At 45.8% G+C, this 72,089-nt stretch overlaps 1 protein-coding gene, 1 long non-coding RNA gene and 1 pseudogene across 2 annotated transcripts; 1 reads left to right on the top strand and 2 right to left on the bottom strand.

The window, feature by feature from the left end:
- The first annotated feature begins 5,528 nt into the window (after positions 1-5,528).
- On the top strand, positions 5,529-20,887 carry MINAR1 (membrane integral NOTCH2 associated receptor 1). Its single transcript, XM_027089231.1, has 3 exons — positions 5,529-8,152; positions 12,958-13,212; positions 18,581-20,887. Exons 1-3 carry the CDS (start codon positions 5,849-5,851, stop codon positions 18,776-18,778), a joined length of 2,757 nt encoding a protein of 918 aa, XP_026945032.1. The 5' UTR covers positions 5,529-5,848; the 3' UTR covers positions 18,779-20,887.
- A 4,492-nt stretch (positions 20,888-25,379) lies between these two features.
- On the bottom strand, positions 25,380-27,797 carry LOC113610836 (frizzled-3 pseudogene; annotated as a pseudogene).
- Positions 27,798-46,197: 18,400 nt separating this feature from the next.
- On the bottom strand, positions 46,198-54,173 carry LOC113610799 (uncharacterized). The gene is made up of 3 exons (XR_003429228.1): positions 54,059-54,173; positions 53,089-53,391; positions 46,198-48,872 (listed from the first exon to the last, which is right to left on the bottom strand). It is a non-coding gene; the product is annotated as an uncharacterized LOC113610799 (long non-coding RNA).
- Positions 54,174-72,089: the final 17,916 nt, after the last annotated feature.

Here is a 72,089-nt window from a genome sequence, read left to right on the forward strand (position 1 = left end):
GGGCACAGGCCTCCCTGGGGGAAATGCAGAGTGGACATAGGAGATGCAGGCAGGGGAGGCCTGGGCTGTGAGGATTGAGCTGGGCGGGCGGTTGGGGACCACTGGGGGTCCTGATGAGGTCCTGATGGGTCTGAATTCCAGAAGCCCAGCTGCTCACGGGCTCCCCGGGCCGGACTTCCTGCCCCTGGGGGTGCATGCACGTTACTCAGCAGGTGGCTCCCCAGTGCGGGCTGGGGTGGGACCCTGCCAGCCACGTCTCAGCGCCTTAACGGGGAGGGTGGGGGGGCGTGTTCTCCTGCCCCGGGAGGGGCTGTGCCGCCCTGTGAGTGGCGCCTGCCGCCTCCAGGTGCATCCCGTGATTCCGCAGAGACCGGTCGCTGCAGGCGGTGTGCTGGGGGTGGGCGTCCAAATGCCAGGGAGGGTGGCTCTGTGGACGCCTTGGCCTTTCCCCAGAGGCACATCGGGCTGTGCTGGGAGCTTAAGAATGTTCGAGCCCTGAGGGCTCGGCTGAGAGAGCCCAGAGAGAGAAGGGGTGTGGGTGAGAGGGGGTGTGTGCCTCTCCACGTGGGTGTGGCAGTGAGGGCGTGTGTACGTGTGTGAACTGTGGCCGAGAGTCGTGTGTGCGGCTGTGTGTGTGAGGGTATGAGTGTGTGTGTGCGTGGGCGTCGCTGTGTGTACACACACATACACGTTCCACGGCAGGTTTACTCAGCCCCCAGAGCTTTCGGGCCGATGTTCCTTCCTTGCCCTTCTGTCACTGAGATGAGAGCCTGGGCTTTGGCCTTCTACCGATTCGGCTTCAGGTCCTCCTCGTCCGTGTAATCCCTCCGGCCTCATTTTGCTCACGCCTCCAGCAGAGGGTGCAGAGTGGTGGTGCCTACCTCTCCAGGCTGTTGCGGGTGTTTCCTGTAAAGCCCCGGTGCATCGGTTCATGTGCTTCTTGGCCATCTGTATGTCTTCTTTGGAGAAATGTCTGTTTAGGTCTTCTGCCCATTTTTGGATTGGGTTGTTTGTTTTTTTGATATTGAGCTGTACGAGCTGCTTGTATATTTTGGAGATTAATCCTTTGTCAGTTGCTTCATTTGCAAATATTTTCTCCCATTCTGAGGGTTGTCTTTTCGTCTTGTTTATACCCTGAGAAAACCATAATTCAAAAAGAGTCATGTACCACAATGTTCATTGCAGCTCTATTTACAATAGCCAGGACGTGGAAGCAACATAAGTGTCCATCGACAGATAAATGGATAAAGAAGATGTGGCACGTATATACAACGGAGTATTACTCGGCCATAAAAAGAAACGAAATTGAGTTATTTGTAGTGAGGTGGATGGACCTAGAGTCTGTCATACAGAGTAAAGTAAGTCAGAAAGAGAAAAACAAATACCGTATGCTAACACATATATACGGAATCTAAAAAACAAACAAAAAAATGATCATGAAGGACCTAGGGGCAAGACGGGAATAAGGACGTAGACCTACTAGAGAATGGACTTGAGGACACAGGGAGGGGGAAGGGTAAGCTGAGACGAAGTGAGAGAGTGGCATGGACATATATACACTACCAAATGTAAAATAGCTAGCTAGTGGGAAGCAGCTGCACAGCACAGGGAGATCAGCTCAGTGCTATGTGACCACCTGGAGGGGTGGGATAGGGAAGGTGGGAGGGAGGGAGACGCTAGAGGGAAGGGATGTGGGGATATATGTATATGTATAACTGATTCACTTTGTTATAAAGCAGAAACTAACACACCATTGTAAAGCAGTTATACTCCAATAAAGATACTAAAAAAAAAAAAAGCCCCAGTACACAGGAGGTGGTCAGGCTGCACTGCCTGTCCCACTCAGCCTGCCGCCTCCACCAGTTCACATCTGTCCCTTGTGGCAATGCTTTTGCTCCTCCTGGCATGAGACGGAGCCTGCTACGCATCCCACAGCATGTCCTCATCCCGGGCTGTGGTCTACTGGGGCCCTAGCCCCATGGCAGACCCCAGGCAACTCAAGTTCCCTCTCCCTTCCTCAGTTTCCTCATCTGTGAAAAGGGAGTGCTCTTCGCACACCACAGAGCTGTTCGTGTGGCCAGAAGAGGTAGCTGCCAGGGGCTGCGTGCTGCAGGCCGGATCCTGTTACACTGTCACAGAGCCAAGAACTCTGCCTTTTCCTCTGAGCCTCTCTTTTGTTCCTTAGTCCTCTATGGCTTTCATTAGCATAGTGTGGAAAATCTACCTGGAGTTTCTCTATGGTGATTCACCACCACATGCACACACACCAGGCGTGTGGCCATGTGCCCATTTGCACAGGGGCACCTGCCTGTCTTCCCGGCCATTCATAATCCCCTCAATTTCAGTCTTCATAGAAAATGACTCAGGGTTAGCAGATCACTTGTGTTTCCTTTATTCACTTCAGGAGACACTGGGCCTTGGTTTTCCGAGTTCTTTTTGGACCTGGGATTAGTACAGTTTTAGCCACACAGAGTAGAACAGAAAGTTGAGACATTCTCGCGGGCAAGTGGGGTTGGGCTGCAGCTCTGATGAGTTCTTATTAGTTATCTAATGAGTTCTTATTAGTTATCTACAGTTGCGCCTAGTTGCTGCTTTCAGTGCTCCGTGCCTGTTTCCTCATCTGTCGGAGAGTAATAGTGAAAGAATCCTCCTGAGATTGTTATGAGAATTCTAACAAAGAGTATCTCTGAAAGTGCTTTGTGTCACCAGACTATGAAATATGATGTGCATGAGTGGTAGTTGCTCTTCCCTCAATTACATTCATTTGTCCTCCACGCTGGTTTCTGTGCCTATTTATTTCCTTGCAGATCAAGCGTGGCAGGTTGTCCCCACCTTTAAGAAACCAGAACATCCTGACATGCAGGGCTTCTATCACACGGACTGGGCGGCTGGGGCGGGGCAGGGCAGGGAGAGCTGCGTGGGGAGACGTGGGTTTTCTGTGACTTGTTCTGGGCAGGAACAGAGCCTCTCGGGGCTTCATTGCCTTTTCCATACAAGAAAATCCAAACCACTGGTCTCTGCATGTCCCCGCAGACGTTCGTGGAGAGAGCTCACTAATGTGTATAGATGCCCATGGAGAGCACTGCCCTCAGGGTGGACAGAGACCCCATGGTCCAGAGCAACTGAAATTTAACACACACACACACACACACCCCCACCACAGACACTGTTTCCCTAGAAAATAGAATGGCTGTGTGTGGGCTGAGTCAAAATTTTTTTTTTTTTTTTTTTTTTTGTGCGGTACACGGGCCTCTCACTGTTGTGGCTTCTCCCGTTGCGGAGCACAGTATCCGGACGCGCAGGCTCAGCGGCCATGGCTCACGGACCCAGCCGCTCCGCGGCATGTGGGATCTTCCCGGACCGGGGCACGAACCCGTGTCCCCAGCATCGGCAGGCGGACTCTCAACCACTGCACCACCAGGGAGGCCCTGAGTCAAATTTAAAATCAATAAGTCAATCGTCAAAATGCCTTTTCTAAGCAGGGTGTGACGGGGGAGGGTAACGTGTGTGATTTGATGTTTCCTTGTAAATCTCAGAACCTGGGTCCATATTTATCCGTGAGGAGCTTTACTTTCCCTTAAGCTTTGTTAAGCTTTCAGTATGATGTTTTTCATTTTTCCATCCAAGATATGTTAATGTAGATTTTTCTTCCCATTTCAAAATAAGGTTAGTTATTGTTTGGTGATTACAAAATAATACGTGGTCATGGTAGGAATTTTGGAAAAGAAGGGAAATTATAAAGAAAATATTAGAGTTACCTGTAAAAAATAAGAACTGTGCTTGAATGGGAAGGGGCAAGGGGAACGTTCTAGATCTTTGTAGGGGTTTTGCTTATAACACAGGCATATACGTTTGTCACAACTTCAGCAAATAGACTCAAGTTTTGTGCACTTCATTGTATGTAAATCTTATATTAAAAGAGAAACTGTAAACAATTATTGAACTTGGGTTAATTATATGCATGGTGAAATCTTTAGGGGGAGGTGTACCGATGTCTGCAATTTAGTTTGAAGTGCTTTAAAAAAAAACGAGATGGCTTCATGAACGTTAGATGGATAGATATGTGATAAAGTAAATATAGTAAAATGTTAATGGTGGAATACAGATGGTGGTTATATGAGTGTTCACTATAAAATTCTTTCAGGACTTCCCTGGTGGCACAGTGGTTAAGAGTACACCTGCCGATGCAGGGGACACAATGCAGGGGTCGAGCCCTGGTCTGGGAAGATCCCACATGCCGCAGAGCAACTAAGCCTGTGCGCCACAACTACTGAGCCTGCGCTCTAGAGCCCGCGAGCCACAACTACTGAAGCCCGTGCGCCTAGAGCCTGTGCTCCGCAACAAGAGAAGCCACCACAATGAGAAGCCCGCACACCACAACGAAGAGTAGCCCCTGCTCGCTGCAACTAGAGAAAGCCCACGCGCAGCAGCAAAGACCCAACTCAACCAAAAAAAAAATAATAATAAATTAATTAATTAAAAAAATAAAATTCTTTCAACTTTGCTGTATGTTTGAAAATTTGCATAATAAAATATTGAGAAACAAAGATGACTAATTCAGAAAGAACATGCGTATTTACAATCCAAAGGTAACCACCATTAACATTGGAGTGTATATTATTTTCTTCCAGTTTCATTTCCAAGAAGATATAATTTTATATAATTAAGATCTTACTACATAACATATTTATTTTCACATTTTCCACTCAGTATTGTACCACAGTTTTCTTTTGTCATAAAAAGTCTTCAGTGTGTAATTTTATAATTAAGGTACAATTTACATAGCTAGAATTCACACGCTTTAGCACACAGTTCTGTGAGTTTTGACAAATGCATAGAGGCATGCAACCACCACTCCAATCAAGAGGTGGAATAGTTCCATCATCCAGGGAAATTTCTCTGTGCCGTTTTGCCAGCACCTTGCCTCACATCCAGCCCCGGGATCTGTTTTTCAGAATATCGTTAAGGTGGAACCATAGAATAGGTAGCCTTCGAGTCTGGCTTCTTTCACTCAAGCACAATACATTTGAGATTCATCCATGTCATTTACAAGGACTGGTAATTTGTTCCTTTTTATTGATGAGTAGTATTGCATTGTAAGGATGTACGTTAATATAATTTTTTTTTTTTTTTGCGGTACGCGGGCCTCTCACTGTTGTGGCCTCTTCCGTTGCGGAGCACAGGCTCCGGACGCGCAGGCTCAGCGGCCATGGCTCACGGGCCCAGCCGCTCCCCGGCATGTGGGATCTTCCCGGACCGGGACACGAACCCATGTCCCCTGCATCGGCAGGCGGACTCTCAGCCACTGCGCCACCAGGGAAGCCCTAATATAATTTTAATGTTTGTAAGAAATCATCGTATATGGTAACCCGTTTTATTTATGCGTTCCCCTAATATTTGGATATTTAAGATGTTTTATTTTTTCACTATTATAAATGCCATTGTAATGAACATCATTTTTTTATAATTGTAACTATTTTTAAAAAAATTTTTGTTGGAGTATAGTTGATTTACAATGTTGGGTTAGTTTCAGGTGTACAGCAAAGTGAATCAGTTGTACATATACATAATGAACGTCTTTATGCAAAATCATAGTCAATAATTTCTTTAGGTAGATTACTGGGAAGCGAATTACAGAGTATATTATAAATATTTTTAAAGCACTTATGACATTTTTTAAACCTTAAAAAGTTTTTCCTTGCATTTCTTTATGTGGTTCATAACCAGCTTGACTTAAAACTCCACTGGTGTTTATAATCCTTTCTCCCCCGCTTCTCTTTTTCAATATTGTCACCCCGTAGAGCTGACTCGAAGTTTCAGTGTCATCAGCGAGGCTTTGAAATTCTAAATGATGGAGACCAATCAGGAAACTTCCCTCTTCTTGGTGAAAATCTTGGAGGAACTGGACAGCAAGCAAAATACCGTTTCCTACCAGGACCTGTGCAAATCCCTGTGCACCCGTTTTGATCTGTCCCAGCTCTCCAAACTGAGAAGCGTCCTCTTCTACACGGCTTGTCTCGATCCCAATTTTCCAGCCACGTTATTCAAAGACAAGATGAAATGCACCGTGAACAACCAGCAATCGAAGAAAATCATGGTGGCGGCAGATATCGTGACGATATTCAACCTCATCCAGATGAACGGGGCTACAGCCAAAGAGAAGCTCCCCAGCGGCCGGCAGAAGATGCGCAAGAAGGAGGCGGCCTTTGACTTGGGCCGCTCGGACACGGAACTCTGCACCGCAGCCCAGTGTGAGTCCCTCAGCTGCGAGCTGAGCGACCAGCCTTTCAGCCGGGGCTACCCCACCCGCCAGTCTTCCAAATGCCGCAAGATGGACTGCAAGGACTGCCCGCAGTTTGTACCTGCCTCCGAGCCCAACTTCCTGCTGGGGGTCAGCAAAGATGTGAAAAACCGGGCGGCTTCCCTGGACAGGCTGCAGGCTCTGGCCCCCTACTCGGTGGCCAGCCCTCAGCCCTGCGAGATGCAGCGAACCTATTTCCCCATGAACATCGAGAGCGAGTCCATGTCCGATCAGGACTCCCTGCGCCTCACCCAGGGCATCAAGGAGACTTTCATCTCTAATGAGGAGCCCTTCGTGGTCCAGTCCTGCGTCCAGAAAAGGAACATCTTCAAAGAGGAGTTTCACAACCTGATGACTGTGTCCCCCGAGTTGGCCAGCCCCGCCAACAAGGCTGAGGGCGAGCACGGGAAACCCCAGGGCCGCAAGGAGTCCCACAAGACACCCTTCCCCAATCACAGCTTTGAGATGCCCTACAACAGCCAGTACCTGAATCCCGAGTACTCCCCTGTTCCTGACAAAAGGCGGGCAAAGCACGAGAGCTTAGATGACCTTCAAGCCTCCACGTATTTTGGACCCACTCCAGTGATGGGGACCCAGGAGGCCAGGCGCTGTCCCGGGAGGCCGGGTAAGCAGACCCCCTGGCCGGCCAAAAGCTGGAGCCTAAACACTGAAGAAGTTCCTGACTTTGAACGGTCCTTTTTCAATAGAAATCCCTCCGAGGAGAAGCTCCGCTGTCCAAATCCCAGCAGCCAGACCGCCAACTTCCCAACCCCAGACAGGCGCCCAGCTTACCTCATGCCGCAGGAGCAACAGCCAATGCTCCCCGTCGGCTACGCGGCCAAGCCAAACGGGCTCAAATCTAAAGAGATCTCGTCCTCCGTTGACCTGGAGAAGCATGAACCGGTCAAAAAGTTTAAAGACAAGAGCATTAGCTGCACCAGCAGGCAGCTCAGCTCAGACACCAGTAGCGTGGGCACCCAGACCGAGCAGCACGTCCTGGAGCCCAAGAAATGCAAAGACTTGTGTGCCTCTGGGCAGGGCAAGTACAGTGACAGGCACGCCATGAAGCAGTCAGATGACGACTCGGAAGTCGTCAGTGATGACATCAGTGACATTTTCCGATTTCTTGATGACATGAGCATCAGTGGCTCGACGGGAGTGATGCAGTCATCCTGCTACAACAGCACAGGATCTTTGTCCCAGCTTCACAAGTCGGACTGTGACAGTTCACCGGAGCACAACCTAACCAAAATCGCCAACGGGCTCCCCAGCAGCAAAGGAGAAAAGGGCAACCGGCCTGAAAACAGCCACCACTCGGAAGAGGAATTGAAGACCAGCGTGTGCAAACTGGTGCTCAGGATCGGTGAAATTGAACGGAAGCTCGAATCGCTGTCGGGTGTCCGCGAGGAGATCTCCCAGGTCCTGGGCAAGCTCAGTAAGCTGGATCAGAAGATACAGCAGCCCGAGAAGGTGAGTGTGCAGATAGATCTGAATTCCCTGACCAGCGAGGCTCCGTCCGATGAGAGCGCCTCTCCCCGGATGTTCCGTGCACACAATGGTTCCCACGGGCCCAAACTGGAGAACTCGGCCGACTGGTGCTCCTCAGACGCCAGCGGAAGCAACAGCGAAAGCCTTCGTGTCAAGGCGTTAAAAAAAAGCCTCTTCACCAGGCCATCCTCCAGGTCCCTGACGGAGGAAAACAGCGCCACAGAGTCCAAAATCGCCAGCATCTCCAATTCGCCCAGGGACTGGCGCACCATCACTTACACCAACCGCGTGGGCGTCGGAGAGGAGGATGTGAAAGACAGAGGCCCTGGGGAAAGTAAGGACTGGCATCGAAAATCTAAAGAGGTAATGCGCATGTAAGCTCGCGTAACTAGGCAGCAGCCTTACTATATAGCCCTGGTCTGTTCCCAAGCCTGGAAGCTTACATTACACGAAAAAGAGGCCTGCCCTTCTTGTGCTCGTAATCCTTCCAGACCTTCCACGTTAGAGCAGAGAGGACAGCATAGCCTGGTGGTTGGTCCCGCCAAATTGTCCATCAGCCCGGAGGAGCACACGCTGCTGTGTTGCCGATGGGAGAAAGCATGGCTCAGATATTGGACTGGTGGTTCGAGACCTGATTTTCATAGAATGGGGAACATGGCAGAGCAGACAAGCATCACCAGGGATTTCTTCCCGTCCTTTCTGAAAGGGCAGGGTGCAGGCAAAGCAAAGGAGGGGAATGACTTAAAAGCGAGCTGGCTCCTATGCCCCTTTCACATACTTTGTGGCACGCGTGGTGTTCCTTTTTAAAAGTTTGAGTTTTTTTCATTTTAAGATCAATAGATGATTTGTAAGAAAAGAAGATAAATTAAGGAAATTATTCACAGTTCCACCGCCCAAGGATGGCAACTCTTAATATGATGTCTTTCTTTGCTTTTGAGGGTTTTTCCTACAGTTTTATGGGAACGTGAGCGTTTTTACCTTTATAGTCAGCATCTTTCTGTCAGTGCTGGAGTGAGCACACACACACATACTCACATTCTTTCTTCTTCTCGTCCCCTGCACTAAGGATGATTTGTTTCAGCGGTACTTGTGGCCGCTGTTCCTCCTTCTAAGTAGGTTCCATTGAACCCTTTCTGGCCAAAGTGATGCCATTTCAATTTGTTGCTTATCTCAATTCCCTTCCCTGATTCCAAAGGTCAGTGGACAGACCACGGGGCCTCCTGAGGGCTCGGAGGACCAGTCATCAGAGAGGGAGTGAAGAGGTGTGGCTGCAGACATTGAATACAGAGAAGGAGGCTGAGTCCCTCGAATGCCAAGAAGGGCAAGCTTAGAAAATGGAGCCCTAGGGAAGTTTTCAGGGTCCAAAGCAGGGAAAGAGAGTAAAATAAGAAGTGATTTTTTTCTGATCCCAAAGGAACCTCTGGTACCTGTGCCGGCCACTGTTCTCTTCGGTAGCCACTTACAACACGTGGCGTTGGACAGAAATCAGAATGTATTATGGGCCGACACTCTGACGAGATGCCCAGCTGTGGGTCTTCTCCTCTGGTGCTGCTGTCGTGTCAATTAGCTGCTAGAGTCTGGCCAGGTTCCTGGAGCCCTGGGTCTTAGGTAGCATTGAAAATGGCCATTTAGAGCACGCCAGTGGTTTGACACTTCTGTGGATATATCAAGTTTAACTGAACTAGCCATGCGTCCAACCCATAAAATGTCAAAGCCCCCAGAAACCACCAGAAATAAGCTTGAGAAGGATCGCTTGAAATGCACAGCTCAAAGTTGCTAGTGTTTGGGGTGAGCGGTCTTCACTGGGCCTCCTTCTGTGACCTCATTTCTGCCTCCCGATGTATGGCTCTCACCATCCCTGGGCTGATGCCTGCCATGGTGGGGACCAACCCTGGGGCCCTTCTGAACTTTGCTCCCAAATCTCAAACTGCTGAAGGCCAGCTCCCCCAGATGTCTGCCGTGGGCTGAAATCTGCAGGTCCCAGCTAGATTTTCTGTTCCTTCAAAGCCAGGCTTCCCTCTCCCTGTACCCATTCTGGGGTCGCCATTCTAGCCATTCCCCAAACTGAAGGGGCGTCTCTCACCTCTGACTTCCCTCGTTGGCTCTCTCACATCCAGTTGGGCTACTCGACCCTGTGGATTTATCTTTTGTGATGTTTCTTTCCGCTTAAATCCACCCTCCCTCCCCCAAGTCCAGGCTCCTCCCACCTCCCACCTGGGCTTTGGGGGCACATTTGTAACTGGTCTCTCTCGCTCATCACCCCCCCACCTCTGCCACCACTTCCATCTCATCCCATCCACCACTGCTATGCTCCCTTTCCTAAAACTCCACTCGGGGGTGTGCAGTGCCTCCTGTTCCCAACTCCTCCTTGACTCCCCTTTGCTCAGCAAGAAGTCTCAAGCCACTCAGCCCGGCCACTCAAACCCTGGGCATGTCATGTCCTTCTCCCCAACAGGAGGGCTCCAGGTCACCTGGACCGGGCCCTTCTCCACCTTGATACGTCTACCTGGTTTTCCTCAAAAGTGCCACCCTCGTTCACTCAGTCACTCGTTCAGCAGGTACTGATGAAGCATCTAGGATGGCCAGGCCCCGTCCCACTGTCGAACCTTCACTCACGTGATTCCTCCATCAACAGTTTCCTGTCCAGGGACTTCCCTGGGGGTCCAATGGTTAAGACTTCACCTTCCAATGCAGGGGGCGTGGGTTTGATATCTGGTCGGGGAGCTAAGAGCCCACATGCCTCCCAGCCAAAAAATCAAAACATAAAACAGAAGCAATATTATAACAAATTCAATAAAGAGTTTAAAAATGGTCCACATCAAAAAAAAAAAAAAAGTGTCCTGTCCACCTGCTCGGTGCTGATCTAGACCCAGTTCCCCTCAAGGCCTCTTCATTTGTAAGCCTCTGAAAGCCTCCCAAGATTATTGCTGGTCTCTGGTCTCCTGCCTTTCATCCTCTTTGTTCCGACAGCGTAGATACCAACCTTTATTTTAAAAGTATCTCAGGTATACATACCGACTGCCATGTTAGAACGCGAACGCCTCCATGGTAGGAGCAGGGAGGCAAGCGTGGGCAGCGGGTAACTTTCCATCTCAGAAGCGAGGACAAATTCAAATCCTGGCTCTGCCACTTCCTGGCTGTGTGACATTGGGCCAGTTCCTTAACCTCTCTAAGCTGAGTTTCCGCATCCACGGCGGGGAGTATAATGTTATAGGCTTGCCGATGTTCTCGAGAAGCTGAAATGGGATATCGCGTGTTCAGCCCCGAGCACAGCAGGAGACACACACAGTCAGCCCTCAGTTCATTGTAGTTAGGATGCCTTGTTGTTATTATTGGCACCTGCCCTGCCCCCAGCTCGGCACGGGCCCTGCATGCCGTGGGAGCCCTCTGGGTGTTCGGTAGTGGTGATGAGCTGAACGCATAAACTCAGTGACACCTTTTAGAAGATACTTGGGTTTGATGAGCTAGAAAAGAAGAGGACACCTCACTTCCTTATTTGGATTTGGCCAAGTTTATCCTGCTTTCTCTGTAGCAGCATCAGCGGTCTTAATGGTTTGGAAGGGCTCCGAGTTCTACTGTATTTGAGCAAGGGCCGATGGGTCTAGTTTGCTGGGAGCTGGGAGCGTGCTTCTGGTCCCTGTCCACGTGTAGGATACGCACACTCCCACTCACACACGTTATCTCATCAGCTGCTCACACATAAACTCTCCCTTTCCTGACACCTGAGCCCATTCCCCACCTCTTGCTTATCCACACCGTCCCTCACTCATGTTCTTATTTTTCCTTTTTCTTTGTCTGTTGCTCACACCCACGGCTCTTCTGGCTCTCTGTTTCATGTGCACAACTCCATGATGTTGGGATCCATCCCTTTAAAAAGATTGGAGTGCCTTCTCCTTGGTGGTATGATTTTGCTGAGCGGGCGATTAAAAGGTGCTCACTGGGCTTTCCTGGTGGCGCAGTGGTTGAGAGTCCGCCTGCCGATGCAGGGGACACAGGTTCGTGCCCCGGTCCGGGAAGATCCCACATGCCGCGGAGCAGCTGGGCCCGTGAGCCATGGCCGCTGAGCCTGCGTGTCCGGAGCCTGTGCTCCGCAACGGGAGAGGCCACAATAGTGAGAGGCCCGCATACAGCAAAAAAATAAATAAATAAAAGGTGCTCACTATTGTGCCCTGCCTTCGGGGAACTCACAGTCCGGCGGAGGAGACAGACAGACAAACAGGCAGTTACAGTTCAGTGGGACAGTGCTGGCCGCGGGCTCTGTACACAGTCTGAAGGGGTCACGTAGATGGGCGCTGACCCGGTCTTGGTCAGGGAGTACTTCTGGAGGACGTGACATCTATGTGGAGATCGGAGGGCCTCAAGGACTGAGAACGTAAGTGATGGCAGCTGTGTTGGGCACCTTCCTGCCTCCAAACTGTGGTCCACACTGTTCCCTTGTCTTGAAGGCCACGCAGAGGTTTCTGAAAATCACTAGAGGCTCCCACCACGTGCTTTCTGGCTTGGCTTCTTCCATCCAGAGACGCAGTGTGGCATCAGTGGTTTCAGCCAGCTCCTAGGGGGAAGGACCCCATATCTTTTACTCCTCAGTGCCAGGTAGAAATTGGTAAGAGAAAGAGGGGGCGGTGACTTCCCTGGCAGTCCAGGGATTAAGACTCTGCGCTTCCTTTGCAGGGGACGCAGGTTCGGTCCCTGGTCGGGGAACTAAGATCCCGCATGCCGCGTGGTGCGACAAAAAAAGGAAAAAGAAAAGGGGGGGGGGAAGTACTATGCAGTAGTTAAGCAAAGCTTCTCTGAAGCCAGATGATAGATTTAAATGCCAGCTCCTCCCGTTGACAGCTGTACACCTTGGGGTAAATTACTGAGTCTTTCTGGGCTCCATTTCCTTAGCTGAACAATGCGTGTTAATGATAGTAGTCATGGTATGAGGGTTAGATAAAATCATCTCTTCCTGGCATAGAAATGTTGGGTCGTTTGAGTATTATCAATGTCATAAGCTTTTCCTAGTAAATGTCCCCCAGTCCAGATATTCTTTTTATTTGCTCGTGAATAACTGCATGTTGCTACCCGGGCAGAGCCCGGTGGTGAAAAGCTGGTGTCTGCCCACTGGCACTGTGGGCTCTCTGACGGCATCTGTGTTGCTCTCTGGACTCCTCTGTGCCCCTCTGCAGGCAGACAGGCAGTATGACATCCCCCCGCAGCACCGACTGCCCAAGCAGCCCAAAGACGGCTTCCTGGTGGAGCAGGTGTTCAGCCCTCACCCCTACCCCGCCTCCCTCAAGGCCCACATGAAGAACAACCCTCTGTACACAGACATGCGGCTGACGGAGCTGGCGGAGGTGAAGCGGGGCCAGCCTTCCTGGACCATCGAGGAGTATGCTCGCAACGCGGGCGAGAAGGGCAAGCTGACAGCCCTGGACCTGCAGGTGAGCCTCTCACTGCCCCGGGTGGGGGGAGCCCAGCCACACCCTGGCAGATGCAGGAATGGATAGCGGATGCCCTAACCGGCCCGCTCCCTCACCTTCAGCTCCCTGGGTCCCCACCGTGGAATTCGGAACCTGCATAACATCGTAGAGCAGAGATTTTTCGCAAGGAGATTGCTATTTCGCTTATTGCTTCGTAAACATGTAGCAGTGGGAATGCTTGCTTGATTGATTGATCGACTTGGCCTTCCGATTCGCTAACGATACGTTTAAGACCCCATACCAAGTGCAGATTCTCGTATTTGCTCACAAGACCTCAGCCCAACTGTTTAATGAAACACAAGCTGATTTCTCCTTCCCCATGTAGCACGTGGGATAAAAGCATATTTGTGGGAGCCGAGCTATGGATTATGTTTCCATACGGAGCAGTCCCAGGTAAGCACCGTCCCCGGAAGCTCTGTGAATACAGTTGTGGCTGGAGGGCATGCTTTCTGTTCAACCACAGGCAGGGCTGGGTGTTGGCCCCTTCCATTGTGGTGGGCAGTTCCACCTGGTTCCATCCATACTGCGTCTATCTGTGTGTCCGCATCACCTCGGGAGCACAGGAAGCACCCTGCCCCCACCTGCCAGCTAGCTTGGTGGGCGGCGAGGCTATCATCCCAACGGCACCACTCACGTAAGGGTCCCGGCAAGTCCACACCACTTAAAGGGCAGTTGGAGAGATGCCAGTGGGGGGTGGTGGTAGGGCAGGGTCTCCCCTGAAATGGCCTCTCCCTAAAGCCAGGAGGGCTGCAGGAGGTGCAGTGCAGTGGCGAGAAAAGAAATGTGTTTTCTCGCAGTGTGTGGGTTCTAAGCCAGGGTTCCTTTGCTGTGTGGCCTGGAATGTTCACCTGTTTGAGCTTTGGTTCCCTCACCTGTTAAATGTCCATAATAATACCTAACTTTCAGAGTCACTGTCAGAAATGAAAATAATGTATTTAAAGTACCTGGCATTAAGAAGTCACCGAAAAGGCATTTTGGCGCTGTTGAAATGATGCTGAAATCGATCCACTCTGTATGGGACTTTTTTTTTTTTTTTGCGGTCCGCGGGCCTCTCACTGTTGTGGCCTCTCCCGTTGCGGAGCACAGGCTCCGGACGCGCAGGCCCAGCGGCCATGGCTCACGGGCCCAGCCGCTCCGCGGCGTGTGGGATCTTCCCGGACCGGGGCACGAACCCGTGTCCCCCGCATCGGCAGGCGGACTCTCAACCACTGCGCCACCAGGGAAGCCCCGTATGGGACTTTTTAATCACGGTCTCTCACGCAAGGCACAGTGGCCTGCAGGCGGGAGTGATGATGTTCATCTCAAGTTTATAAATGAGGAACTCGAGGCCCCGAGAAGCACAAGAGCTTGCTGCAGGTCTGACAAGTCTAAATTCATAATGGACTATCTGGCAATAAGACTCCTGTACTTCCTCCTATGTTGCCTTTCCACCATGTCATTTTTCTGTTGATGACAGTATAGTAGAGCTTCATGTCACACAAATGACTGCAGTGACGTTTGTTTATGTTGGGCCCTAAATGACAGCAATTATGGGAAGGGACATCTCTGGCCAGATCTTGAGAGTCAAGTGGGTGGTGATATCAGGACCACCTCAGAGGTACTCCTGGCCGCTGTCACCTCCTGCATGTTTTGTCCCCATGCCAGCTGCACGCCACTTGACCCTTCAGGCCACGTCCTCTCCTGTCACCATCTTGCTGGCAAGCAGTCTAGATAGGATTTGCTTCTCCTGCAGGAGGGTCCCAGTGCTCTGCTGTGGCTACCACACCGCAACCTGTGGGTATTAGGATGCCACGAGCTGCAGGCGAGTCACAAAAGGCCCAGAGGTGTGAATGGCTCACCTGGTGGAATAATCAATGTTTCACCAGTATCATGGGATGACCTTGACAGGAGCAGGTTAATTGGATGAGTCATAGACTGAGAAACATCTTTTTAAAGTTTGGGAGGCAGAGTCTGGGAGATTTCGCTCCTACAGATACATGCAATTTTAAAGTGCCAATTTTTAGGAAGCGTAAAGGCAAAATTATAAAAACTAAAAGATCTTTAGATTAGAGAGCTTTAGGTGACATCACTTAAAAATGCAAAGGATAGTGTATCTAGTCTCAAAAAAATATAAGACAGGAAAGAGTTCGATAGCCTTTCGAGGGTGTTTGCAGCAAAACAGAACAGATATCAGGAGCTCAATGAAGGCAGAAAGGCACCACCTTACTTGTTTTCATCGCTTTGCAGAGACCCAGGTACTGTCTTAGGGCAGCTTCCGCATCTGGACCATCTTCTTGGGGCCCCATGGCGTCAAGATGTAAATTTGCCATCTATGGCCACTTGAGGGTGCAGCAAAGGTACAGGCCCCGTTTCCATTTCCAGCGCTCAGCGGGAGTAATTAACAACCGAGGATGCCCCCTGTGTCCCACTGGGTGGCACGAGAGCTTGCGGTTATTGGAAAAAGTAATTAAAAATAATAGACTTCACAGGATGAATCCCAGCCCCTAAAGCATAGCTACCTATGAAAGGAAGGCAGTTTCCTTCTGTCTGAGCTGGAGGGAAAAAGACAAAATCTGATGTGTCGTTTACACACTGCTCACTCCTTGGCCCGCCTTGGGAATATTGGGAAGAAGAGGTGGTGTTTCAGCCTCCCTGGTCAGAGCCTGTCTCCAAAGTGTCAGAGCAGGGAGAGCTGCCCCTTCAGCCTTCCACCCAAACCCGCCCAGCCCTGCAGACCAGTCCCCAGCTTAACATGCCCACCTGGCTCCCTGGCTCCCCTCTAGGGTACCCAGGGAAACAGACCGATCCCAAGTGCCCATGGAGGACAGAGCTGTGTTGGGGAAAGAGCTGCAGCCCAAGCATAAGGACACTTGTCCTAACAGCCGGAGCTGGGCAGTAGCAGAAGTGCCCTGGGCAACTCAGGGAGACCGTGGCTCCTGGGACTTAGCGGAAGTGCTGGAGTAGGAGCTTCTTGCAAAGTCTGAACAGGCAATCCTGCGTTTTAAGGACTCTTCCATCATGGAGCATGTCCTGTTTCTCATGGTGTGGGTCCTCGCAATGGCCAGCTTTGCCTACCGCTCCTCCCCGCCCTTCCAGATAACATGAATAATTGGAAAAGTCTTTGAACATTGTGCCTCCGTGAGGAAGGGGACCTGGGAGGATTTCAGGGACCCCAAAGTCCCATTCTCTTTTCATTATGTAACGTTGTACAGAATATTCTAGAATATTGGCACACTCTTCTCTAAAGGGCCAGAGAGTAACTGCTTTAAGACTCTGCAGGCCTTACAGTCTCCATCACAACTGCTCAACTCTGCCAATAATTGTCTCGAGCAGCCATGGGCAACTTGTAAATGACTGGATATGACTGTGTTTCGACAAAATATTATTTTGGGACACGGAGATTTGATTTCATATGATTTTCACATACCGCTGACTATTGTTTTCCTTTTATTTTTTTTCAATGATTTAAAAATGTGAGAACCGTTCTTAACTGGTAGGCCGTACGAAGGCAGGTGCTGGGCTGTATCTGGCGCCTGGGCTGGAGTCTGCTGGCCCCTGTACCGGAAGGCCATTAGAAACAGGAGAGCAGGGACTTCCCTGGCGGTCCAGTGGGTAAGACTCCGTGCTCCCAATGCAGGGGGCCCGGGTTCTATCCCTGGTCAGGGACCTAAGATCCTGCGCGCCGCATGGCCAAAAAACAAAACAAAACAAGAACAAAACAGGAGAGCAATGAAGCAGCCAGAGGAGTCCACGGCATGTGGGTCGTCCGCATCCCAGCAGGAAGCAGATGGCATACTCACGGGTGATGCGAGCAGGAAGGAGGGGACTCTTGGCGGCGGTATAGGCAGGGTTTAGAGCCCGTGAAGCGCCCAGGGACCAGCATGAGTGAGAGGCTGTTGCTGCCCTTGGATCTGAAGGCCAAGGAAAGGGAGCTGTTTCTGAAACCCACCAAGACCCACAGCTGTGAGAGCAGGTACCTGATAGAACTGTGGCCCATCAGGGAGGGAGCAGGGGGAACTGTGCCCCACTGACTGAATTCACCTGGGATGTGTCCATATTGGCTGGTCTCCTGGGGGCACAGAGCAAGGCAGAAAAGAACAGAGAATGGTTCTGAAAGGACAGGTGGAGAATGACTAATAGGGGTTAGTATAATCAATATTCCAATAACATAGTACATAGTGTGTGTGTGTGTGTGTGTGTGATTTGTAACATGCCCACCTTTATGAGCATTAAACAATCTGAGAAAATCTTCAAAATGGGTATTTTGCTTGTGTTTCAAAGATTTAGACGACCTCACTTGGAATTGCAATGTGTTGCTGCTTTTATGTGACAGTCACATTATTAAATGTTTGCCGTGAGATGAGAACACACTGCCTTTCTTTATGGAAATGGATTATAGCCATCCACGGGGAATGGGATTCCTGGGTGATAACAGGTTAAATATAATACTTCTCCTGCAGACAGGCACTAATCTCAGGGAGGCTGGGAGACTAATGGCAGTGGGTGGGGGTCTCCCCCACTGTGGACCCTGCACCTGGCATGGGGGTGGCCTGCCCCTGGTCTGTAGACCTGGCCTGTGAGCAGTGGCCTGACGATGTTTGCAATGGAAATAGTTTTATGCTTTGTTTGACCTGCTTATCTGGGAGGTGCCTTTGATCGTTCAGTGAGGCTTTACTGAAGAACTGGGAACCGAATCAGAGCAGTACAGTAGCCTTACTTTAGGTACCTCTGTTCTTAGGGACCGTTAGTGGAGAATATTTTTCAGCGACTTTCCCTGCTTCCCATGCAGCAGGGCCAGCCTGTTCTTGGCCGTACGCCCTTGAGGCGTAGAGGCTGGTTTCTCGGCCCTATTTTGCTTGCTCCCAGGAATTCCCTGGGTTTTCCTGTGTCAAGACCATTGTGACCTGTTTTTTTTAAAAATATTTATTTATTTATTTAGTTGCACTGTTAGTTGTGGCAGGCGGGCTCCTTAGTTGCAGCACATGGGCTCCTTAGTTGTGGCATACAAACTCTTAGTTGTGGCATGCATATGGGATCTAGTTCCCTGACCAGGGATCGAACCTTGGCCCCCTGCATTGGGAGCACAGAGTCTTATCCACTGCGCCACCAGGGAAGTCCCCCATCATGACCTTTGTAGTAGGAGAGGGGCAGGTACAATCTGGGATGTGCGGGAGCCCGAGTCCTTGGTGGTCCACCTCGGGAGGGGCTGGTGGGCAGCGTTGGGCTCCTCGGTCATCTCCCCTGCAAGTTGCAGACAGCCCTGAGATGCTTCAGGGGTGATGATTGTCGGAACGTCTTGAACCTGTTGCACGTATTCACCATATTTCTAACATCTTCTCTTCACTTTTAGACTCAAGAATCTTTAAACCCAAACAACTTAGAATACTGGATGGAAGATATTTATACTCCAGGCTACGACTCATTACTGAAAAGGAAAGAAGCCGAGTTCAGACGAGCCAAGGTCTGCAAGATCGCTGCTCTGATCGCTGCAGCGACGTGCACAGTCATCCTGGTCATCGTCGTGCCCATCTGCACGATGAAATCATGAGCCGCTGGACGTGCAACGTTGCCTATGGCTCATGACGACCGACGTCTCCCTCTGTAGTTTAAAATCACGTGCCAGTGGGGCCACGGTTTGTTGAAATAGAAATCACAGAGGCTTTTCTGCAAACACTGACGATGGCCTTCAGAAAGTATACATTCTAGAGAGATATCTACCTACCTATTAGCTTTGACTTAATTCCATGGATGAATTTTAAGAGTGCAATATCTTTTCCTACCAAAAGAATGTAATGGACTACCAGTAGATACAAACTGAATTCCAAGCAAAAAAAACAGAGGAAGATTAATTGGTTGGATTCTTTCCATTTTGATGAACTTTCATGGCGGGGAATATGTTATAGAGGAGATGGTTAATCCATGCCTTTTTTAGGGAAGCTAAGGGAGATAGCAAGATGAGAATAAAAAAAAAAAAAAAAGCATGGGTTCTCTTTCCCTTAATGTTCTTAGACCATCACTGGCAAAGAAACAGGGTATGTATCCATAAAGGGGGTTACTTCTCTGCTGACTTTTATCAAGGGCTACCGACTTTTCATTCTTGCCCTTCTGTCATCATTACAGTCTTCATTGCACATCTTCATGGAAACGTTCTGGACCTTCTTCCTGGTGCCCCGGGTAGGAAGGTGCTGGACTGTCAAATCAGGCATGGCGTGAAGTGTGCTCTCTGCTCAATAGGCCAAGGTATTCAGGCCAGGAGACCTTCCTGTGCCCACCTCAAGGTGTGGGAGAGTTGCTTGCTCACGACGTACGATCGATATCTGAAAGTCACGGCATCCCAAAGGGTCTCCCATTCTTGCTCTGGTGTGTGGTTCCTCTCAATCTTCTGTCTCCTGGTGGTACCCGTTGCTCTGCTTCTCACACATGAGTTGAAGAATTTGGAACTTGTCCTTGTGCCTTGAAGAGTAGAGACAATGGCTGAACTTTCACATTCTAACTATAAACCACGGTTTCCGTGCACCACTAATACCAACCATTTCCAATGGCTTTAAAAATTTTTTGAAAGCTTGTCAATAATACGACAAAGGCTGTGAGGTATTCTCAACTACCCCGACACCTACTCCAGAGTTTTGAATACTTGTCAGCTGTGCAAAAAAAAAAAAAAGATCTATTTAACCGTTTATCTATCTATAATGTCTATCTAAATACCTAAGTTTGGTTTATTGTCATCTCTGTTAAATAACTTGAGAGCAAGGTTTCTCCAGTGTAAGGAAGCCGTTGTATTTCATTAGAATTTGATCTCAGTTTCCACCTGCTGAATGGTGCTTTGACATAATTGGACAGAAAGAATCCTTTTCGGCATTTGATCCTACTGTCTTGTTACAGGTTAAAGAAAAACGATTGATAGAAACTAGCTACCTTAATTCTTCTGAGAACAAGGTGGATTATAAATAAATGCTGGTGGTGAGAATCATCACTCTGGATGATATAATGCACTCCTGAAAGAGAGGTTTGGGAAGCATCTCAGATTTTAAAGCAATAGGCGTTCAACTTCCATCCTAAAATCTTCCAAATAATGCTTAGCTTGTTGGGTCTAATCCTATTGTTCACTGTAAAGGGTAGTCAGAACCTTTCATGTTGTTAATAAATAAGGGATGGATGCTTTCATCTGTAGTGAACCTTCGTTTTTAGACGTCTTCATGTCACCTATTTCTAGTCTCACGTGTATGTACAGATTTTCAGCTAGGTGACTGCAATTTAAGCCTTAGTATGGAAAACTGAGGATTTATCATTGAAAATGAAAAAATATATATATTACTGTCTACTGTCAGAATTTTAGTCTTTTGGTGCTCTGTTTGGGGTCGGGCACATTCAGTAAGGTGGTTTCTTTCACCCCAAAAGGGATTCTAGATGAATACCCTCGGGAGTTGGGTGTTGCCATCCCAGCTCTCCTCCCAACCAGTACGGCTCTAGAACACATCCCAGTCCTGCCACTGTCACCTTTATCACAGGTTAAGCCACGAGAGCAGCAGAGATGGGTTGTTCCCAATCTCTTGCTCTATGATTGGCAGAGAAGTGGAGATGCAGTTACCCAGGATAAGAAAAATGTGTCAGATCCCTTTTGGACTCCTTCATTTGCCAGGTAGGATCATGGTGGATGGACCAAACCACTATTGCCACTGCCCTTGGGTGAATCTATTCCTAATGGGCCCTGTTGGGGCCATGTGCCTAGCTCCGTAGGGAGGACATGATTATAAGCCCCACCCCACGCATGGAAGAGAAGGGACTCTGTAGAATTTTCTTCTACTATTTTCATATCTGGAGAGGTTGTGAAAGAAATTTAGTCTTGCTCTAAGTCCAGTGTAGCTTTAAAATTCAGCTCAGCATCGTTGCCACGTAATGGAAACATCCAGACCCGATAATACCCCTGGGAAACCACACAGTGGTGGCCCAAAGGCAAGGTGGTTTCCTCTGGAAAGGGATTATCCACGGCTTGAACCCTGACGGATGCTTGGGGCCTTGGAATCTAGATAAGGTGAAGTTCACAGTTGGGTCCTTTCTCTGCATTGATCCCAAGCTTGTTACACCTTCTTTCCCTGGACCCCAGACTCACTCCAGTTCCTCCATCCTGTTTGCAGAAAGGGTCAAGACCAGAGTCTGGCCGGGAAGGAAGCGTCTACCCATCCCTCTAACACCTGCCTCTAATCTCCTGCTGCTGTGAGCTCCCTGGAGGTGACATAGGGACTGGCCTGACTTCTGTAGTGGGCGCCAACTTCTACCACGCTCTCTGGCATTTTCACGTGAAGTATGATTTCTTGTGCCGAAGCCAAAAATCACTACACTATCCAAACTCGCTTCATTTCTCTTGCATTTAAAAAAATGAACAATCAGATGTCGTTAAGGGATTGTTCTGAAATTAGATCTCTAGCCGATGATTAAAGTTGGAATCATTTCATCCTCTTTTTCATTCTGAATTTGCTTGGAACACAGCCTTGCAGAGAAGCAAAAAAATTTCCCAGCTCACAGTTTTCAGATATTTTACGCCAGTATCCTCTCCTTTAAACGGAAAATACAAGTCAAGCAAATCATACTTATGTCACCCATTACTAGCTGATCATAAATTGTTAGTATCTTAGGGCATGTAGCTATGTAGTTGGTATCTGCAAGGCTAGCTTGATAGATGTGCTAAAGCTCACTGTTCTGAACGTGCCGTAAGTTCTGACACCCTTATTGGAATCAAGGCAGTGCTGTTTTTGTTTACAGTTTATCGATCTAAGAGCAATGGCACCTCGTTTTCTTAACAAAAAAAGCTCTGCCGATAGTAAATGATTCTGTTAAGTGGTATCAAAATGTGTGAATGTTGAAATTCAACATGCTTCATATTATAACCAACCTGCAAGAATAGTGTGGTCAACTGTGTGAATACCAAATCGGAGTATACTGTATATTGTGCTTTGGAAATTTGTATTTAAAGGCAAAAATATTAGGAATAGTTGGTATACTTGGGGAAAAGGGTATTAAATATTTATTAAGTGACAATGAGAAATGCAACAAACTTCCTTATTTATGCCTTATGAGTAAAGGGGTGTGAAGTATTAGGTGAAGTTTTATGCGCAAGACTCTAAAGGAATGGGTATCCGTGAAGGCAGGGACTCGTCTTTTCTATGTTTGTTCTGAAAAGCTCTCGGCACACTCTTGGTGCTTAATCATTGTTATATAATACCAATCACTAAGCACATTTTTAGATCTTTTTTCAAATGGCTTGTGTAAAATTTGGTTAATGTATAATGGTTGGTTTGAAGCATCTGCCTCTCCAAATATAATCGAAAATAAACTGAAACCTGATAAAAGAGCATGCCGTGAGATTTTATTCTACGCGTGAATTATAAGTTGTCAGTTTCACGCACAGATCGTAAGCGTCCAGCTTGATGCTTCTTCACAAAGGGAACACATCCGTGTAATCAGCACCCAGATCAAAGACCAGAACATTCAAGCACCCCAGAAACCTCCCTCAGGCCCCCTTCCAGCGAAAACTTGCAAAGAAGAACTGTCCTGACTTTTAAAGGCACGTGTTAGTTTTGCCTGTTAAAGCTCTGTGTGAATGTATTTCATGCAGTGTGTCCTCTTTTGTGTCACTCAACATGATGTTGTGAAAAACATCCATGCTGTGGTGTGTGGATGTAGTTTTCTCATTCCCATTGCACTGATTGTGAATATGGCACGATTTATTTATTCATTCCACAGTTGATGGACATTTGGGTAGCTTCCAGTTTGGGGCTGTGAATATGCTTGTATGTGCATTTCTGTAATGGGTATACCTGGGAGTAAAACTGCCGGATCATGAGATGTGCTTATGTTTTGCTCTAGTAGACACTGCCAAGAAGATTTTGAACATGGTTCTACCAACCTACAGCCCCATCAGCAGTATATATGGGAGTTCCACGGGCTCTGCATCCTATGAAACAATTGATACTGTCTGTCTCTCATCTGAGCCATTCTGCTCGGTGTGTAGTGGTATCTCATTGTGTATCTAATTTGCGTTTTTCTGGTCACTAATAAGACTTGCTACCTTTTTGTATGTTTATTGACCATTTAGATCTCATATTTTGTGGAGTGCCTGTCCACATTTCTGCCAGTTTCTATTAGGTTTTTGTCTTTTTCTTATGGATTTGTAGACATTCTCTACAAATTCTAGAAATGAGTCATTTGTCAGATATACATTATAAATATGATTTTCCATTCTGTGAGCTGCATTTTCTACTCTTTTAACGGTGCCTTTTTGATCAATGGAAGTTCTCTATTTTAACATAAAATTATTTTATCATTTTCTTCTTATGATTGGCAATTTGAGTCCTGTTTGAGAAATCTATGCCGACTCCAATGTCATGAAGATGCTGTATACTTTCTTTAAGAAGCTTTATTTTATTTTTCATGGTTAGATCTGTACTCCTTTTTTTAAATTATTTTTTTATATTTTTAACCTTTTATTTTATATTGGAGTATAGTTGATTAATAATGTTATGTTAGTTTCAGGTGTACAGCAAAGTGTTTCGGTTATACATATACATGTATCTATTCTTTTTCAAATTTTTTTTCCATTTAGGTTGTTACATAGTATTGAGCAGAGTTCCCTGTGCTATACAGTAAGTCCTTGTTGGTTATCCATTTTAAATACAGCAGTGTGTACATGTCAATCCCACACTCCGTATCCCTTCCCCCCACCTTTCCCTGCTGGTAACCATAAGTTCGTTCTCTAAGTCTGTGAGTCTGTTTCTGTTTTGTAAGTAAGTTCATTTGCATCATTTCTTTTTAGATTCCGCATGTAAGCGATATCATACGATGTTTCTCTTTCTCAGTCTGACTTCGGAGAGAAACAATCTCTTCTCTCTTCTGTATGACAATCTCTAGGTCCATCCATGTTGCAGCAAATGGCATTATTAATAATGTGCTCTTCTTCGGGGGACTCCCCTGGCACAGTGGTTGAGAATCTGCCTGCCAATGCAGGGGACACGGGTTCGAGCCCTGGTCCAGGAAGATCCCACATGCCACGGAGCAACTAAGCCCGTGTGCCACAACTACTGAGCCTGCGCTCTAGAACCCGCGAGCCACAACTACTGAAGCCCACACGCCTAGAGCCCGTGCTCCTCAACAAGAGAAGCCACAGCAATGAGAAGCCCACGTACTGCAACGAAGAGTAGCCCCCGCTCGCCACAGCTAGAGAACGCCTCCGCGCAGCAACAAAGACCCAACACAGCCAAAAATAAATAAATAAATATATTTAAAAAAAATAATGTACTCTTTTTGGAATTGATATTTATACCTGCTATGAGGTAGGGGGTTAAGATATGTTTCTTTCCCATTTGTATATCCATTGATCGGTGCTATTTATTAGAAAATTCATCTTTCCCCCTTTGACATTAGTCTGTTGAAAGTATATATGGTTTTCTGGACTTTTTATTCTGCTCCATTTGTCCCGTCATCTGTTCTTGTGTAAGCACAACATCGACATAATTTTTTCAACCCTGAGACGTTAGGCATTCCTTGCCATGAAGTAAATGAATGATAGCTTACTTGGGCAGAAGCCTGAGCTAGTGAAATCATACCATGGAGGATGGTGAAGAGAGAATTCACCCAGCTTCTTTTATGTCATCCTGCCACTCACAAACGTCACTGAGTTCCCAGCTTGAGTCATTAAAGAAAAGTGATTAAACATGAGTCACGGCACTTTGGCAAAAGCAATTAATATCTTGACACCTAAACACAGAAAGAGGTCTCTGACGAGACCTTGGAGAACGTTAGAGAGACTATACCATGCTGGGTATAAGAATGCTTTTTAGTTTTATGATAAAATATTAATTCAGACCCACAAATCCAAAGTTTGCATACAGATGGACTGGACCTGGATTGAATTTTGCCTAAGTATTCTGAAAAAATGAATTAAGAAAACAATATAAGTAATTTTTTTTTTTTTTTTGCGGTACGCGGGCCTCTCACTGTTGTGGCCACTCCCGTTGCGGAGCACAGGCTCCGGACGCGCAGGCTCAGCGGCCATGGCTCACGGGCCCAGCCGCTCCGCGGTATGTGGGATCCTCCTGGACCGGGGCACGAACCCGTGTCCCCTGCATCGGCAGGCGGACTCAACCACTGCGCCACCAGGGAAGCCCCAATCTTTTTTTTTTTTATATTGTCACTTTCAATTTTATTCATCGCTAAAAGGATGATAGTTGGAGTTCCAGGGATGCCCCACGGCACTGGCGTGAAATAGCAATGCTTTCTTCTCAATAGCTTCACTACCCCACTTTGGCCCAGCTGCCAAGAACCACGTGATGGTAAGAATTACCCACCAAACGCTGCCAGCCATAGTAAAAAAATAGAGTACCATTAAAAGCATGGTACAGGCTTTATTATGAGATCCTTGTGTCACTGTGGAAGCCTTATACTGTGCAGGGCTAGATGCATTGCAGCCTACTCGGTCCTCAAGCAAAAACACAATAAAGAAAATTAATGATACCATCATGTAGCAGACTGCATAAAATATAATAGGTCTTTCAGGATAATGGAATCTTGTTACATCAATCAAAAAAGTTAAAAAAGTAAATAATGTGGCAGAGAGGCAAATGATTGAAATCAATCCTACGAAATACGGAGCAAATGAAAGTTCTTCTCTCCTAAAGTATATATTTGGACAAGGAGGTGAACAATCACACACGTGTGAAAAAGAATAGCCAAGATCAGGATCAATTTTCAACTCTCAGGGACACCGAACACCGTAGTCCCTCTGCACTGCCACTGGGGCTCCTTCAGTAGGATCTCCAGCTAAATTCACATCCACAAGTCGAGGATACGGCTCATCACAATCTGGGAACCTACTGCATTCCATATCTTCAGGCCAAGGAACACCAAACAACTCCATGAGCTTCAAACGCTCTCTGTAAGCCCTCTGACAGAGCCTAGGGCAGGGAAGTGTGACATGTCCGTATTCCATACAAATAGAAGCATGGAGTGCACAAATGGCCGGAAATCTCGAGAACAATCCAAATTCACCCCAGGGTGGAATGGCTTCATCGCTAAAGCTGCTGTCTGTTGGTCATAATGTTCAGAAGATTAGGCATGAAGGTGGTATTATAAGGCAAATCTTGGCACATCCTGAAGGTAATAGGTTCACAAGAAAACAAACTGTGTCCACCTATATGCCCCCCACACACAAAGTCAAGGGCCACAGAATGAAGACGACCCAACTCATAGCCATGCTTCCTCGACTGAATGAGATTCAGATGATCAGGCCTCCTCAATATGTATTTTAGATCTTTATACGCTTGCAGGCCTCAGCTTGAAAGTACTTCTATCTTACTGTTAAGTTCTTCAAACAGATACTCTTTGCAGCGTCAGGGGTTTGTTAGCTTGCTCTCACAAAAGGCATTTGTTTTTGGTTTCACAGTATGGGAAAATGACATCATCTTGCCTCTTCTTTTCATTTTATTACATAGGGCACCACCTGGCCCACATATCAAGTTGATCAACCACATTCGCAAACCACAGATTCCATCTTAGGAGAAGAGCTATTTCTTCCTCTGACTGAAATATCTCACACCTCGGGGCCAGGCTCCTGGGGGCCTGCAGCGCCGGCCGGGGGTGGCCGCGGGTCCGTCACGTACATGGAGAGAACGAGGACCGCCGGCAAGCACGCACGGACCACTATAACTAATCTTGTAGAAGAAAATGTTTATTCTCCCTAAGACGACAAATCAATTGCAATATGCCATTGTACGTCATTTTAATCCTACATTAATTTAGAGTCCTCCCCCCAGGTACTAGCAAAAGTCAATACTTGGTTAATATTGGATGTACTTTTTTAAAAAGCATACACCACTTCCTTCCTCTAGAATTCAGGCTTGGCCATAGCTGCCCTTGGCTTTCTCCAGGGTGAGCCTGAATTATTGAGATTTTGCTGTACCTGGAATTGGTTTATGTCTTCACTACTCCTTGTAACGGAAAGAAGAGGGAGAAGGTACATATGACGTCACATAGAAGTGATAGTGTGTTACGTGAAAAATATACCCGTCTCCAAAATCAGGAAAACTTTGGAGTTCCTGGCTGGAACCAGCCACCGCACTTCAACTCACACAAACACTGTCGCTTTGCTGTCTCAAAATTGACTTCAACTTGTAGCAGTTTTTGAAATTCCCTGAAGATTCATTACATCCTGGACATAAAATTATTGTTAGGAATCAGTAGTGCGAGTGTGGCTAGAAAGGATAAAAAAAAGACATGATGAGGAGGACCAGGGGAGGTTGGAAGTTCAAGGTTCTGGGGAGGGGAAGATTTGAAGGGTCAAAATAAGAGATAATGATGATCGAGCGCTTGTTACATGGGAAACACCCAGCGTGCATTACCTCATGTAGCTCTCAAAACCACCGCCCAGTATGGCAGGTGCTCCTTGGGGCCCCATTTCACAGATGATGAAACTGAGGCCTGGAGAGGGAATGTGAGTGACCCAAGGTGGCACAGCTGGCGAGTGGCTGAGCTGGGATTGGAAGTCAGGCCTGTGCTCTGGCCACGCACTACTCCACCCTTACCCCCAGCTGAAGGGGGCGGTGCTGGTACCAGCACCAGGAGGCCTGGAGGGGATGCAATTGAATTGGGCACAGCAGACCCCAGGGAAGCCATGAGCAAGTGTCATTTAAAGAGACTGGAGGTGGAGTAGGTGGACAGCTCATTGTGATGTGCAGGAGAGGAGGAAGCAGGAGCTGAAGAGCAATATTGTAAATATTGTATTAATACAGTAAGTCCCCTAGATACGAACCTTCAAGTTGCAAACTTTCAAAGATGTGAACATGGGCTTCCCTGGTGCTGCAGTGGTTGAGAGTCCACCTGCCGATGCAGGGGACACGGGTTCGTGCCCCGGTCCGGGAAGATCCCACATGCCGCGGAGCGGCTGGACCCGTGAGCCATGGCCGCTGAGCCTGCGTGTCCGGAGCCTGTGCTCCGCAATGGGAGGGGCCACAACAGTGAGAGGCCCGCGCACCGCAAAAAAAAAAAAAAGATGTGAACGTGCATTTGCGTGTCCAACCACCTAAGTTAGTTCACGTGTCTGGCATACATTGTCACGTGCACGCATCCTCTACAAGTGGTTGTGCTTTTGTGTACTTCACTGTACAGTAATGTATAGAGTACAGTAGTACCGTACCAGTAAAAAATAGAAGTGTTAATTTCTTTGGTACTAGTGCAGAACTTCTTGGAATATGCAACCTTAGAATAAAATATTTCAGGACTTCCCTGGTGGTCCAATGGTTAAGACTTCACCTTCCGATGCAGGGGTTGTGGGTTCAATCCCTGGTCCAGGAGCTAAGATCCCACATGCCTTGTGGCCAGAAAACCAAAACATAAAACAGAAGCAATATTGTAACAAATTCAATAAAGACATTAAAAATTATATTTCAAGCCCATAAAATAATTTCACTCTGAAGAATTTTGAATAGGAATGTACATTAGATATTAGAGATATTGGGTTGATAGGTAAAACTCAGTTACCATCTTTTTAATCCAATTACTTCACTGTGACCACGTTGGTTAAAACCAAGTTCAGTATTATGTGTGGTCTTTATGATTTCTTTGGATCCCTAGTATCTATGTTTATTTCAGCAGACATAATATCCTTGTGTGAAAAGTATTACAAACCCATTACAGTACAGTACTATATAGCCAATTGTGTTAGCTGTGTACCTAGGCTAACTTTGTTGGACTTAACAAACAAATTGCACTTACAAGCGCGCTCTCAGAATGGAACTTGTTCATATGCAGGGAAATTACTGTAGAGTAAATGATGAGAAGGGGGTGGGTGATGGAGGAGGCGTCGTCAAGGGAGGCTTTCTTTTTTTTTTTCTGCAGCATGTGGGATCTTCCCGGACTGGGGCACGAACCCGTGTCCCCTGCATCAACACGCGGACTCTCAATCACTGCGCCACCAGGGAAGCCCAAGGGAGGCTTTCTTTAGGAAGCAGAAGATTATGGCCTGGTTACAGGTCAAGGGACAGAAGCCCAAGCAGACAGAAAGGTTCGTGTTTTGAAGGAGAGGGACCCAGGTGCAGATGGAGGAATTCACCTGGGGAAGAGAGAGCAGAGTGAAGACGTGAACAGGTACAGAGCGCCCACTGTGTCTGTCCTGCTCCATATCTCATTTACTTACTGAACCCAGATTCAAGGGGTCATGGTCTGCAGATGAGGAAATTCAAGATCAGGACAGGCTGACAGACCTGCCCAAATCTGCACAGACAGAAAACGAGCAGGCAAGAACCGGACCTGTGTTGGTCGACTCTGAGGCCCGTGTGTGAGCTTCCTTCCTTCCCCCAGGCCCTGCAGCCCATCTCCTGCTGGGACGGGGGCGGGGGGGGGGCAGTGGGCAGAAGAGCTGGAGGGGACAGGGAGGCCAGGGAGTTTATCACTTGCTGGGAAAGACAGAGAGGTGATGGGCAGTTAGGTTGCTTCCATGTCCTGGCTATTGTAAATAGTGCTGCAGCGAATATTGGGGTGCATGTGTCATTTTGAATTAGGGTTTTCTCAGGGCATGGGTTTGCTGGGTCATATGGTAATTCTATTTTTAGTTTTTTAAGGAACCTCCGTACTTTTCTCCATAGTGGCTGTATCAATTTACCTTCCTACCAACAGTGCAAGAGGGTTGCCTTTTCTCCACACCCTCTTCAGCACTTACTGTTTGTAGATTTCTTGATGATGGCCATTCTGACTGGTGTGAGGTGATACCTCATTGTAGTTTTGATCTGCATTTCTCTAATGGATAAAGAAGATGTGGTACATATATACAATGGAATATTACTCAACCATAAAAAGGAACAAAACTGGGTCATCTGTAGAGACGTGGATGAACCTAGAGATTGTCAAACAGAGTGAAGTAAGTCAGAAAGAGAAAAACAAATATCATATATTAACGAATGTATACGGAATCTAGAAAAATGGTACAGATGAACCTGTTTGCAGAGCAAGAACAGAGACGCAGACTTAGGGAACAGATGTATGGACATGGTGGGGAGGGGGATGAATTGAGAGACTGGGATCGACATATACATGCTATCATGTGTAAAACAGATAGCTAGTGGGAACCTGCTGTATAGCACGGGGAGCTCAGCTCGGTGCTCTGTGATGACCTAGATGGGTGGGATGGGGGCGAGGTGGGAGGGAGGTCCAAGAGGGAGGGGATAGATGTATACGTATAGCTGATTCACTTCATTGTACAGCAGAAACTAACACAACATTGTAAAGCAACTATACCCCAATAAGAAAAAAAATAAAAAACAATATTAAAAAAAAAAGCTCAAAAAATGCTCATGACTATTCTAAAAAAAAAAAAAAAAAAAAAGACAGAGGGATGAAAAGGGACGGTCCAAAGGGGCTGGTGTGAGGAATTCTGCAGCCAGCAACTGGGGAGACCTGGCCAAGGGAGGCCTGGCCAACCGGGAAGGCGCGCAAGGCCCAGCTGGGCCTGTCAGCGTCAGCAGCTGTCTAATGGGAAGGGCTCAGAGCTCAGCAAGGAGGGCCACACACGTGAGGGCGGAGGTGAAAGGCCAGGACACGGCTTCATCTTTTCTCTTCCCTCACTTTGGCCAGGATAATTCACGTGTGCACCGCATGCGGTTGTAAGTATGTGTGTGAGCGTGTTAGCATACCCAAGGCGTGTGTGGGTTTCCGTGTATGGGTGTGAGAGAACGTGTTTATGTTTGTGTGAATGTGTGGGTGTATGTGTGAGGGTCTGTGTGTGGGTGGAGCGTGTGCACGTGTTTGGCCAGTGGAGAAGAGAAGCTTCCCTGGCTGTGCGGCTGGAAGGCAAACACATCCCTCTGAAATAAATCACCGTCTGCAGTGCTGGCTGCAAGCTACGTGCCAGGCTTCCTGAGGCTCGGGCTCTGGCTCCTCGCGGCCTGGTTCCCTATCTCCCCTCAGAGTGGCCCCAGACCTTTGGGCACAAGGATGTTCTGTGCGGGTCTGAAGGGCACCGTCAGATGGGAGCCAACCTCGTGCAGGGTCTGCAAATGCCTGTGGTCACAGCTGGGGCTCTTCCGTGGGGCGTCCTGACCCAAGTGCACCCACCTCCTGTGTGTCTGAGTCTGTGTGGGAAATCCGGGTGCATAGGTTATACCCGAAGTGTTTTATTACTGAAATGCAAGCGGCAGGGATTGAATTAGAGAGAGAGAGAGAGGGAGAGAGAGAGAGAGAGAGAGAGAGAGAGAGAGAACGCGCGCGCAAAGAGGCACATTTGTGGCCCAGGAAGTGTAATTCAGCCAAACATGTTGCGTGTTCCTAGACTTTCCTTGTTTGCCTATAAACTGATTCCCTCCCTCCCTCCCTCCCTCCTTCTTTCCTTCCTTCCTTCCTTCTACAGACTGTTTATTGAAGCCATATGATATGCCAGGGACAGTGCTGGCTGCTGGGCCTAGAGGAGGGAACAGTCAGACACGGGTCCTGGCCTCATGATCTGAGTCTGTCAGGAGAGACATGGAGCAAGTCTTCACCCCCGTGGCACATGCGCGTAGAAGGGGAAAGGTGTCCTGGGATCTTGTAATAAAAGGCTCTTAGTCCCGGAGTGCGGGGTGGTGAGCTAGGTGACAAGAGCTTTCAAAGAAGCCCTCCTCGGGAGTGAGAATCACCTTGTGCTCTCCGTGGTGCCCACCCCAGTGTGAGACCCTGTGCCTTTAAGGAGGCCTCGTCCGCAGGGAAGGACCCTCCCCAGACCTGCCACGGGACTGGAACTGCAGCGAACCTCAGTCCCAGGATGGGATACACAGGCCTGACACCAGCCCAGGCCCCAGGTCTCACCTCTGGAACTCTAGTTGGCCGTGACTTCTGACGCTAATTCAAGACCCATGGGATTTGATGATTCCAGCTGTGTTATGCCCCTTCTTCGTGTCAGCTCACTCCACCCACGGCCAACAGTAGACTCTTACAATGAGCCAAGCATCACACTCGTGTGCACCACCATTCTTTGAAGTGGGTACTATTGTTATTGCCAACCCAGTTTTACAGTGGAGGAAACAGAGGCCCAGAGGGGTCAGGTAACTCACCCAAGGTTAAAAAGTGGGGATGTGGAATTTAAACCCAGGTGTTGTGGAATCAGAGTTCACATTCTTGTTGACTCTGCTATGCTGCCTTTCAAAGCAAAATCTAAGTTGGCTTCTCAGATCTCAAAGATTCCTTCATCCCTCCACTGCATGTTTGAAAGCCATCGTACCTTGAGATCTTACTATATAACGACACTGGGCTAAACTCTTTATTCATCTAATCAATCTTAATAAAGTGCCAGCTATGTGCTAGACAGAGTCCTAGATGCTGAGAATACAGGGGTGAACAAAACACAGTTTCCCTACCCTAATTATAATTGAGTGGGGATACATACGATATACAAAGAAGCCAAAGAATAATAGAATAGAATATCAGACATCGATACATGTCATTTGTCTCACTCAGTATTTACCCCATCTTTAATAAGCAAGTATTGTTATGCCCATTTTATAAATGCAGAAACTGAGGCTCAGAGCGATTTGTAAATAGATCCAAAGTTACACAGCTATCAACTTTGAACCTGAACTTGATTCAAATCCAGATTTCTCCAACTTTGAAGCTGAAGTTCTTAGCCATCATACACTCAGGCCATCGTCAAAGAAGGAAATACTACTTTCATTTATCTTTGCCCCCTCCCTCTTTTCTTCCAGCATCCCTGCTGAAAAAAGAGGTGGAGGGGGAACAGAAGCTGAGGGCTGGGCGGACGATACTCCGGAGCCACCTCCTGAGGTTACCTGGCCATTCTCCTGTCCTGGGGAAGGGCTATCCTCATACGTACAGACTACCTTGTCTCATTCTGAATGAGAAAGTCATGCAGAACTAAATCAATCAGAGGTCTCTTTGACATTAGAACTTCTTTCGTTTATTTTTCTCTCCACCTCTTGTGCTGACAAATGTGTTCGTGTAAAGACAGAAAAAAAAAAAAACAGCCGAGCAATTTGTCACGGGAATATCTTCCCTCCTGGCCTTCATAATGAATTGTACTGGTTAAAGTTAATCAATCATTCCCATAACTGTTCCTGTAGATGCTTCTTTTTTTAAAGGGCCCCCAGACTGGTTGCTTGAATGTACTGTTTCCAGGGACTCTGTGTGCACATGGGTAAACCCAAGTGCTCCTTGAGGGGGAAGAGAATCACAGTGAGTAGGAGTCCGTGTCAGGCACCAGCTGGCTGCTGTGGATGCATTAGCCCATCTTCTCCCAGCAATCCTCCCACATCCTGGGAGTTTGGAGTTTCCTCCCTTTTACAGGTGATCTTACAGGGAGGCAATCAGGGGAGGTCTGTAGGCTAAGGGGACACAACGTCTAGGGAGCAGAGCTGCGATACAAACCCAAGCTTGTGTCTCCAGAGCGTCCACTTTGCCCTTCTGCATTCTAGTGAATAGGATAACCCTGGCCCCTAAAGATGCATTCCATGTCCTTACCAGATGTTCCCAAGCTTATTCTCAAGAGCATAAACATGTGTTGCTGTTCTCTGAATCCCCAAATCTTAATTTCTGCCATCTGGCTTTGTCCCTATGAAATGGGGACCTAACAACTCATCTTCTCATGCGAGGCATTAACAGCACAGATTCCATAATCCCAGAGGCCCTCCCAAGCTCCCCTGAGTCTTCATATCGCAAAGCTTCACATGGTCCCCGAACAGGAGGTAGTGAGAAAATGGGAAAGACTTGAAAAAATTCAACCATAGGACATATATTAATTTCTTGTGATGCGGATGCTATGGGAAAAATATTGAGTAGCTGAGCTCTGAAACCAGCAAGCATTTAAAAGAATTGAAATTATTTGTGTTTAGCACTTTCATGACTTGTCCTCAATCTCACCATTGCCAAAGCGGTTTGAGGAGGACTTGGATGTTGTTTCCGTGTATTTACTCATGTTCCACTGGGTTAAATATTGCCCTGGTATTTATTCCTGATTCGCACAGCAAGTCAAAGCAAAGGAGCCCAAATGAACTGTCACACATCCCCACTTAATGTGGTTTGAATTCTGAGACAAATAGGATCACAGTGAATTTCAATGAACTGTCCAGATTCTTTTATTTGAGTTTGCTGGGATGATTGGTGTGTGGAATCAGAGGGCTGTGGGTTGAAGCTCGGCAATTGTTTCATTAGGCAAAAATTCCGGTTGCCGTAGTGCTCATTGTAACAGAGTCTGAATTGCATGTCACATTATCTGTACTAATGAAGGACAGGAACACCACCAACAGATGTCAGCTTGAGACGGGTCACAGGCTTCCTTGGAGCCCGTGGTTCTTAAATCTCCATCTCTACCACATCTAAAATTTAGCAAAAATAACATCATCTTGTTTTCTCATGATACCTCCATTCCTAGGAACTCTTACCCGTTTTCATGAAATCAACTGTAGGAATATTGTAGAAGAAACTGAAATTATAGATGAGGGACTGGACTCCTTGATTTTTGAGGTTCTTTTAGGTTCCAAAATTCTGGGCTCATCTAAGCTCTCAATAGCTCAGTTAGCTAGGAAGATATGGCCCAATTCTTTTTCTTTTTCCCTTCCCCCCACCCATCCCCCCTGGTAACCATAAGTTCATTCTCTAAGTCTGCAAGTCTGTTTCTGTTTTGTAAATAAGTTCACTTGTATCATTTCTTTTTAGATTCCGCATATAAGGGATATCATATGATACTTCTCTTTCTCTGTCTGACTTACTTCACTCAGTATGACAATCTCTAGGTCCATCCACGTTGCTGCAAATGGCATTATTTTGTTCTTTTTTATGGCCGAGTAGTATTCCGTTGTGGATCTGTACCACATCTTCTTCATCCATTCCTCTGCTGATGGACATTTAGGTTGCTTCCATGTCTTGGCTATTGTAAATCGTGCTGCAATGAGCAGTGGGGTGCATGGATCATTTCAGGCCATCGTTTTCTCTGGATATATGCCCAGGAGTGGGATTGCAGGGTCAAGATATGGCCCAATTATTGGCATAAGTCCAGAATTACCTATATTTATTAATTCAGCAATTAGATACTATTTGCTCACTCTGGGGTAGGCACTGAAGACATAGAGATGAAAAAGCTTGGATGGTCCCTGCCCTCCAGGAGCACTCTATCTAGTGAAAGAGATGGTCGTGATGACTCCAATAGAATGTCTCATCATCACCTCAGCTTTCTGTATTGCCTGCTGGAATAGAAACCTCCTTAAAGGCAAGATTACTTCCTATAAACAGATCTGTCCCCCAAATCCAGAATAGGGCTTGGCACTTAGAAGACATTCAAACAATATCAATCAGATTAATAAATTTTTGGATGAATAGCATTAAGGAGATGTGATTAAAATATGGTAGGGAGAGTAGACAATTTCCTTTCTTGTTTTGAACTGTGTTTCTATTTTTTTTAACCTTTTATTTTGTATTGGAGTATAGCCGATTAACAATGCTTTTTCAGGTACCCAGCAAAGCGACTCAGCCGTACATATACATGTGTCCGTTCTCCCCCAAACTCCTCTCCCATCCAGGCTGCCATATAACACTGAGCAGAGTTCCCTGTGCTATACAGTAGGTCCTTGTTGGTTATCCCTGTTAAATATAGCAGTGTGTACATGTCAATCCCATACTCCCTGACTATCCCTTCCCGCCACCCCTCCCCCCAGTACATATATACAATGGAATATTACTCACCCATTAAAAAGAATGAAATAATGCCATTTGAAGCAACATGGATGGATCTAGAGATTGTCATACTGAGTGAAGTGTCAGAGAAAGAGAAATATCATATGATATCGCTTACATGCAGAATCTAAAAAGAAATGATACAAATGAACTTATTTACAAAACAGAAACAGACTCACAGACTTAGTGAACCGTGTCTCTTTCAATGCAGCTGCAGTAGGACCTTAAACAGTACCATAAGATTGGTCTTTAATCCCCATTTTCCCATGAGGAGACTCAAAGAGGGGCAGGAATTTGCCGAAGGTCATACAACTAAGTAAATGACCTAAATGAAAATCTAAATATCTGATACATACCTAAGTGAAACTTGACTTCAAGCCTGTGTGCTTCTACTGGACTCTTCACCATAACTTGTCCTAACCACGTAATGAAAATCTTAAGCACTAGGTCCTTTAAATAAGTCACCCTACCTGATTGCTAAAGGAACCTGCAAGGTGGGTTTTGGTCCTCTTCCCATCCTAATCACTTTTCTTCAGCTCACCAAGGATTGGCAGTGACCTTGTGTTATTGCCCTTCTATAGATTAGAAAACCAAAGGTGAGCAGTGAGTAAATGTCAGATATGTCAGTAAATGTCAGAACATTGGTCTTTCTGTTTCCAGACCACACACACTCCACAGCACTTTCACACCATGTGGGTGTCTTCAGAATCCAATCACATGTTTACTCGTTAAATGTACAGACAGCTGGACAGGGGCTAACTTTCAGTTGCACTGCCCACACCTATACCTGTACGGTTACCTTTTTGTTTTGTTTTGTTTTAATCTTAACTTCTGGCACACTGTTTTATTTTTTAACTTTTTATTTTGTATTAGAGTACAGTTGATTAACAATGTTGTGTTAGTTTCAGATGTACAACAAAGTGAGTCAATTATACATATACATGTATCTATTCTTTTTCAAATTCTTTTCCCAATTAGGTTGTTACAGAACATTGAGCAGAGTTCCCTGTGCTATGCAGTAGGTCCTTGTTGGTTATCCATTTTAAACATAACAGTGTGTATATGTCAGTCTCAAACTCCCTAACTATCCCTCCTCCCCCACTTCCCCACTGGTAACCATAAGTTTGTTCTCTAAGCCTGTGAGTCTGTTTCTGTTTTGTAAATAAATTCATTTGTATCATTTCTTCTTAGCTTCTGCATATAAGCGACATCATATGATATTTCTCTTTCTCTGTCTGACTTACTTCACTCAGTATGACAATCTCTAGGTCCACCCCATGTTGCTGAAGATGGTGTTATTTCATTCTTTTTTAATGGCTGAGTAATATTCCATTGTATATATATATGTATATATATCTATGTGTGTGTGTGTGTATATATATATATATATATACACACACACACATAGATATATACCACATCCATTCTTCTGTTGATGGACATTTAGGTTGTTTCCATGTCTTGGCTATTGTAAACAGTGCTGCTATGAACACTGGGGTGCATGTATCCTTTTGGACAATGCTTTTCTCCAGGTATATGCCCAGGAGTGGGGTTGCAGGATCATATGGTAGTGTACAGCTCCCTTTTTGGACCTGGCTGTAGGGCTACACTTTTTTTTTTTTTTTTTTTAATGGTGAGATGGAACACATCAGACTTGAATCAGCTCTTAAAGTTTGGTCATTAGCACGCTTTGTCCTTCAGAATGAGGAGTACAGCAGCAAAACTCAAGCACGTGAGAACAGAAAAGCATTCGTTCCTCGATCTGAGTCTCCCCTGTCCCTTGGTGAGGTAGAGGACCAAGTTTCTGAATGACTGGGGAAAACTGTATAAGTAATTGATGACCAGAAAGACACTACTTGTAATTCTATGCTTGACAGTGAAGATAATGCCTTATCTTGGCAGTTTTCATTAGGGTCTCCTGCCATCAGCCCCTCCCGATACAGGTCACAAATATTGGCAATCTAGACCCTCTGCCGGCCCCACTCTCCTAAGCGGGCAATGTCCATGGGAGAAATGCCTGCTGTAACTAGACTATGTCATACTGTTATAGCCTGTGGGGCAGATATAATAACAGAAAGCAGGAAACTTCCTTTCCTCCATTCACTCCATCGTCTAATTTACAAAATGGGTGCATGACATACGTCATGCCACACAAATGCCATGGTCATGTTGTAGGAGATGATTAGGGCTGGGATCTGCCCTCAACTGTGCTCAAATATTCTGTGACTTTGAGACATCACCTCTTTCTTCTGGACCTCGGTTTCTCCATTAAAAACAAACATATGAACAAGCAACAACAGTAAGACAGTCAAGATGATTTAACTTGAGAATCAGCAAGCTCTCTCTGAATTCTCATATTCCATGATGCTATTTTAGAATTTTCAGGGATATTTTAAGTCCATCAAGAATTATACAGGTTCCATACATATGTGTTAGTATATGGTATTTGTTTTTCTCCTTCTGACTTAATTCACTTTGTATGAAGTGAAGTTAAGACTCTAGGTCCATCCACCTCACTACAAATAACTCAGTTTTGTTTCTTTTTACGGCTGAGTAATATTCCATTGTATATATGTGCCACATCTTCTTTATCCATTCATGTGTCGATGGACACTTAGGTTGCTTCCATGTCCTGGCTATTGTAAATAGTGCTGCAGTGAACATTGTGGTACATGACTCTTTTTGAATTATGGTTTTCTCAGGGTATACACATATGGAATCTAAAAAAAAAATGGTTCTGATGAAGCTAGGGGCAGGACAGGAATAAAGACACAGATGTAGAGAATGGACTTGAAGACATGGGGAGGGGGAAGGGTAAGCTGGGACGAAGTGAGAGAGTAACATTGACATATATACTACCAAATGTAAAATGGATGGCTAGTGGGAAGCAGCCGCATAGCACAAGGAGATCAGCTCATTGCTGTGCAACCACCTAGAGGGGTGGGATAGGGATGGTGGGAGGCAGACGCAAGAGGGAGGGGATATGGGGATATGTGTATACATATAGCTGATTCACCTTGTTATACAGCAGAAACTAACACAACATTGTAAAGCAATTATACCCCAATAAAGATGTTTTTTAAAAAAGAATTATACAGGGCATCACATCCATTCTTCGGGAGATGCAGGTCCCACGTGAAACTCACATTTTCTAGTCATCAGGCTTGGGAAGAGAAATATCATTATTTCACAATGTCCCTCAAAGAACAGAGCTGCCAAACTGTGTCATTGTGTGGACTCCCCGCAGTGATACCCTCATGTGGTTTCTCACCGGTTTCCTCACAGGGTTAAGACAGAGGAGGTTCTTGTGCACACACAATTGAACAGGGGAAAGGTAAACACCAAGCTACTTGAATTCAGAAGCACCTTTGTTTTGTCCTCACTTGAATTTAATTTCCAAATCACAATATTACAGATTTAAATAGAAGGTCCAGAGGTGCCAGGGAAGAGTAAAAATAGAAGCTAGAATGACAGAGGGGACCATCCTCCAGTAAGTGGTATCTGACTTATTAACAGACGAAACAGAAACAAAAATTGATTTATAAATGATCTTGGGGAGGTAAGGGCTGCTGCCTACATTTTAAAGTTAATGTGCAATTATATATGAAATTCTTAATTACACTTGTAAGCCTTAATTACACAAGCAGTATAGGAATACATTTCCCTTTTCAAAAATTAAAACACTGTAGATAGGGCTTCCCTGGTGGTGCAGTGGTTAAGAATCCGCCTGCCAATGCAGGGGACACGGGTTCGAGCCCTGGTCCAGGAAGATCCCACATGCCACGGAACAACTAAGCCCGTGCGCCACAACTACCGAGGCTGCATGCAACAACTACTGAAGCCCGCGCGCCTAGAGCGCATGCTCTGCAGCAAGAGAAGCCACCGCAATGAGAAGCCGGCACCCCAACAAAGAGTAGACCCCCTGCTCGCCACGACTAGAGAAAGCCCACGCGCAACAACGAACACCCAATGCAGCCAAAAATAAATAAATAAATAAATAAAAACACTGCAGATAAGCTGATGTCCTCACTGATCAGACCTCACCCTCTCCCTCCTGAGTTCCTGTTTGACGCATATCCTATAAGAACATTTTCCTTGATTTTACATAATTTTGATATATATTGATAGATCCATAAAATTATATCATCTAGTAGTACATTAATTGTTATTGATTTTAATAGCGCATATAATTTTATTCTACAACTTGTCACTCAGTGAAATGACTTGAGTTTCCACCCACATTCCTATATACATTTATGTTGTTTCAAGTTTTTCACTTTAAACACGACTGCAGTGAGCATTTCTGTACCTGCCCCTTTGGGTACATATGGGTCGTGAGTGAACTGTGCTTCAAAAGCAGCTGTATCATTTTACAGTTCTACCGTTTCCTGTTTAAGTGTCAACACTTTATATTATTTCCAAACTCTCTGGATTTTGCCACTCCATGGGTGAAAAATGGTGTCTTATTGTTTTAACTTGGATTTCTTTATGAGAGAGTTGAGTGTCTTTTCATTGTATATTTTCTGTTATTTACTGTATATATTATATGATCACTTTTCTATTGGGTTATTTGCATTGATTTTTAGGAATACTGATTTTTTCCAATATTTGTTACAGATGTATTCTCCCAAGTTGCAGACACCATGCCCCTTCCCCCCTTAAGATATTTGTGTGTGTTTCCTAAGAATAACGATATTCTTTTATGTAACCACAGTCCCGATATTAAATTCAAGAAATTTTACATTGAGGCTATAATTTTACCTAGTCTAACCACTCATATTCCAATTATTTACTTGTCCCAATAATATTCTTAATAACCTTCTTTATTCTTTTTTTTTTTTTTTGCGGTACGTGGGCCTCTCACTATTGTGAGAGGACCTGCTTGCCCTTTTCTCATACCTACTGAGAAAAATACTAGCCTGTATCCACCCAACTGCCTGCTTCTTCCAGTCCAATACCTTGGCTTCTGAGTACTGTTGGAGAAAACTGAATAACCATGAAGATTAGGGTCATTACAGATGTGTGACCTCCGAGCTCAACAAGGCCTTCCACATTGCTTGGAAATACTCTCTTATTTCTCAAGTCAGCTTTCATTTACATTTTTTCTCAGTAAACTCTCCTGACACCTCCTAGCCACCCCACCACTCGTCTTCCACCCACCTTCTCTTCCCCTGATATTCATGTACACATGTACACACTGCCCATCGGGAAAGTAGAAGTTGTCAGACTAGACTTCTTGGAGCTCAGTATTTTGGAAATCTGTTTTATTGTCCGGGGTTTTAGTTTTGACGGTGTCTTTTTAGTACTCATATAAATTCTTACTGTAGGTTTCTGGAAGGAAAACCTAATACAGTAAGTCCCCTACATATGAACCTTCAAGTTGCAAACTTTCAAAGATGCAAATGTGCATCTAGTTCCAGCAAGGAACCAGAACCTGTGCCATCCACGTCAGGCGTGAGTGACATCACCGCTCGCCCTCCGTCTCCTGTTGCTGACGATCCTTCAGCTCTACCATCTCCCACCTCCTCTCCCTCCTCCAGTCAGTAACTCTTCTTTCCTGTTCACTCGATGTCAGCCCCTGGATGCCAGCTGTTGTACTGTACTACTGTACTTTTCAAGGTACTGTACTGAAAGAGTCAATGTTTTCTTTACTTTTTATTTGTTTTTTAATGTATTATTTGTGTGAAAAGTATTATAAACCAATTACAGTACAGTACTATATAGCCAGTTGTGTTAACTGGGTACCTAAGCTAACTTTGTTGGACTTAAAAATACATTGGACTTACGAATGTGCTCTGGGAATGCAACTCGTTCGTATGTGGGGGACTTAATGTACCTGTTCCAACTTTCCTAGTTTTCCTTTAATCAAAAAACAAAAACAGGGCTTCCCTGGTGGTGCAGTGGTTGAGAGTCCGCCTGCCGATGCAGGGGACACGGGTTCGTGCCCCGGTCCGGGAAGATCCCACATGCCACGGAACGGCTGGGTCTGTGAGCCATGGCCGCTGAGCCTGCGCATCCGGAGCCTGTGCTCTGCAATGAGAGAGGCCACAACAGTGAGAGGCCTGCGTACTGCAAAAAACAAACAAACAAACAAAAAAACCCAATCCCTCCCCTCCACTACCACAACAACAACAACAAAAATACCTTCAAAGATAATGGAAAAAGTCAAAGTAGTACACAGGCAGAGAAATTAGTTTCCTAGAAGGAAAATCAGCTGGCTCAGACTTTTCCTTCACAATATTAAATTCCAGAAGATAATGAGAGTTTTTTGCAGAACGTTTTTGGGGAAAAGAAATCTACATACAATAATTTTTTAATGAGAGAAGGCAAAGAATGACATCATAGACAAACACATGACCATACATCCCATCACTCAGATACCTTTCTTGCAAAAACTACTCAAAATTTTCCTGTGGACAGACAGATAAATTAAATACATGAGTGGAGAAGTTGAAGCTTAAAAGAAAGTGGGGGGGCTTCCCTGGTGGCACAGTGGTTGAGAGTCTGCCTGCCGATGCAGGGGACACAGGTTCGTGCCCCGGTCTGGGAGGATCCCACATGCCGCGGAGCGGCTGGGCCCATGAGCCGTGGCCGCTGGGCCTGCGCATCCGGAGCCTGTGCTCCGCAACGGGAGAGGCCACAACAGTGAGAGGCCCGCGTACCGCAAAAAAAAAAAAAAAAAAAAAAAGTGGAAGAAAGCTTGGAATTCCATTTAATGATAGAGTGGATTATATCTATAGTGTTCGCAAATACATTATAGTTAGAAAATTGAAGGAAAAAGCCAAAAAGTTTCTTGTAAAGATTTAGAAGAGAAATAACAACAATCATGTGAAGCTCATCTAACTCTTAAGTCTATGTAGACCTCACCACAACTGCCCATTCCCCAGGAGCTGGACCCGATCGACATGAACAGACCCCTCAGCTATGTCTGTACTAGGTGATTCTGCTTCACTGGCCACGGGTAGGCATCTGACTCAAGCTAAGCCATTAATCATCCCTACCAAGGGTCTGAATCTTGTACTGAGAGACGCAGCACCTGAGCACCTTTAAACTGAGCTATGTTAGAGTCCTCCAGAGTGAAGGCTTGTGAATCCCTCCAACTAGGACCACTGAATCTGCCCTGGTCCCTGTCCATCTCAAGGCATGGCCATAGCAACAAATGTCCTCTTTAAGTTAAGCTAGCCATGGTCCATCTCTGCTATTGTTGACCAAACGAAGCTTAACTAATGCAGAAGTTGCTGCGAGCAGTGGAGATTTTCAATTATCAGGATTTTAAAAGGAGTGTGGTGAGGAGAGAAGTGAGGATGTGCTTGAGACAGGCTGGGACCTGGGACCTGGGACCCTTTGCTGCAGTGCTTGCACCTGGACAAACATCTCCTTGAGAAACAAAATACAAAGAAACTATAAGGGACTTAAAATAACTGCATGCATGCACAGTTGGGGCGAATTACGGACAACAAGATACAAAAAGACTAAAAACCCAAGTGCCATTTCTGAAGAGCGGGGACAAAAGCAGGGTACGGCGCATGCCCCCTGCATACGACACCACCTAAGGGGTGGGCAAAACACCTAAGCCATCCCTCCAGCCCGACCCCTGGACACACCCCTACCCTCACCCCATATAAGGAGCAAGCTCGCCCCCCCACCCCCAGCTAGTGAGCAAGGGAACCTGGTGTTTGTTCTCGCTCCCCTCTGCTGCAGCAGGGGTTCCAATAAAGCCTTGCCTGAATTTCTTTTCTGGCCTCTGATCAATTTCTATTTATTGAGGAGGCCAAGAACTCTGGTCAGTAACATGCTCACCCTCCTATCCTTGTCTGGGAAGGTGGCAATCTTTTCCATGAAATAGTGACATAATTAGTGAAACTGTTGCCTATTTGCTCTTGGGACTTGATTCAACAGTAATTTCGTAGGATTTTAGCATGTTTCAGTTACTTCTTTAGACTTTATGGTACAAGATGAGAGATACAAACTCCAGTCCAAGATAGCCATTCTAAAAATTGATAGAGAATAGCATAAAGTATGTGACTCTGTGAAACAAGGCCTTTTATGGACATCACCAGAAATCTGAGGCAGCTGAGGATCAAATAATCATATACCTTGCAAACTGCAGCAGTCAACTTGGCCGGTTCATCATAAAGCTAAAGTTAGTGTCCTGATCAGAAAACGGTAGAGTTACGGCACTTAGATGTCATGTCTGGGAGAGGCCAGAGGAGTCTGGGCATCCTGGGATTTCCCGTTGCCTCGTTTGTTCCTCTAAATCACCTTCAAAAGAAAATGAGTGGAAGGGGACTTCCCTGGTGGTCCAGTGGTTAAGACTTCTTCCAATGCAGGGGGTGCGGGTTCGATCCCTGGTCAGGGAGCTAACATCCCACATGCCTCGCGGCCAAAAAAACCCAAAACATAAAACAGAAGCAATAGTGTAACAAATTCAATAAAGACTTTAAAAATGGTCCACATCAAAAAAATCTTAAAAAAAAAAAAAAAAGAAAGAAAATGAGTAGAAGAAGGGATAATCCCCAAAGACTGTGAGCCTGGAAAAGAGAGGGTCAACATCGTGTTAGATTTCCTTGCCAGATGGGACTTCAGCTCACCTCCCATAGGGGAAAAGGAATTTGGTGAATCACACGAGCTAGAGCCCTATTTGCATGTATGAGGGAAAAGGATGTGTGCATGTATGTTTGCACATGCGTGTAAGCCTGTATGCTGGGAAGTCAAGGGGAAGAATGTAGTGAACATCTATGGCTTGGTTCGCTCACCCTCTCTTATTTTTCTGGAAAAGGACTTTGTTCTCCTCCATCTACATGGAGAAGAGGAAGCCGCGTTTACACGATGTTGCCCTGTCTCCTGGCTACCTAACTCAAGCTCTATTGGATTCAAGCTGAATCAAAGTCTTTTCTCACCAATTTCAAATTCGAATTAAGATATCGAAATATCAGCCTGTCTGCTCTCTGTGTCTGGATGACACATTCTGGAGCCATTACCAGTGACTGAATTCCTCCATGTGAACTAGAGAAAGAAAGCTGGACTGCAGGGCAAGCGAAGTATCAAAAATGCGTGCTGAGCAGAACACATAAGAAAGATCTGCCTGAATCTTTAACGCTGCTCCAGTGTGTCTGCGAAAGCTGACTGCATCCTTGACTGGGATTTAGGATTTCCTTGATTTGCATAATTCCTCTAAATTCTTCATATAACATGCTTAGTAGGCACCCTTGGGCTTAAGGTTTCTATTTCTAGCAACCAAGAGAACTTTAATAGCCATGATCATATATAGAATTTACATTTTTAAACTTTATCTTACATATATCACCCATCTCTCAAGTTTCATCAACAACTTTAACGAACTTTTATCACAGCTCTTATGACAGTGAACAGTAATTATTTTGCACATAGACCACCCACTATACTATGAATTCATGAAGAGTCAGGATGGTGTGTGTTCATCTCTTTTTTTTTTTTTTTGAGGTACGCGGGCCTCTCACTGTTGTGGCCTCTCCTGTTGTGGAGCACAGGCTCCGGACACGCAGGCTCAGCGGCCACGGCTCACGGGCCCAGCCGCTCCACGGCATGTGGGATCTTCCCGGACCGGGACATGAACCCGTGTCCCCTGCATTGGCAGGCAGACTCTCAACCACTGCGCCACCAGGGAAGCCCTGTTATTCATCTCTTGATCCCCAGACTATCAAGGGCTAAGTTGTCTCACTGAGCACCTAAAACCAGGTGGCAGTGTCTGCAGTGGGAACAGAATTTCCTGCCTTGGCTACCGCTTCCGAGGGAAGCTCCTGACTCACCTGAGAGTCATGATGTGTCCTTGTCACCCCAGCACAAGAAGGCCAGGAGATTGAGATAATGGGAACAAGTGGAAAATTTCTAGGGGAATCACAAGCTCCAGCACGTCTAGAGCTGTACTGCCCAGTATCCCAACCAGTAGCCCCATGTGGCTCATTGAACACTTGAAACGTGGCCAGTCCAGAGTGAGATGTGCTGTTAGCATAGCATACACACTGGCTTGTGAAGACACAGTAGGAGAAATACAATGTAAAGTATCCCGTTAATAATGTTTACACTGATTACATGATCTATACTATATTGCTTTATATAAAATATGTTATTAAAATTAATTTCACCTGTATCTTTGTACCTTTTTTTCCAAATTCTGTTTTTTTATTGAGGTATAATTAACATATAGCATTATATTGGTTTTAGGTATGCTACATAATGATTCAATATTTCCATGTATTATGAAATGATCATCGCAATAAGTCTAATTAACATCCGTCACCACACATAGTTATAATTTTCTTCTTGTGATAAGAACTTTTAAGATCTATTCTCTGAAACAACTTTCAAATAGGCAATACGGTATCATTAACTATAGTCACATGCTGTACATTGCATCCCCTGGACTTATTTTATAACTGAAAGTTTGTACCTCCTGACCCCCTTTACCCATTTCACACCTCCCCCCGACTCCTGACCTCTGACAGCCAACAATCTGTTCTCTGTATCTTCCAGTTTGTTTTTTTCTTTTTGTACCTTTTTAACATAGCTACTAGAAAACAAAACGACACATGTGGCTCTCCCTGCATTTCTGCTGGACCGTGCTGTAGACTTTCTTTGACTGAGGATAGAGAACAGGGAAAAAGGAGGAGACGCAGGAGGGGGGAGAGGAAGGTGAAGGAAGAGGAATTGTCTTTTTTCCGTGAGGAACTTTGCTTCAAAGTTAACATTCATTGAACGCTTACTATGCTGTAGGCACCAAGCAGAGAACTTTTACATGTAGTATTTCATTTAATCTTCACAACAACCGTATAAGGTTTCTATTACAACGATCCCCACGTTATTGATGAGGAAACTTAGGAAGTGCAAGTAATTGGCCCAAGGTCCTATAGAGAGGGAAATGGTAGAGCTGGGTGTGCACAGGAGCCACATCCACACTCTCATCCTTTATTCTTCATCCTCTGTCCTCTGTGTAGTCCAAGCTAGAAGCTCTGTGTATGTTCTTGCTGACTTCTCCCAGAATCTCTGGGCCAAAGCTGCATTGTGTAATTTTCTTTAGTAGAGAGTTCACTGTTTTTTCCTTGAGCAAACATAAGAGGAGTCCTGGTGGATTCAGTGATTCTGGATATCAGATCTCAAACCCAGCCTCCCTGGGACCATCACCACCCTGCATCCCTTCATGGTAGAGATGGAAGACGCCGGATTCTCTGAAACCCTGGCTCAAGAAAATTAGATGGGACCTAATCAGCTGAAAAAACAAGGCTGCAAATTGATCCTGACGTGGGAAGTCATCAAGTACCTGCAACGAAATTTCCAAGCTGTCAAAACTGTTCAATATGCATTCACTTAGAGCGTGCGGGATTAAGAACTCCAATTCTCCACCAGACACCAGTGACGAGCGGAGAAAATGAATGGGGCATTATGAATCTAATCTTCTGATGCTAATTATCCCTGGAATAGCACAGGACACAAACACCGTCTTCCCCTGTAGCAGCCTCGAGAGTGCAATTGGATTTCCGTCTGGTTCTTTGTAACCAGGGACCCCACCACTTGGCAGATGAGCTACAGTGCTTACTTAACACAGCAGGGATCCAGTCCTGACGATGGCTGTGCACCTTCTGGCCTCTCTTGGCACCAGACAGCAATGCTGGGTCCTTTCAAGTCAGGCGACGGCACCAGGGCTCCCTGGAGTTTCTCAGTCCAGGCCTGACGACAGGGCTGAATGCAGGACACACATCCCAGGAGCTCTGGTGTATCAGTGTCCTAGGGCTGTCATAACAAAGTACCACAGACTGGGTGGCTTAAACAACAGAAATGTATTGTATCCCAGTTCTGGAGGCTAAAAGCCCAAAATCAAGGTCTTGGCAGTGTTGGTTCCTTTGGAGGGTTGTCATGGAGAATCTGTTCCATGCCTCTCCTCCAGCTTTTTCTGGTTTGTTGACAATCGTTGGGGCTCCTCGGCTTGTAGAATCATCACCCCAATCTCCACTCTCATGTTCACACAGAGTTCTCCCTGTGTGTGTTTGTCTCTGTGTCCAACTTCCTTCTTTTCATAAGAACACAAGCCATACTGGATTAGGGTCCACCCTGATGACCTCGTCTTTACTGGATCATCTACAAAGACCTTGTTTCCAAATAAAAGTCACATTGACGGGTACTGGGGTTAGGACTTCAGCATCTTTGGAGGAGACGCAATTCAGTCCACAGCACCTGGGATGGCCGGTGTTCCCTAGGAGGACAATCCTGTCCCTAAACAACGGTCCAGCTTGGAGGCAAAGTCATCTGTCCACTTGACTATTCCCTGCCACAGACATGGTTTTTCCCTGGGACCCTTGCTGTGGTGGCTGGGGACAGGCAGTGCCCTGTTCTCTCTTGAGCCCCTGGAGCCCTTGGGAGAAAAAGTTCCAGAGCCATGACTGTCTTGCTCTGTGCCAGCTCGGGCACCCAAGGGTGGGGTGGGTGGGGGCAGAATGTACCTGTCTCTGTCTTTATTCTTCGCCTGCACCTGTAACAGGCCGTGTGTCACCTAGATCCATATTCAGGTCTAGGCTCTGCCATTTACCCTCCGTGTGACCTTGGAATGTTCTTGGACCTTGTTCAGCCTCATTCTTCTCATCTGTCAGTAGGGACCAGGATGCTCACTTCCTGCCACACGTTGTGCTGAGGAGGTGGTTTGGGTAAGGCACGGAACACAGCGTCTGGCGCAGAGTTGGTGGGTAATAAACAGTAGCTTCCATCACTAAGCCTCGCTTAGGCAGAGCCTGACTTGGGAGGGAAGCAGCTCCCACCCTCTGAGAGGCCACCCAGCAGATGTCATTCTGAGGACCAGCATTTCCAGCAACCATTTCTTCTGACTAACCACACGCGTGCCTGGCTTCACACACTCTTGAAGATTCTCACTGTACAGCCTATCGGCATTTGAGTCGAGACAAAGGCTGGGCTCAGCAGCCCTGGAGTTGGGAGCAAGATGCAGAGAGGGAGAGAAAATGCATGTTAATGAAGGAGACTGGAAGACTAATAAGAATTCCATTCGTGAGGATCTACCAGAAAAACAACACCCTTTGACCAATCTCCCAGGGCCCAATTAGACCACTGCTTTGGCAAACTTGATTTTGAGAGGTGAGTATTCTTTCATCTGTGTCTTAGAGAAGAAAGGAGAAAAAGAGGGAGGGAGGAAGGAAAAGAAGAGAAGAGAGGAGAGGAGAGGGTAGGAGGAGAGGGGAGGGGAAGGGCGGGGAGAGGGACAGAGAAGGGGAGAGGGAGAGGAAGCAACTGAGAAAAATCTATGCTTCTCTTCCTAGAGTACACGTTCATCTGCTCTGATGAACTCTTTCTCAAAATACTGATGCACGAGTTACTCGGACCCCTCTGGCTCCAGGGATGGGTCAGCTAAAGGCACATGCTCATTGCTTCCACAATGCTCCATGGGTCGCCTTGGAAGTCTGTGCCATTCTTGTCTATTCATGCGCCTGCCATGAATATCCGGTGACCTCCTGGTGGCAGAGACTCTGCCTTATTCGCCTTGGAGTCTCACGGACACGGTAGGTGCTCAGAAGGTTTGTAAAACAAGTCAACGCAGTTGACTTTTACAACGCAGATGAGATGCGTCCACTACCACACACATACGAGGAGGAAAAGAACCGTCAGCAAAGACGCTGTCCCCCCAAATCCTTGACGCCAGCCTGCATTTTGTCAACAGTTGGGATCCATATCAGGCCTGGAGTCCTTGGAGGGGTGTCATCGTCTCTCCTTCCTGCTGGCTTCACGCCTGGTGTAGGGTGGACCAGGCTGGCAAGACGGAGGGCTCTCCTTCTGGGAGCTGCTGTGTCCTCTCACTGTTGCCCTGCTAAAGAGGTATTGCATGAACGAAGTCACCTTCTGTCCTTCTCTGGGACTTAGTGTTTCCATCTCCAAGACGGGAGTGGGTGGACTAGATGACCTCTAGGTGTCCTTTTCACTATCAGCGCGTCTCTCTACCAACCACCAATGCAGGTCGCATTGTGCACAAAAGTTACCCAACTGAGGAAGCAGGTCACTCTGGGAAACCAGCGTGCACTTCATGTGCCAGGCTTTGCTCCATGGCTGAGGCCACACCCACAGGAGAACATAGGCACCTGTTCCTCCTTTGTCTGCCCAGAAGGGTTACCCTTTTCTAATCCAACTGCCCAGGAGGGGCTATTTTCTGATTTGTCCATGAAAGGGAGTCTTTCTTCTAATTCAAAAAGAAGTACTGGGACTTCCCTGGTGGTCCAGTGGTTAAGACTCCATGCGTCCACTGCAAGAGGTACGGGTCCTATCCCTGGTCGGAAAACTAAGATCCCACATGCTGTGTGGTGCAGCAAAAAAAAAAAAAAAAAAAAAAAAGATAATAGATTGAAATGTCAAAACATAGCGGAAATTAAAAAAAAAAAAAAGAAGTACTGTGTGGGCTAACATCCACCCTACAACCAACTGCAACAAGAATGACCCAGTAATTTTTCATCCAAGTGTGGGAACAGGAAGCTCATCTTAGGCTTCAGTTTTCTAGATCTTTTCCAGAATGTTCTGTAAAGCCAGGCTTTGAGGTAATGCTCCAAAAGGTACTTTCCTTTCCTTGAATCTTCATGATGCAGTGATGGGGGAAGGGTGGCTTCCCATTGATGTCCATTATTAACACCTTCCTTATGTGTTAGAGCCCCAGGCTTACCACACTGGCCCACGCCATGCCTCTTTGAACTTACATGATGGTTAATTCTACGTGTCAACTTGGCCAGGTCACCATTTCCAGATATTTGCCCAAACACTGATTCAGACACTGCTGTGAATGCAGTTTTTAAGATGAGATTAACATTTAAATCAGTGGACTTTGAGTAGAACACATTAGCCTCCATAATGTGTGTGTGTGGGGGGCCTCGTCTGATTAGTTGAAGGCCTCAAGAGAAAAAAGATGGACTCCCCCAAAGAAGAGAGAATTCTGCCTCCAGACTGCCTTGTGGGCTCAGGCGGAAGCATCAACAGTTCCCTGAGTCTATACCTTATTTCCAGGCTGTCTCCCTCTCTGACTTGGTCCTAGTTTTGTGCCCCCTGTGAAATCTAGGTCTTCACGAAAGGGTGTGCTAGGAGGGTGAATGAAAGAATTTTTCTGGGTTTCCAACCAAATAGGTCTCTCCATATCTGTTGAGGATGCCAACAGGGAAGCTAGGTAGCGACAGGCAAGCCTGTGGGTGATAAAAAGTCTGACCCCTGGGACAGAAGAGGGTAAGCTGCCCTCGCCATCCAACTCAGCACCTGCTGACCCAGGTGAGCCACCCAAGCCCGCTATTCGCATCCTAAGGTCCAGGGCACTGCCCTCCAGATTCCACTCTAAATGAGCCTGGTTTAGGGCATTATACTTACTGAAAAATTGACGAGTCATATATCTCAGACGTTGGACCCATTTCCTGAAGGGCCTACTCTAGTTACAGAATCCCACTTTCAAGCCCATTCTACCAAGGAGAATTCATAACCAGTAACATCCGAAGGGAAAGTCGCCTGCCAGGAGAAGGCAGGACAGTGCCTGAGAGTGGACAAGAAGTTCCTCGAGGGGAGATGTTGGATCTATTGGCCTCAAGATCTCCAGGACCCAGCACGGGACCTGATACAAAGGAACAAACCTCTGCTCAGCCGAAGGCCAGAACAGAGCCCGGAGGAAAAGCCTGGAACACGCAGGATGCAAAAAGGAAACTGCAGGAAAAGGAAGGCATCTGGAAGCTTGGAATGGGCACAGGATTAGGACTTTTCGGTTTATAAAAAGTACTTTCTGTTACCCTCCATCAGCTCTTTCTGAAGCCACGAGGATTAGGGGTACACATGTCTCAATCCCCATGTGATAGACAGAATCTCAGGAAAGTCTATCGACTTGCCCACCCAGTCAGAGCCAGAGCTTGAACTTAAACAATCTCCTTCCAAATTCCAAGCCCTGTGGAGGGAGGAAGGTCCTAAGAAAGGAACTGGGGTGTTCTTTTCTTTTTTAAGATTTTTTTTTTTGATGTGGACCATTTTTAAAGTCTTTATTGAATTTGTTACAATATTGCTTCTGGTCTATGCCTTGGTATTTTTGGCTGTGAGACATGTGGGATCTTAGCTCCCCGACCAGTGATTGAACCCACACCCCCTGCACTGGAAGGCAGTCTTAACCACTGGACCGCCAGAGAAGTCCTTGGTGTGTTCTTGATGAGACGACTCATTCCCTTCATAATAATGGGCCTGGGGCAGAACTTGATGAAAGCTACCTCCAGGCTAATTATTTTTCCCACCAAAGAAAAGCCGCTCTCCACAGATGCAGTCTAGTCCCCCTCATTCTGACACCGATTCCCATGCGGAAGGACACAAGAACAGCTCAGCTCAGAACAGTCCCACTCTGTAGCCTTGCTTCTAGCAGCTAAAATTATCATCTTTGTGCATCAATTCGTATCAGGTTTGCAAATTTACCAGCGGCACTCCGATTTGCAAAGAAAACATAACTTCTTCATTTTCCACGATGGATGTAAGGAAATTCAATCTGATCTAATAATGTAAAACAGTCTCTTTAGAGAACTCAGCTTCTTTTGGATAAACGTTTTGTACTTTTTAATCCCTTTTCACCTCGCTTATCTCCAAGAGGGCATCTGGAGGTGTTGATACAAGACAGCTGGTCTGTGTGACCTAAAGGTGACGAGAAAGACCTCGGATCCACACGGGCCACAGGCCCACGGTCCCTTCCGGCTCCTGTAGTCTGTATGAGGATGCCGCTGTCCACCTGATCGACAGGAGCCCTGCTGGCACCAGAGGCTGAAGCCTGCCCTCCTTGGTTCTGTCTGGGCTCGGCAGTCCTGCTATCTGGAGTCTAAGTCAATCCTCTCTAGGACCGCGTGTCCCCTGAGGTCTAGCTGTGCTGCATGGCCAGTTCTTGGTCGGGATGATCTGCCATCTGGCCCGCAGCTACAGTGTCCCTCACCACAAGGCAGCAACACCCGTCTCCCCGAGTCAACCTCCCAGCCAACGCCATCAATCCCTGTGATCTTCTAGGGGGACCAGGAAAAAGGGGACAATGTCCTCGCCCTCCCGCCCCAGCCCCAGGAGCTGAGGAAGCCTCTGGAGGCTTAGCTGGGAGGTTCCTCACTTCAGCTGGGAGAGGGTCAGAACACACCTCTTTCCCTACTTACTCACCTGCTTCTGACAGCCTCCTTCCTCCCGCAGTTTTTTTGAGGCCAGAAGGGGTGGGCTTTCCCCTTCCTTCTTCCCTGATAGAGACATCCCCTATCCTGTACTTTTAGGAGGCATTTGTAGTCCCCTTTCCTGGCACTTTGGTGGTGGAATGGCTGCCAGGAAACGTCACGTTTGGGTGAGAAGGACGAAAAACCGTCTGGTACTTTTGAAAGATGACCTCAGTACACAAGAACACCAGTTCCTCTGGCCAAGCTTCCAGACTGGGCAGAAGACCACTCTTCTGGCCACGCGCGCTCTTAACACCTCAAGGTAGGCAAGCAGAAGGGAAGGGAAATTACTTAGACCCGAAAGAGAACCGATGTTTTATAGCAAGGTGAACATTTATTCCAACACAGAGCAAAAAGCTACACTTTCAAATTGGTCAGGGGAGCCTCATGGCTGAGGTCCAAGCACTGAGCCCCTAAAGACACAGACTGACCTTGAAAAATGTTCGTTTTATAGGAATATTTTGCTAGTAGCATTCGGGGCAAAATGCTCAATATCTGGCAATATCTGAGGTGTCCAGCCCAAACGTTTGACATGGCAGCCTCATTTGCCAAGGTCATGCCTCTGGTTCCCGTATGGAATGAGAGGACTTTGGTTCCAGGACCACAGGCTGGCTCCCTGGGGTAGGCCAGCTGCAGCAGAAGTCTGAGCTTTTGGTGTTAACGGGAGGCAATATGAGTGAGTGAGTGTGTCTGACTCAACACCGTAAGTTATCCCTTTGGAAAAAAATGCATCTTAAAACTCACATTCTACCAATGTAAGAACCATGGTTCATAACCTTCCTGAATCTGCCAACAGATCAACAAAATGTGTGTGTGTGTGTGTGTGTGTGTGTGTGTGTGTGTGTGTGTGTGTGTAAGTGAGAGATGAGGGGCGTATAATTGATTTGTTTTGTTTTTTCCAAACATTCAAAGGAGTATCAGACCTGTATCAGCGTCCGATGGAATGAATTTACTGCAGGGACTTGGTTACACTGGTGAAATGTGGAGAGGAGAAAACAGCAAATAATAGGAATTAATGAAATAGGGACGAAATCTGTAAGAGAATCAGCAAAGCAAAATAATGGTTCTTTGAAAACGTTAATAAAATCGATATCTTTCTATAGGGGCTTTTAAATGTGTCCACAAATTCTCTGACAATCTTCTCAAAAGTGGACCCTAATCCTGCTCTCTTTGTGTGTGGGCTGTACCTCTTAACTCTCTTCCAATGAGAGGAGTAAGTGGAACTGATGATGTGTGATTTCAAGACTTTGCTGTCACTTGGATCCCTATCTCTGGGGGAGGCCACCTACTATGTTGTGAAGACACTCCAGCAGCCCTAGAGAGAGATTCACATGGTGAAGAACAGAGGCCTTGAGGAATCCGAACCGCCTGCCAACAACCAGCAATGACACGCCAAGCATGTGACTTAGCTAACGGGGAAGGAGACCCTTCAGGTCCATTCCCAGATGAGTGCAATCTCAGACAGTACCTTGACTGCAACCTCAAGGGAGACTCCGAGCCAGACAGCCAGCTAAGTCATCCCCAGGACCCACCCCCTCACACAAGTTGTGTGAGATAATAAATGCTTCTAGTTTGAAGCTACTGAGACTTAGGGTAATTTGTTATGCAGCAAGACATAACGAATACACCCTTTACTCCCAAAGGAAAGCTAATCAAGGAAAAAAAGAGAGAAGGCACAGGTCAATATCAGGAATAAAAGAGAGGATATCACAAAAGACCTAACAAACATTAAAAAGTTGTAAAAGTTATTTGCAGAATCTTGTGGTCATAATTTAAAATTTTAAAAAGAAAAAATTCTTAGAAAAACACAATTCACCCAAACTGAACCAAAAGAAATGGAAGACTTACAGAAAGAAAATTCCAAGCCCGGGTCCAAAGAATGCCAACTCGTTTATGAGGCCAGTAAAACTGTGATAGAAAACCTGAGAAGGACATTACAAGAAAAATCAAATATAAGCCAAACTCTTTATGAATATAGATGCAAAAATCCTAAATAAAATATAGCAGTTCAAATCCAGTGATATATGAATTTTTTTTTATTTTAGCAATGTATGGTTGCTTTAACATTCAAAAATTAATTATTATAATTCACCACTTTAATGGAGAAATAGGAGAGAGGTCATATGATCATTTCAAATATGCACAGAAAAAGTATTTGGTGAAATTCAGTATCTGCTTATGTTAGAAACATGTAGAAAGCTAGGAATAGAAGAGGATTTCCTTAATCTGATAAAAGGTATCTACAAAAAGCCTGCTGCAGTCATTACACTTATGGAGGCCTCCCCTGAGGCTGATAATGTATCAGAGTTTCTTGCTACCCTCAGTTTACTCAACACTTCACAGGGGATTCTAAACCATTGCTAAAATAAGAAGATAAAGGAATTAGAAATGAAGGGGAAAAAATTATGTTTAGTCATAGATGGCCTGGTCACATAAGAAAAATCCAGAGAATATGGATATTTTCCTCGAATTGGTAAGTGCACTGAGCATACAAGCTCCCTGTTGCCTGTACCCCAGACCCAGGCTTCCAGAGCATTTTCTTTCTGGAACCTTGCCAGTCATCAGTGTGAGGAGAAAGAGCTGATGAACCATGATCTGACTCTGAAATCTTTTGCCCGATGTAACCCGCATTACCTGTGTCACATGTCGTTGGCCAAAGCACGTGACACAGCCACTCTACAGGGTAGGGCACGTCATCCTCCTGCAGGGAAGGGCATGGGAGAGGGGAAGTGATGCTACAACCTGTCCTAAGAGTAAGGGGCAAAGGTGTGGAGGACAGAGAAAGAAGCAGGGAGAGATACAGGTATGATGGCGGGTGACAAGACACCAGGATTACAGGAGAAAAGTAGCCAGTGAAAACTTCCTGGGGCAGAGTTGCCAAAAGAACAGGTAGGTCTCATCCTCATCTTTATACAGTAAGTCCCCTACATACGAACGGGTTCCGTTCCGAGAGCGCAATCATAAGTCCACTTTGTTCGTAAGTCCAGCAAACTCACCCTAGGTACCCAACTAACACAATTAGCTGTATCATACTGTACTGTAATAGGTTTATAATACTTTTCACACAAATGATACCTAAAAAACAAACACACAAAAAGTAAAGAAAACATTTTTAATCTTACAGTACAGTACCTTGAAAAGTACGGTAGTACCAGCTGTTTTACTCTTGTTTCCGGACATCCTAGGCTTGAAATAAAGATACTGTACTACTGTGCTCTACACAGTACTGGACAGTAAAGTACACAAAACCACAACCACTTGTAGAGGATGCATGCACGTGATAATGTACACCAGACACATGAACTAACTTTTGTGATTGGACATGCAAAAGCAAGTTCGCATCTTTGAAAGTTCACAACTTGAAGGTTCGTATGTAGGGAGCTTACTGTACTTGTTTGCTTTGGTATAACATGAACTCCTATTTCACGAACATCTGATAAAGTCCATCACATACATAAACGCTTTGTGTGTTTTTGCAGGATATCAGGGACAGGAGATGAATTTCATATTTGAGTGTGCAGAGCAGGGAAGAGACCAGCCATGGGAGGTAAGAAGCCCACGAGGACAAAAGTTCGGCAAAAGCAGGAAACTAGAGCCGTATGTGACTGAGAATTTACGCCCCTGGGAATTTTCAGAAATCTGGAGACAGGCATTGGAATTCCCATGGATATGGAATTAGAAGCTTAAACTAATTTTCTCTAAATCTCAGCCTTCTTGGCTAAGATCCAGGTTACATCTATGACAAGCATGCATTTCTTAAATTAGAAACTAATTAACAAATATTATGGTTGTTTTGAAAACTCCAACCATATCCGTCAGTGATGAGATAGCTGAAGTGACGTGGGTAAGTGGAGGTGCAGTGTTCTCCTGGGTTCTTCTTAGTGTTGGCACAAAGTTACTCAGGGAGATCATTAAATAATTTTAATCCTTGTGTATTGCAAAAGGTGTGTAACTAGGTTTTCTTCTTAGCTGATAAAGGCAATGGAATTAATAAATATTACCCAAGACTTTAAAATAATTTCAAATCTCAGAGACATAAAATAATGTTTCTGATGTTAAATCTAAACAATTCTTTAAAAACAACAGCAACCACAGGGATCTAGATAAATATTCAACCCAGAGTCAACCTTGCTGTTTGTCACCCCTAAACAGGGGCTTAGGTCATTTCCATGACGTCAGCCTTCACTACAGCAGCAAGAACTGTATGCCAGTCTACACTGAAGTGGGAGCCTTTAAAATGTGTTTGGACAGAAAAGCCAATGCAAATGAGAATGCACAAATCTACACAAAATCTTTGCCATCTAGAGCTTATATTTGCTTTCACTATGAGAAATCAAGCCAACCAATGTCAAAATGAAACTCAAGGAAATCTGGGCTTCCCTGGTGGCGCAGTGGTTAAGAATCCACCTGCCAATGAAGGGGATGTGGGCTCCAGCCCTGATCTGGGAAGATCCCACATGCTGCGGAGCAACTAAGCCCATGCGCCGCAACTACTGAGCCTGCGCTCTAGAGCCCGCGAGCCACAAATACTGAGCCCGTGTGCCACAGCTACTGAAGCCTGCGTGCCTAGAGCCCGTGCCTCACAACAAGAGAAGCCACCACAATGAGAAGCCCGTGCATTGCAATGAAGAGTAGCCCCTGCTCGCCGCAACTAGAGACAGACCGTGCGCAGCAACGAAGACCCAACACAGCCAAAAATAAAATAAATTTTAAAAAATAAATTAATTAAAAAACATAAAACAAAAACTTAAATAAAAAACTTAAGGAAATTAAATTTTGCACGTGGCCAAACATGTGCTGTGTGCCAGCACATTGGACGTTGCGTATCTGTATGCACCCTTCTGTCTACGTATAGACAGAGCTTCGGAACAAGTAAACACCAGGTCTTCATCTATCAGCATTCAGTCCATGTGCTGGTTTGGGTTTCCTCAAAGACAGACTTTACCTTGAGGGTGTGAGTGCAGATAGTTTATTTAGGAGGTGATTCCAGGATGCAGTCATAGGAGGGAGGAAGTGAGATAGGGGAGAAAAAGTAGCCAGTAAACAGTGTGTTAGCGTGCAAAACCCCTACTGGGATAAGGAGAAAACTGGATATTAATCCAACCCAGAACCATAGAGCCAATGTAAAATACTTGTGTCAGAGTATTGCCAGAAGGGGCAAGGGAGCTGGGGTATACCCCAGTTGCCTTCAGTCATTCGTTAAGGGCTCCTTGAAGCAAGGCACTAATTCTCCAGTACTTCCAGCTTGTCCCAGGCTCTGCCATCTACAAAAGCCCTCAGGCAGAGGGATGCAGAGACTGGCAGATGGAAATCAGCCCTACTAGACCATAATGCCCAGAGCTGAAGAGACACAGGTGGGGCTCTGACAGCCACCTCTGCTTCCATTACATCTCCTGTCTTCCAAACCATCCCTGTTTGTCTGTTCCTTTATGTTCTAGCATTTCTTGCTGACTTTTATGCAGATTTTGATGAGGGATAGGGGGTCTCCTGTCCTCTGCTCTGCACTATCCTGTTTTAAGAACTGACATCAAATGTTTACCCACCAGTAGGGTCTGAAGCGGATGCAACAGAATGACCAGGACAAAGGCTTAAAGTGATCAAAGTGTTTTCCATCCCGATCCACAATGAAGAAGAAGCCTCCGAAATTAGCCCCATGGTAGAACAAGTGTCAGCCAGCCGACTGCTTCATTCTGCCAGCGTAGGCTCCACCCTTATTCTGAGACACTCGCTCCCTCCTGGAGAAGAGCCCCCATGTGCTCTCTCGAAAAGCCTCGCCAGGGACCTTCAGCTGTAAATAAAGCCGTGGCTGAACCAAGCCCCGCTCAGAATAGCAAGTATCTAAGCAGATCTGCATGGCACTGTCTTCCCAGCAGGGAAACGCTGCCACGGTGCCCATCACACCCTTCCTTAATTATCTCAGCATAGCACAGAAGCTAGAAAGCCCCCATCATTAACTTTTATGGACGATATTTTCCAAGAGGATGCCCATGTCCCACCCCACTCTTCAGAACTGGCAAGTGATATACCCAGAGCTTGCAAAGAGTTTGAAAAGTTGAAGGTGGCCACGATCCATCTAAGGCAGTTATTCTCAACCAATGGTGTTTTTTTTGTTGTTGTTGGTTTTTCTTTTGGGCCGCTCCGTGCTGCATGTGAGATCTTGATTCCCCAACCAGGGATTGAACCCGTGCCCTCTGCAGTGGAAGCACAGAGTCTTAACCACTGGACCACCAGGAAGTCCTCAACCAGGGGTGTTTTTGCTCTTCCCTTCCACCAGGAGACACTTGCAACGTCTGGAGAAATGTATGAGAGTGTGCAGGTGCTAGCTGGCATCTAGTGGGTAGAAGCCATGAAAGCTCCTGAGTATTTTATAAGAACAGGACACCCTCCCACAATAAAGAATTATCTTGCCTAAAATACCAGTGGTGTTGAGGTTGAGAAACCCTGTTCTAAGGAGATAATTCTGCTGGACCCTTAGACACCCCCTTGCAATCGTATTTCATCCCTTCAACCCTGACTCTGCCCCTCGCAGACTTCCTGTTTTGCTAATTAAGCTCTAAACAAGACCTCCTTCCACTCCCCAACCCTGTTATGGTCTCAGAATTCTCTCCTCAACTCAGCAGCTAGTCCCTTTCGTCATTCTAGTCTCAGAATTTCTCTCGCAATGTCCCCTTCCCAAATCTCTTACATGTCAAAGTTCCTCTTCCAGCAACCATCTACTTTTCTTCATTCTAAGCCCAGAATGTCTCCATCTCTGCTGTGAGCCCATCATCCCCCACACAAGCCTTTCTTGGTTCTTGGATCCCGATGAAGAGGAACTTCTATGATGCCCTCCCAGCTCTGAAACAGCAGCTCTGGAGCCGACCCTTCCCAGGGAGCAGACATCCGAGTGTCTGGCTAAGAAGATTCTAGGATTCGGGTTCTCTGGTCCCTGCCTCTGACAGCTGGAGCTCTCATTTCGGGTGCCCATGCTACCCGGTAATGGTGAGACGGAGGTCTCTCTGTGTGCTGGCTGCGATAGCAGACAGGCTCCCTGCTGTAGTAGCCAGCCCTCCCTCAAGCAGAGTCGTCTTTGGGCCTGGGGTTAGGATGAACAACCTGAAAGCTTGAGCACTGAAGGTCCAGGGATGGTTGGCTTGGGACTGTCCTGGTTTTAAAAATGAAAGTCCTCCTGGGCTTCCCTGGTGGCACAGTGGTTGAGAGTCCGCCTGCCGATGCAGGGGACGCGGGTTCGTGCCCTGGTCCGGGAAGATCCCACATGCCGCGGAGTGGCTGGGCCCGTGAGCCATGGCCGCTGAGCCTGCGCGTCCGGAGCCTGTGCTCCGCAACGGGAGAGGCCACAACAGTGAGAGGCCCGCATACCGCAAAAAAAAAAAAAAAAAAAAAAAAGAAAGTCCTGCAACTCAGGAATGCCCTCAGGATGGTTTTTCCCCCGTAGCTGGGTGAGCTCAGTGGGAGCGGCAGGAGGGCAGAGCAGAGCTGCGGCCTCACTCTCCACTCGGGCTCATTTGGGACGGGGGGTTCTCCCTGATGCTTCTTGGGTTTAGGTCTGGAAGTCTGTCTCAGAAACTCAGACTTGATAGTTTCACGCCATGTAGTTAGGTTCAACAGACCTCCTCGGAGCATTGCAATATACTTCCTACTCCTTGCCATGGGGACAGAAGACATGAGACCACGGCTCCTGCACCGGAAGACCTCTGGGTCTAGTGATGTGTGGAAAGACAGACAAAGTGCAGAGTGGCAAGAGCTATGACAGAGGCCAGGGCTGGGAAGGAAATGGAGAAGGCAGTCAGGGAAGGCTTCCTGAAGGTGTCAGCACCACAGAGTGCAGGCTGAAAGGACAGAGAAGCTTTGCCAGGCAGCAAGGGAGGATTAAGGAAATATTTTCCAGTTGAAAGAAGTAACAAGAAAATAAATACATTGAGAAGCCTTGGCAATGCTTATAGACTTAGATGGCGTGGAGAGAAATGCAATTCTCTTTGATCATGGAATGAAAGTATATCTGTATACTTATAAGGTAGGCTTACCATTTTTGAAGACGTGTCTCCACCTATTGCCCCGTTTTTCATTTTCATAACCCCCGCTTGCGGGTAGAGACAGAGACTGTTATTCCAATTTACACTGGGGGAAGTTGGTCCCCCAGAGATAAGCAGTTTGTGCAACTCACATGTCTAGTTAACGTCTCCGAGTTTTGACCTTGAGGGAGGCTGCTGAGTACCGTGTGGACCGCCTGGGCTTTGGAACTAGACAGACTTTGCAAGATCCCAGATTCTTTACTTACTAACTCCATGACCTTAAGCACATTACTGAGCCACAGTTCTCTCTTGTAGGAAATGGGGAACATAACATCTCCTGTGCAAGGGCTGTCGTGAGGATGAGATGAGGAAACTGATTTCAAGGGCCTAGTAAGAGCTTGGACCAAGTAGGCCATTAAGAAATGGTTTCTAACAGACATAGAGAACAAACGTATGGATACCAAGGGGGGGGAAGTGGGGGGAGATGAATTGGGAGATTGGGATTGACATATATACACTACTATGTAGAAAATACATAACTAATGAGAACCTACTATATAGCACAGGGAACTCTACTCAGTGCTCTGTGGTGACCTAAATGGGAAGGAAATCCAAAAAGGAGGGGATACATGTAAACATAGAGCTGATTCACTTTGCTGTACAGCAGAAACTAACAAAACGTTGTAAAGCAACTATAATAAAAAAAAAAGAGGAAAAAAAAAAAAAGAAATGGTGTCTACAAGAGTTTGGGCTCTTAATTATGAAGATCAAAGGATAAGTTCGCTGTTAAACTGAAGAAGTTTCCCCTGTTTAGATCTTTCTTTTGTGGGTTTGCTTGCTTGTACTTCCATAACTCGATTCTCGGTGTGCTCAAATTAATTAAACAAACTTTCTTCAAGGATGAGAAAGCCGATGTGCTTTTGAGGGGCTGCTAATTACACTTGATGTCTCCTTTAATAATGTGAGATTAAAAAGAGCTGAAAGTGAGATTCTTAAGTGCACAAGACAACCATGGTGATGACACGTGGATCTAGACTGAATCCGTAAACTTGTGTACTTGGATTCTTTTCTTCGTGTAGTGCTTATATATATATTGAAACCAAGGAGCAGAAGATGTTATCAATGATAAGCCACTTCAAATGGCGATGCAGTCCAACCTCCACGCTTTTATGACAAGCAGCTGAGGAGAGTGGATTCATGCAGCTCCCTTATCCCTGACCCAAAGCCGCTCATAGGATTCACCTTCCCCCCTGACTGCCTGGTGATAGCCTTGGTCATTGTTGCTGGCTTCAACTTCAGTCTTATTTGTTCCTTTTAAAAAATAAAAAATAATAGCATTCTTCTTCCCCTTTATCTACATAGAAAGAACAGCTACCATTTCCTTGGAGATGCCCTTTCTCTGCCAACGTTGAGGGGTGAGGACCCTGAGGGGACATTGACCCCATGTCTGCCCCCAGCTGCTCCAAGTCTCTCTACTTCATCTAGGAAACAGCAACACAGATGAGAAAGAGCACAGGCTGGTTAGACAGGCCTGAGCTCACATCTTGACTCCGCCACCAATACTGTGACAAGGACCGTGTTTACAACTTCCGCGGAATCTCCTTTGCCTCTAAAATGCAGGTGGTGAAAGCTACTTGTAGAATTGCTATGAAGATTAAATGTGGCCAAGTCTGTAAAGCATCTAGAACAGGGCCCACACAAGGTAAATGTTAAATCAATAAGGTTTTCCCCTTGCACGTGGTCACTGCCTCAAAATCCAGCCACTGCATTCATTATTTTGAGTCTCGCAAAATCTATTACAAAGACCTGAAAGCAGATGAAACCCAAAGTGATTTTAGCCAGTACCACTGCTATAGTCATTATTCCAGCATAAGACTCCAAGGGCTCACTCCAATAGATAACCTACACATCAGAGTCTACCATGAGCCTTCTGTGTGCCAGGCACTGAAGTCGTGTCTGTGACCAGGACATACATACTCTCTACCTTCTGGAGATGATAAATAATGGGTGAATGTCCACCTTCAAAGTAGCATAGATGGTTTCTGGGGGGTGGGGAATAGAGGTGGAGATTGTTACCCACAAGGAAGGTGGCTATGATTTTCCCAAAACGCAGCAGGGCAGGCAGAAGGGGCCATAAGCAAGAAGAACCTCCATCGGGGAAAGGTGCGTATTTCCAGTCAGGGCTACAGTAAACCCCGGGCGCTACCTGGGAGGACCAGTAAGAAGTATCTCCTAAGGAGAAAAAAGCAATAAGGGGCAAGCCCAGTCCAGGGAAAGTCAACGCCTTTGATCCGGCTCCGCCGTTGCTACAACAAGGCTCTAAGAATCCGAACATCTAGGATACCTTAGTAAACGATGCTTAGATGAAAAGTCACATGGTGTGGGGGAAGGGTTTATCTAGTAGCCATTTGACCAGAAGCGTAAAACTGCCTAAGAAAGCAGAGACTGATCAGTAGCTAGAGTCAGGCAATCCTAGTACCAGCGCTCTAGCTGGGAGGCATTTCTGCACCATGGGGTTTTGTGCAATTCTCAGAGAAAGAGAGGCTGTGCCGTGCTGACCTGTGGCTGAGGAGAAGAATCCTTGGGGTCTGAGTCACAGGTCAGGATCCAGATGCAGCAGGAGGCTGGATGACCTCTGTACACTGCAGCCAGTTCAACAAGCCCAAAGTGGAGCTCAAGAGGCCATGAGCAGACGTGATATCGCAGTGGTTCATGGGGGGCCAAACAGGATGCTGATGTCCTTGGACAGAGTCCTCGGTCATAGCTGCTGCTGTTCACAGCACTGACAGCAACCCCTAACCAGAAAACATACAGCAGGCACTACTATATCTTCTTTGCATATGCCAAGGGAAATTATTTATATTGAACTTGGATACACGTTTAAAATTGTTTTGATTCTGTTTTTGCTAAGTCACTTGTTTACGCAAAGTCCCAAAGGTCTCTTTGAATTAGAAATTTTAGGTCTTATTGAACTAGAATGACCCCAAACTAACTACACCCAACACATCATCCCAGGGCAGTGGTTCTCAACTAGTGGTAATTTTGCCTGCCTCCTTCCCCACAGTCCAGGGGTCATTTGGAAATGTCTGGGACGTTTTTAATTATTGTGATCGGGGCGGTGTTATTGGTGTCTGGTGGACCCAGGGATGGTGCTAAAAATCCTACAATGTTCAGTACAGTTCCCACAACAAAAAATTATCCAGCTCGAAATGTCCATATTACTAAAGATGGGAAGCCCTTCTTTAGGGCAGCCCTGCCCCTAATATTCGCAGGGTCTAGAACAAGTATGCAGACACAGGGCCTTGGCTTGTGCCTGCCCCACCCTTCCCCTCTGCCCCAGCTCCTTCCTGCACTGGGAGAGGCCTGGCACACACTTATGCAGACAACCCTGTCAGCACGTGGAACTCTGTCCACACGCCCATAAACCTAGAGGAGCACGGATCATGGGGACAGCTGCAGGGAAAAGCAATACAGACTCTGGTTGCAGACTTGGGGACCATCGGGGCAGGGAATTCTGAGGTCCTGAATACTTGAACAGTGATGTGGTGGGGTGGGGGGTCACAATTTCATTGCCCCTTAGAGCAAGGTACAGCCAGAGGAGAGCTAGGGCAAGGCCCTGTAAAGCCTGGGCCCTGGGCCAGGGGCCCTTCAGCCAGAGTCTGTGGGCATTGCCGCTGCAGGCTCTACGCAGGTGTGAACCATGAGTCCAGGGCATGTGACGCCACCAGAGCCGGGAGCTTAGGGATGGTTAGGAACTAAACATGACCCTCTGAAGACCTTGGCTATCTATTCGGCCCCGGCCCCCCTCTGTCAGCTGTTTGGACCCCAGAAGGTGGGGAAAACCAAGTTTCAGAAGAAAGGCTCATCAGAGAGCAAAGGCCTGAGACCCTGAGAAAGAAGGAGATCCCAGGGTGAGGACAGCAGAAGGGGAAGCAGCAGCGTGAAAACAGCCATGAAATTCCAACCATCTGCCAGTCCTCTTTGATTCCCCTGACTCTGAGATAGAAACATTTCAGCTCCTTTCCCTCATTTGACTTCACCTAACTTTATGCTTTGGAAAATGACCCGGTGAAAATGATGTGCCCAGACGTAGAAATTGGAGAGTGGAATGAATGACCCGCTGCTCCCAGATGTGTGACGTGCGATGTCTACCTGCCCTGGCATCCTTACCTCCCAATGTCCTTCCCATCATTCCCCTTGCTCCACCCCTCCCCCACCTCCATCACTGTCTCAGTTCAGGTGCTCATTATTTCTCCCATGAACCATGGCAACTGCCCTAATTGGTCCCCCGATAACAGTCTCCACCAGTGCATCCTCCACATAGGCTGCTGGAAAACCCTTCCTATAACACATCTCCAGACACGCCACCCCAAGTTCAGAACCCTTCTGCGGCTCCCCTCGCCCACAGAGTACTGCCCACCTGCCTTAGCATGTCACTGTCCCCTGACTCGATGGTTTCTGCTCCAACTTCAAGGTTCCTGTTTTCATGCCTGGACCCACCAACCGGGGGAGCTTTCCAGGTTTATCTCCCAGAACTCAAAGCCCTGTTACATCTGTAACTTCTCCAATAGTGCCTCTCAGCCCTGACACCTTCAGGGCCCAGAACTTTTTCTACATTTCCAGTGTAAGTCCAGGGGAACGGCCAACAGAGGCATCATCACCGCATCCCAGAGGCGCTTCAGAAATACCATCAGGGACGAAAGCTGAAGAGGTTTGTAATAGACACCGAGATGCACTGCCCAACTCTCCCTTCCAGGAAGGACCTACCCAACTGCAAGGCCAGGAGTCAGCAAACAGCTGTGGTTGTCAGCTCCTCCAGGGCCACCTCTGCTGCAGAGACCTGCCTTGCCGAGATGCCCTTCCCTGTGCATCTCTCACCTTGTGACTGAGGTGGGAGTATAAAGGCCTGGTCATTTGGGTCCAAAAGAACGCAACTCTAATGACCACTGCTTGCTCCAGAGAGCCCTCTAAGAGCAGCAAGGTTTTGTTAAGCCTACATTGCATTTTCACCTCTCCTTTTGCCCAGTTTGACTGGAGCCTCCAGCAGAGGATTCGGTTCTATAGGAAGACGAGAAAACACACTATTTACCAAACCCAGAAGGAATGCGCCCCCACTGCACTAAGTCCAGCAGGGGCCTCCTCTGTAGGCTGGGGCTGACAGCAAAAGAGGCTGTTACAGAGTTTGGCTTATGCAGGGCATGGGGGCTTAACCACCAAAAGCCAACAAGTTGCAATTATTGTAATGACCAGTGAGGACAGAGCGGTAGCTATGGGACCATGACCCATAATAGACTATGGAATCTCTAGAGGCCAAATGTATGGGCAATAAACAAAGGTACTGGCCAGCTTATAGCAGCAGAAGAATTCAAGGCTAGATGACCAGTAGGTTGACAGAAGTTGTCCCAATGTACAATGCTACAAATTTTGCCTGGTTTCTGTACCTGAGTCAAATTTTAGACTGAGAACTCATGGACCAAACAGGTGGCTGGGTCCCCAAGAGGAAGGATCCCGCAACATTCTGGCAAGTATGCACATCAAATAATCTTCCTGTCCTTTCACAAAGGAACCTACAACTATGTACTAAGGTAGCTGTATACCAAGGAGAGGAGAACGCCCAGATATTTCAAGGATTGTTAGTCACAGTTGACATTGATCCCTAGAGACCAAAAACTTCATCATGGCCCTGCTGATAGGGAAATATGGGGGCCAGGTAATAAACAGATCCCTTCCCAACGTCCAGGTTATGGAGGGTCCGCTACATCCACAGACTCATACAGTGATCACTTTCCTGGTCCCCAAGTGCATAATTGGGATTGTAACACTCAGCAGTTCATTGGGTCCCTGGCCTGTGGGGTACTAGCTGTCTAGAGGAAAAGCCAAATGGAAACCTCTGAAATAACCCCATCCTGACAAGAGAATAAATCAGAAATCATATTGCATCCCTGGGAAGGAGGCAGAGATAAGTACTACCCTCAGGTAGGAGCAGAGGTGTTGTCACCTGCATGTCTCCAGGTAATTCTTAAGTATGGCCCCTCTGCAGAAAGCCCATGTATCCTGGAGGATGGCTAGAGACAACTGCAAGCCCAACCAAGTGATAACCCTGATCACAGCTGTAGTTTCTTTGTTAGGACAGATTAATATGGCTTCAGGTACATGGTATGTGGTCACTGATTTGGCAAATATGTTCTTTCCTATCCCATTCAGAAAATAGGAATGGAAATAGTTTGTATCCACATGGAATGGACAACAATATACATCTACGATTTTGCCCCAGCCTGTTTGTGTGTTCGGTGAGACCAATGGGAAGATGAGAGTGTGGATTCACTGTGGGCAAGTTGATGCCTCAAAGACCCCCTTGTGCTCTGAGATTATACAATTCTCTCTCTTATTAAAGCCCAGAGCACACCTTTTCATCTCCCGAACATTCCCAAGGAACCAGAAGCCATTGATGTGTATCAGCAATTTAAATTGTTTTGTCGATGTGCATTAAGTTGCACTTATCTGCATTAAATTCATTAACCATTGGACCACCTAATTATCCCATGTTTGCAGAGATTTGAGAATTCATGGTCCTTCCCTTCCTAAGGAAAATCATTTTTTACGGGCCACGCCTCTGTCTCCGTGCCTTGCCAATGCTTCAAGGTGGCAGGCATGCCGAGTCAGGCAGGATGGCCTTGGAAGCTCAGGAACTGACTCAGCCTGGACAGGGGGAGAAACAATGAAAGAAAGGCAGCCTGGGGTCCAGAGACACCAGAGGGTGGCTGCATCATCCCTGCTCTTGCCTTCAGATCTGGCCCAGCCTCCTCCTTCCCTGGACTCATGACACATTTAATCCTGGCTTCCACCCCAGCAGCCCCATGTGCTGTGGGGCCCCAGCCTGCCATCTATGTTCCGACGGGATGAGAAAGGGATGAGAAAGGAGGACGAAGGAAAAGAAGTAAAACCTGTAAAATTCATCTTTCATAGGCTATAAAGGGGAGTTAAAAGTTGTGCTTGTTTAGAAAGTTTAGAAATGCTGACTGTAGCTGTAAGAATGTTCATGGAATGTCTCATTGATCGTAAATTATTTTTTAAAAATTAGAGGGTTACTTTTTAAAATTCTTTAAGACAGAAAATGAAGTATAAAACAATCGTTTATCAAAACACACATCAAAAATCAAAAGAGAAGACAGAGGACAAGTAGACATAAAGTGGGATGACAGATGATAAACATGGTGTGGTGTTTATAAAAATGAATGTAAGTGGCCTACCAAGCTATTTAAAGATTGTACAATTTTTCTCTTTTTGGCTGTGCCTCTCGGCCTGTGGGATCTTAGTTCCCCGACCAGGGATTGAACCCGGGCCACAGCAGTGAGCGTGCCGAGTCCTAACCACTAGACCACCAGGGAATTCACTAAAGATTGTATTTTTTTTAAAGTTACCATTAAGTTGTCCGTAAGATATGTTTCTGCAGCAGAAAGATTCTAAAAGTTAAAAATAAATTCATGGGCCAGAATATGCCTGTCAAATTCAAACCAAGGAACAGCCAGATGAATTCTGGACAGCACAGTGCTTAAAAGCAAAAGTTTTACATAAGACTTGCAAGCACATACAGCAAAATACTATAAAAATGCACAAGAAATGAAACAAAAATGTGCTTTTTTGGTTGTTTTGGGAGGGAGAAGGTAATTTACCGTTATCAGTCTATTACAGATGCAAGTAGACAAGAGATTAAATAAGGACATAGAAAAAACGAAAGACACAATAAATGCAGTACCTATAACAGACTTATACTAAGTTTCATAATCCACAAATGGATTACTTTTTCTTTTGAAGTATACATACCTGGTCTATAAGCAAAAAATGATTGCATACTAAATCATATCTATAAACACAAGGGCAGAAGTTTTATAGATAATACTTTGAGATCACAATGCAATAAGTTAAAAATTCAAATGGATATTAAAAAGAAAAAATACTCAGACATCTAGAAACTAAGAATAACGTCTTGCATGTTGCTGAGACAAAGAGGAAATTGAAATGGAGAGAGACAGAAAGAGACAGGGAGAGATGGGAGAATAAGCGAGAATGAACTTAACACTTTTGTAACAGAAAATCACATCAAGGGAAAAATAAAAGAAAGAAAACAATACCAGAAAAATAACTGAAAGAAAGAAGCAATGGAATAAGAAGAAAAGAAAAAAGAGAAAAGCAGTGAAATGTAGGGTTTAAAGGGCTCCAAAGGGGAAGTCAAATGGACCTGGGTTGCTTGTCTTCACTCCAACACACACAGCTCTGCAACCTTGGAATATCTGGTTAATTTCTCTGTGATCCATTTTCCCATGTTTCTCATCTGTAAAATATGGGTAACAGTGCCATTTTTATAGGGTTGTTGTAAAAATTAAATTCAATAATGTCTGGTAAAGCTTAAAGCACAGTGTCTGGTAAAAAACTGATAAAGGATGAATGAATCTTAAGAGTCTGAAGTGGTAGTTACTGTTTCTGTAAGAATGGTAGTAGTTATAGCAGTGTTACTAAAAGCTACAACTCTTAAAGGCAAACAGAACAATCAGAACAAGCCTCTGGTCAACCTTTTAACAATATAAGAAATACAAAATAGATCATTAAATATGAGAATGAGATTCTAGTAACTAATAGTACAGGAAAAATTTTAAGTATATGGCAATATTACATATAGTTGTAGGATAAGAAATTTATCAATTTCAAGGATAGTTATTCTTCAGGGGTGTGTGTGTGTGTGTGTGTGTGTATGCATGCGACTGTCTGTATGGGTATGAGTATGTATAAAGATGACACAACACACACTCACACACCCCTAAAACAGACAGGGTCAAAAGCAAAAGGAAACACGAATAAGTCATTAAAATTTCTCAAAGGTCCTCACGGATTTATTGATAAACCTGTCTAAATATTTAGGACATTTACAATCTCCACCCAACACCGTAAGTTCTTAAGTACTAAAAATTTTTTTAATTCATCCTATTTGTTTCTAATTTCTACATCTGAGAAAAAGTTTGAAATGGATTAGAAGAAAACATCAGAGAATATTTTATAGGCTGAGAGTAGGGAATTATTTCTTAAAGGTAAAAAGCACTGATCACAAAGAAAAATATTTTAAAATCTGACTACATCAAAATGACAATTTTTTTATTTGAGGTATAACTGATGTACAATATTATGCAAGCTTTAGGTGTACAACATAGTGATTCACAATTTTTAAAGGTTATACTCCACTTATATTTATTATAAAATACTGGCTATATTCCCTGTGTTGTACAATATATCTTGTAGCTTGTTTATTTTATACATAGTAGTTTGTACCTCTGAATCCTTTACCCCTATTTTACCCCTCTCTCTTCCCTCTCCCCACTGGTAACCACTAGTTTGTTCTCTATATCTATGAGTCAGCTTCTTTTTTGTTATATTCACTAATTTATTTTATTTTTCAGATATCATACAGTACTTGTTTTTCTCTGACTGACTTAATGCACTTAGCATAAGGCTCTCTAAGTCTATCCATATTGTTGCCAATGGCAAAATTTCATTCTTTTTTATGGCTGAGTAATATTCCACTGTATATATGAACCACATCTTCTTTATCCATTCATCTGTTGATGGACACTTAGGTTGCTTCCACATCTTGGCAATTTGCTGGTATGAACATTGCGGTGCATGTACATGTTGGAATTAGTGTTCTCTCTCTCTCTGTTATATATCCAAGAGTGGAATTACTGTGCCAAATGGTAGTTCTATTATTAGTTTTTTGAGAAGCCTCCATACTGTTTTCCACAGTGGATGCATCAATTTACATTCCCACCAACAGTGCACAAGGGTTCCCTTTTCTCCACATCCTCACCAACATTTGTTATTTCTGGTCTTTTTGATGATGGCCATTCTGACAGGTGTGAGGTGATATTTCATTGTGGTTTTGATTTGCATTACCCTGATGATTAGTGATGTTGAGCATCTTTTCATGTTCCTGTTGGCTAACTGTATGTCTTCTTCGGAAAAATATATTCAGATCTTCTGCCCATTTTTTTAATCAAGTTGTTTGTTTTTTTGCTGTTGAGTTGTATGAGCTGTTGATGTATTTTGAATATTAACCTTTTATCTGTCATATCACTTGCAAATATTTTCTCCCTTTCAGTAGGTTGTCTTTCAGTTTTGCTGATGGTTTCCTTTGCTGTGCAAAAGCTTGTAAGTTTGACTAGGTCCCATTTTTTTTATGTTTACTTTTATTTCCTTTACTTTAGGAGACAGATCCACAAAAACAATACTACGATTTATGTCAAAGAGTGTTCTGCCTACGTTTTCTTCTAAGAGTCTTATGGTTTGGGTCTTACCTTTAGGTCTTTAGTCCATTTTGAGGTTATTTTATCAATATATGATGTTAAAGAATGTTCTGAAAATGACACTTTTTGGCATGATAAAAATGCAATAAAGTTAAATAAAAAGATTAGAAAATATATGTGTGGCACTTCTAAAGACAAAGAATTAATTTCCAAAATACCTAAAGAGCTTCTACAAATTAACAAAGACAAGAACAACAGAAGAATAGAAAAAGAATGAGCAAAGATAATGACCAGGTGATTCCAAGATATATGATGCACAACATAAAAAATACAAATACCTCTATGTTCTCTAAAAGTAACAAAAATCACAGCAAAACCAGGGAAAATACTCTGGAAGTATCCCTATTAGCCATATTGCAGTGAAGTGATACTTTGGTTTTGACTCTCTCTCTCGCCATCCCCATCCCTGCACTGCATTAGGAAATGGAACATACATATATCTGTGTATCTTGCACTGAATGTGCTGGGCACATAGGCCCACAATCAATGTGGAACTGCTGAACTGAATTATGAATTATAGTAGGGGCACAAGGAAAATGGTTATTTACAAAAGAGGAAATCTGACTAGAAAACTGACATATGGAAAAAGA

This window comes from Aethalodelphis obliquidens, unplaced genomic scaffold, assembly GCF_003676395.1.
Source record: "Aethalodelphis obliquidens isolate GAN/ISIS:26980383/991018 unplaced genomic scaffold, ASM367639v1 scaffold65, whole genome shotgun sequence".
Taxonomy (NCBI): Eukaryota; Metazoa; Chordata; class Mammalia; order Artiodactyla; family Delphinidae; genus Aethalodelphis; species Aethalodelphis obliquidens.

Bases quoted from the DNA above. Each gene is read 5' to 3' on its own strand.
- MINAR1 (XM_027089231.1), top strand. From the start codon at position 5,849: ATGATGGAGACCAATCAGGAAACTTCCCTCTTCTTGGTGAAAATCTTG. The intron at 8,153-12,957 runs GTAATGCGCATG...GCCCCTCTGCAG, and splicing joins GGCATCGAAAATCTAAAGAG to GCAGACAGGCAGTATGACAT. The intron at 13,213-18,580 runs GTGAGCCTCTCA...CTTCACTTTTAG, and splicing joins TGACAGCCCTGGACCTGCAG to ACTCAAGAATCTTTAAACCC.